At 40.8% G+C, this 64,503-nt stretch overlaps 2 protein-coding genes across 4 annotated transcripts in view; one reads left to right on the top strand and one right to left on the bottom strand.

Annotated features, from left to right (window-relative positions):
* Positions 1 to 5,689: 5,689 nt before the first annotated feature.
* On the top strand, positions 5,690 to 39,290 carry UBE2N (ubiquitin conjugating enzyme E2 N). Its single transcript, XM_023224645.2, has 4 exons — positions 5,690 to 6,078; positions 36,331 to 36,577; positions 36,752 to 36,892; positions 37,570 to 39,290. Exons 1-4 carry the CDS (start codon positions 6,049 to 6,051, stop codon positions 37,608 to 37,610), a joined length of 459 nt encoding a protein of 152 aa, XP_023080413.1. The 5' UTR covers positions 5,690 to 6,048; the 3' UTR covers positions 37,611 to 39,290.
* Positions 39,291 to 45,387: 6,097 nt separating this feature from the next.
* The window catches only part of NUDT4 (nudix hydrolase 4), a 25,059-nt gene continuing 5,943 nt past the window's right edge, over positions 45,388 to 64,503 (bottom strand). The window contains exons 2-5 of one of the 3 annotated variants that reach the window (XM_023224360.2): positions 53,787 to 53,897; positions 53,003 to 53,047; positions 49,345 to 49,432; positions 45,388 to 49,023 (exon numbers count right to left, since the gene is read on the bottom strand). In XM_023224360.2, the coding sequence (XP_023080128.1) occupies positions 48,821 to 49,023; positions 49,345 to 49,432; positions 53,003 to 53,047; positions 53,787 to 53,897 (447 nt within the window). In that variant the 3' untranslated portion in view covers positions 45,388 to 48,820. The remainder of the gene's footprint in view (positions 49,024 to 49,344; positions 49,433 to 53,002; positions 53,048 to 53,786; positions 53,898 to 64,503) is intronic. The other 2 variants (XM_023224444.2, XM_023224516.2) reach the window with 2 other exon arrangements.

Raw genomic sequence — 64,503 nt, 5'->3', positions numbered from 1 at the left:
AACTTGCAAACAAATACTTCTGCCTAATGACAATTATATGTGAATTGAAATAGGACCTCTATTAAAGGTGACTGATACACCATTTTCCAAACTGAACGACTCTATTCTTTTTCTGCAAAGCATCAGTTTGTAGAAAAACTCTGTTGCTCTCCAGGAAGTCAAGTTGAAAGGTTTAGAGATTAACATAAACATCCTGTGCTTTCTGTAAGTGTTCACTTATGGATCATGAATCTATGGCAACCATTCTCAAACAGGTGTTTATATTCAGCCTGCACTGGTTGATTTATTCCCTTGACAAGTATTTTTTGAGAGCACACATGTAGCAGTCCCTGCACTTAGGCCCAGGATACAGTGGTGATCAAGACAGAGAAGATCCCTGACTCTGAGAAGATCAGGCACATATGTCCTAAGTTATTGCCTATAGGGTAAATAGCACTTAGGTCTCTGCCATTACAAGACCAAAGTAGAAAACCTGGAACATTTGGGGGTGGGTAATGAGGAAGCAGCAAGGGGTAGTAAAATATTGTTTGGGGGAGTAAGAGTTTCTCATACAATGGGACTCCTTTAACGCCTCCAACATAGCATTCATTCTTGCTTGCTTGTGCCCTGTAAGATAATGCAAAGGCACTTGCACTTTGAGTCCCAGAAGGAGCACAGACTAGAAAGAAACAAGGAGAAGAGTGCAGCCTGACAAAGAACCAATAAAAGGCTAATTAGCTAAGAGTTCTGGTCCAGGCGTAGTGGCTCATGTCTGTAATCTCAGCACTTTGGGAGGCTGAGGTGGGCGGATCACCTGAGGTCATGAGTTCGAAACCAGCCTGACCAGCATGGTGAAACCCCCATCTATACTAAAAAATACAAAAATTAGCCAGGTATGGTGACGTGTGCCTGTAGTCCCAGCTACTCGGGAGGTTGAGGCAGGAGAATTGCCTGAACCCAAAAGGCAAAGGTTGCAGTGAGCTGTGATCGCACCACTGCACTCCAGCCTGGGCAACAAAGCGAGAGACTCTGTCTCAAAAAAGAAAAGAAAAAGAAAAAGAAAGCCTGGGTGACAGAGTGAGACTCTGTCTCAAAAAAAAAAAAAAGAAAAGAAAAAGGGAAAAGTGTTCTGTGCCAGACGTGGTGGCTCACACCTGTAAGTCCAGCGTTTTGGGAGGCAGAGGCAGACTAATTTCTCGAGGCCAGGAGCTTGATACCAGCCTGCACAACATAGCCAGACCCAGTCTCTACAAAAAAATTAAAAATTACCCAGGCATGGTGAAGGCTGAGTGGGGAGGAGTTGGAGTTTATAGTGAATTATGACTGCGCCACTTCACTCCAGCCTGGGGCAACAGAGTGAGACCCTGTCTCTTAAAAAAAAAAAAAAAATTCAAAAAAAGAGATATGGCTAGCACTGCTCAGCTTAGTGAAGCTATCTGCCACTGTCATCATTTATTCAGTACCATGGACCTGGACCAGCATCTTTTTGCTGAGTTTTGAGTGTATTATATAATTCCTGCTCAGCACTGTTACAGCTTTCAATACCTCTTGAGCAATCTATTGAAATTAGTGAACTGAATATATATTTCACATTTTGAATAGGTAAAACATTCACATGGTTCATAATTCAAATGGTATAAGAGTATACAGTAAAAAGCCTCCCTTTTACATTTGTTCTCTAGCCGCTAAATATCCCACCTCTGAAGGAATCCAATTAATTTTTTTAAAAAAAGTCTTGCGGGTACATAGTAAGTATATATATTTATGAGGTACATGATCAGTTAGGTTTTTAGATATCTTATTTTATCCATATTTTATGGGTATAGTAAGTAGGATTTTTACAAATAAGTTTTGGCCAGGAATGGTGGCTCACACCTGTAATCCAGCACTTCAGAAGGCTGACGTGGGAGGGGTTGCTTAAGTCCAGGAGATCGTGACCATTCTAGGCACGTGGTGAAACCCTGTTTCTAAAAAAATTTAAAAATTAGCCGGGCATGGTGGTGTGCATCTGTAGTCCCAACTTCTTGGGAGGTTGAGGCTGAGGCTGCAGTAAGCCATGTTTGTACCATTGTACTCCAGCCTGGGCAACAAGTGAGACTCTGCCTCAAAAAAAATTTAATTAATTAATTATTTATTTATTTATTTTGAGACAGAGTTTAGCTCTTGTTGTCCAGGCTGGAGTGCAATGGTGCCATCTCGGCTCACTGCAAACTCTGCCTCCCGGGTTCAAGTGATTCTCCTGTCTCAGTCTCCTAAGTAGCTGAGATTACAGACATGCTCCACCACACCCAGCTAATTTTGTATTTTTAGTAGAGACAGGGTTTCACCATGTTGGTCAGGCTGGTCTCGAACTCCTGACCTCGAGTGATCCACCTGCCTCAGCCTCCCAAAGTGCTGGAATTATAGGGGTGAGCTACTGCACCTGGCCAAACAAAATTATTTTATTGTGTATACTGAAGGTATACAACATGATGTTATGGAATACGTCATGTATCAATAGTAAACAGGTTACTCTTGTGAAGCAAATTAACATACCCATCATCTCACATAGTTACCTATGTTTTTGTGACAACAGTAGCTAAAATCTACTTATTTAGCATGAATCTCGTACACAGTGTAAACTTATTACCTATAGCTCTCATGTACATTAGCTCTCTAGACTTGTCCTAAATATCTGCTACTTTGTATCCTTTGATCTACATCTCTGATTCTCCATCACTCCACCCCACAACCTGCTCTGGGTAACCACTGTTTTGCTCTCTATCTCTGTATTAGATATAGAAATAGGATTCTTAACTAGCCTTCTAATTTGAGAACCATATCTCAGCCCTGTGACAACCTGTTCTTCTAGAATGTATCCTGTTCCACAGGCTTTATATGAATCAGAAGTTCAGATTTTCGTTTCCAGATGAGTATAGTGTGAGCTGTCCTCAAGAGGGAAAAGAACAGAAAAAACAATTCGGAGAGACAGGAAAAATGTGTATGTTAAAATGTTAATACTCTCAGATAGATTTATGCCAACAATCCAATCTCTACCAAACAAGGTTATACTATCAAGTTTTAAAAATATGGTTTCCTAAAGAAAAATGCACATGGTTCTATCAAATTACAAAAAAATAAGTGATTGCTAAGTGCTGTGTACTGTTCTAAGTACCATATACAAATTACATAATTTAAACTTCACAACAACCACATGAAGGTAAGTATATTTAATAGGTGAAGAAAACAAAGGACAGAGAAATTAAGCAAAGTGTGTTTTCAAACCCAGACTGGGGGCTCCAGAGCTCTCACTCTTAACCTGAATGATACTTATTGTCTGTTGTGACAGAAAATAGACAAAAGAAGGCCGGGTGGAGTGGCTCACACCTGTAATCCCAGAATTTTGGGAGGCCAAGGCAGGCAGATGACTTGAGGCCAGGAATTCGAGACCAGCTTAGCCAACATGGTGAAACTCCACCTCTACTAAAAATACAAAAATTAGCGGGGGGCAATGGCACACATCTGTAATCTCAGCTACTCTGGAGACTGAGGCAGAAGAACTGCTTGAACCTTGGAGGGAGAGGTTGCAGTGAGCCAAGATCATGTCACTGCACTCCAGCCTGGTTGACAGAGTGAGAGACTCTGTCTCAAAAAATTAAAAAAACACAGCACCCGGCACCTCTTTTTGCTTTGCTTATCGTTTTTTGTTCTCGTTTGTTCAGAATTTTTTGCCGTTAAGTGTTAGTATCTATCAAAATTACCCCTGATTTTAAATGCAGATTCCCAGGTCTCAGCACTGACCTAGAGAATTAGAATACCTGGGAGAAGGGTTCCAGCTGCAGGAATGCTTTTTTTAAAAAAAAAAACAAAAAACAGTGCCCTAGGTGATTCCAAGGCGGCTAGGAGTGGCAGTTTCTTCCCAAAATTGGCCACAACCATACTTTCCATCACATATATGCTGCTAGTTTCTAGAGTCTTGCAGCTCCCCTTTCAAGAGGTGGTGTTCATGTCCCCTGCCCTTGAGACGGGGGGGTTTTGTGGCTGGCTGACTGATGGATTATGGTTATGGTGGTGCCATGTGACTTCCACGAAGCCATGTGATTTCCATGGCTGGGTCAAAAAAGGAGATTTAGTGCCCATTTTAGCTTGCTAGAACACTTACTCTTGGAGCCCAGCCACCATGCAATGGGGGAAGCCCAAGATGCCCCGGGGAGAGGCCCACTTGGAGTAAAACTAACAGCCAGCACCAACTTGCCGGCCCTGTGAACCATCATGGAAGCCAATCTTCTGGTTGCACAGAATGATGCAGCACAAGCAGAGTGCCCCTTCCTGCCAAGCCCTGCCCAGACTGCAGACCTACACACTCCCAACACAATAGCACTCTGCCTTTCTGCCTACCAGCATGAATTATCCTGGGTCCTCTATAAAATATTCTGAAAAGTATCTTTGTCCAGTTTCATTTACTTTTGCAGATTCTTCTAGTCACAGAACCACCTATTGCAGACTTCTGGTTATTTGAAATTCTCATTATTACCTCTGAACCTTGGCTTCTCATCTAAAACGTTCTGTTAATAATAGAGCCTACCTCATCTGTTTTATAATTAAATGATGTATTAAATTTATGTAATCATTTAGCATCGCGCCAGCACAAAATATTTCTTATGTTCTTAGTTGGTTTCTTGTATTCAGAGTTCCAGTTTCTTTAGTGCACTATTTTTTCTTTCTCATAGCTCAATGCCATTTCACAGGCCATTTCCTATGCTTGGCATACTCTTCCCTACAAGGTCAGATAGGTTCTTACTCATCATTTAGGACTCCACTTATTTAAGAAGGCTTCCCTGAGTTCTCAAGCAGTTAATGCCTCTGCTAAAATAGCACCTGGGAGGAACCTCTACTACAGCCCTTAACACATTGGATTGTAACTAATTGTTTACTGGTCTCTCTTCTCCATTGGAATCTAAGTTCCTGGAAGGCATGGTCAGTCCCTTCTTCATTTATTCACCATCTACTGTCAGTGTGCTAGGAAACACTGTGGTTAAGTAGTTAAGGGCCAGGTCTCGGCAGATCTGCCTGGGGACAAAACAGCTCCTCGGAAAAAGTTAACTCTCTAAGCCTCATTTGTAAAATGGAAACACCTCCTCCATACTATTGCTGTGAAGGTGAAGCAAAATGCTTGCAAACAGTCCATCACACAGCAAGCCATCCGTCATCAGCATAAAATGCTTCCCCAACAATTCAATTTTCGGGCACCCCCATTCTAATTCTCTCGTAGGACCTCGCAATCTATGGGTAATCTCTGGTTTACAGATTACTCTGGGTTCTTTAAACCCCTCCTTGGTCATTCTTTTTGTTAACAATTCTGAGTCTTAACCGTTAGGTCTAGGTCTTACCGCCTCCAGCTGGCTCCAAACCCTTTTCCTTCAGTCCACCCTGGGCCTACAGGGCGTGTCAGAGGCCTGATTTATACAATTTAAACAACAAAACTCCCCAACAGGGTGTGAGTAACTGGAAAGACCCCCAGTCAGGGCTTTGCCACTGAGTTTCGGTTTTGCCCTCCCTTTGAGGAAGGAGCAAGACGGTCAGCCCCACCGCAGTCGTTCACTGCAGAGCCAGCAGGGAACGCGCACAATGCAGGATGACCTGAATGAACGAACGCGTGAATGAATGGGCTACGTCGTAGGCCAGGCCTCTGTTACGTCGTCCACCGGCGCGGGCGTGGCCACGGTTAAGAGAGCGCGCGCGCGAATCGCGCGGTACTACCGTCGCCCGCAGGTTCGGCCACAAGCCCCGGAGCCCCGCCCCTTCCCGCGAGGCGTCTCCAAAGTCCCTGCCCCGCCGCGGAGCGTCACTTCCGCCATCCCCGGCCGGGGTTGGGGCGGGGCGCGCCGGGGAGGGGGCCAGGTCGGCGGGAAGCTCGCCCGTGCCGGAGCCCGCGCCTGAACAGGGACTACATTTCCCGAGGGGCCTAGGCGGCGGCTGCGGCGACGGGCGCGGCAACGTCCCCCGGAAGTGGAGCCTGGGACTTCCACTCGTGCGTGAGGCGAGCGGAGCCGGAGACGAGACTAGAGGCCGAACTCGGGTTCTGACAAGATGGCCGGGCTGCCCCGCAGGATTATCAAGGTAACCGCCCAGGCCAGCCTCCAGCTCTTCGCTGGACTCTCGTCGGCTCAGCTGGGCAGGCAGCGCGGCCTCTCGCCGCCTTCGGCCGCCGGCCCGCGCTGGGAGGCCCGAGGCGGCGCGGAGAGGGCTTGGCCTCGGCGGCTAGGGAAGTCGGGTGCTGGGGAGGGGGCGCCGGGGAGACTTCCGGCCGCGGCGGGGCAGCAGGACAGCGGGGACCCGGGGCTTCCAGGCGCGCCCGTCGGGCTAGGGAGTCCTGGCCAGCGCCCCGGCGGAGGGTGGGGCGGCAAGGTTGCGGGTCTCTGGGCTTGGGCGCTGGCCTCCGTAGCTTCTGAGACCACCCCCCGCCGGAGGCTGCGGGCGCGCGGGAATCGCGGCGGGGCTCGGACTCCTGGCGGGGGTTGTGGCCTGACAAGGTCCCTTGGCAGCCGAGTCCCTCTTCTCGGCGCCGACGGGGGCGCGGAGGTGCGGCAGCCGCGAGTACAGAATGAATGAACCCGGAGGGTCAGGCCGGGCGGGGCCCTGCGCCCCGGGAAGTGGCTCTGGGAGGCCCGCGCGTCTTGCCGCGGTCAGCACATGCTCGCCCCTGGTTGCCGCGGCTGTCTGAGTCCGGGGACGGGTCCGCGCCCCGCTGCCCTTGCTTCCGCGGTCTCTCTCTTCTAAATACGTTTCCGCTCGTTTATCTCTGCGAAGTGATTTTACTCTGGTTGGCAAACTCTTTCAGAGCTGTTCCGAGGAAATAGTTCTAACACAAGGCTGGGGGAGGGCCGCAGTTATGGGGGATTCTCTCTCTCTTCTCTCCTCTCCTTTTCGTAACATGAGGCCCTCCTGCTATAGTGCCCAGGCGGATCTCATAACTCCTGGCTTCAGAGATCTTCCTACCTTGGCCTCTATGGGGGATCTCGTGAAATCTTTTGCCTCTCAATTTTGTGTGTTTTAATTATTAATTGGCTACTTATGAATACTGTGCTTTGACAAGTGTATACGGAACCATGACATTTTCGATTCTTTGATTTTGTAAAGTCTTCACCAAATATCGACAAGTCTTCCGATGTGAGATATTCCTTGTCATCCACAACAACTACACCTTAAATTTTTGTGTCAGTTTTTATGAAGGAAAGTAGTTGAACATTTATGTGGCTAAATGCGCCAGTTAAAGTGACTCAATTGCAGCATCATTTTGCTTAATATAACCTGGTGAACGTGTATGTTAATCTTGTTCATTCTTGTAAAATCTATGAGGAGGTGCATACTAAGTGGAAGACTTTCAATTGGATGATGTACTGTATACTGCTTCATCCAATTGCATTTAAATATATCTGAGGTGAGGGTGATGTCACTGACCTAAGGGTGCTTGAAGCAGAGAAGTAAGACGTTTTTGTATGGTAGAAATTATTAGAAATGACAGAAGTGTAACAGATTGTTGTCAGGGAGCCCTGGAGTCTAATAATGTGAACCTTCATAGTCCGAAATTTGTTGTGTGTGGATTTATCTAGGATTCTGTCCAAGGAGTTTTAATTGTCATATGTATTGGCAGGTCCTAACAATGTGATTTTAGTTATAATGCAGTCACATGGTCCCCACAGATCATGTTTATTGAGGCCCCAGTTGAAAAATGAATAGGGAGTGATAGAACCATTTACCAAATATCCTTGTTTTTGTTGTTACTTAGGTGATTAAGTACATAATGCAAGTTGACATTCATGATAATTCTCTAAATACATAGTGAACTAAACATTTAACATGCATTTTTCTATTTTTGATTATGAAGATATGCCCGGTAATATGAAAGCCTTGGATGAAAAAATAAATTCTGTGGAACCTTGTTTATAAATTTACAGAAATGGTTTAAGGCAATAAGATGAAGTCCTCATGATTCAATTCATTTGGCACACAGTAATTTAATTTGTACTGGGCATTTACATTTTGCTGTTCAAACTAAGTAGTAACTCATACTGTGATATATAATCTTAATTTTACGATATCTTGTTGAGAACATCTATCTAATGAATGGTACCTTGATTTGGGTTTTATCTTGTTAGTTTAATGTCATTTATAGCTTAACAGGATGGTTTTCTCCAATCCTTACGGAAGACTAAAATACTAGATTTTCAAACGTGTCCATGCTTGTGTTACGTAGGTTGTTCCATAATCAGTGACAATGCTTTAAAAAAAATCAGAATTTATTTTTAAAAGTTGCCTGTTTTCTGTCAATCACTATACAAAGTTCTATGTGGTGGATGGGGGTAGCAGTATTGTCCTGAGGCAATAGGGACATGACTTTGTTGATTGAACTGTTAATTTGTTTTATTTCTGGATGATCTTTGACTTTCTCTTTTCTTTTCTCTTTTCTCTTTTCTTTTCTCTTATCTTTTCTCTTCTCCTCTCTTCTCTTTTTTTGAGACTCATCTCGCTCGGCTCCCAGGCTGCAGTGCGGTGGTAGGATCTTGGCTCACCACAGCCTTGATCTCCTGGTCTTAGATGATCCTCCCAGTTAAGCTTCTTGAATAGCTGGGACTGCAAGATGCATGCCACCACACCCAGCTAATTTTTGTAGAGACGGGGTTTCGCCATGTTGCCCAGGCTGATCTCAAACTCTCGACCTCGAACAATCCACCCACCTCAGCCTCCCAACGTGCTGGGATCACAGGCAGGAGCCACTGTGTCCCGCCTGACCTTTGACTTTCAAAGGATGAAATTTAGCGTTGATTATAACATCAGTGTTTACCATTCTCATCTAATGAAAATATTAAAATAAGATGGTTTGATTTGCATGACTGTTAATACGATGTTTTCTAACTTATAATGATCATTATTTACATTTGTAGATTTCTTAACCATTTGGTTCTTACAGACATTTTTGTGAATGTATTTTGCAGTCTAGAAACTGACTTAAATGACTTTCCTAAGGTAAAGCTGGTAAGAGGCAGAATTTGGATCTTGATTGGTTTAACATTCCCCTGTCTCTTGTTAACTGTAAAATGACTAACTCTACAAATACAAGATGATTTTCTGGACTATTATTCACCGAGTTGCTCTCTCATTTAGATTCCTGTATCTAATCCAGTAGCAAATTCTGCAGGTTCTGCTTTCAATATATATACTAAATCAGACACTCTTCCCTCCGTCTCTTTCAAACCTCTGTTCACTTCCATCACTTACTGCCTGGCCTGCTGTATTAGCCTACTTTGGAGCAACAGTGTTATCTTCTTAAAATACAGACCATGTTACTCCCCTGCTAAAAACTCTGTAGAGGTTCTCCATCACACTTGCAGTAGAATCTTGCCTTTTCCCTCCATTAGCTATAAGGCCATACATTCATCTGGAATCTGCCTACTTCTGAGTGCATCTGCGCTTCTCTCCTTGGGTCAGTCCACTGTAGCCACACTGTTGCTTTGGTGTGTCCTGAACAATAAATGGTTGAGCTTATTCCAGTCACAGGACTTTCCTCCTGTTTGTTGCATTGCTTGCTTTGTCCACTTGTTCCGTTCTTAGCTCATATGTCATACCCTCTACCTAACCTGTCCCGTGTAAACCAGTTCTCCTTTTCCTTCCCCCTCAATTTTATCCTCCTATCTCCCTTTCTTCTGTGTAAGTGCTTATTACTGTTCAAAGTTATGTTATTTACTGTTTATTTTTCTCTATTCCCCATTAAACCTTCATGAAGTTAGGGACTCTTGGATGTCCCACATATTGCTCATTCATGCCTAGACCAATCCTTGACACATAGTAGATACTGAAATATTAATAGACTAACTGAATAGATGAGCCTTAATCTCAATGAGCAATAATTTGACATTGTTACTGCTTAGTATATTCTATCTGAACCAATGTCTGAACTAAAAGTTAAAGCTAGTCTCATTTTCCACCCATAAGCTCATTTAAAAACAAGACATATGAGTCTTTTACATTATTTCTTTTTTGTGAGGCTACTGTCCTTATGTATTTTTTGTTATTAACTAGGAAACGCACGTAGAGCATATTTGAAAGGCTCTGAAGGATACATAGAGAATCCCTCATCTGTCCTTCAGCATTCCAGTTCTCCTGCTTAGACAACCACTGTTTTTGTTTGTTTCTTTGTTTGTTTGTTTTTTGAGATGGAGTCTCCCCGTGTTGCCCAGGCTGGAGTGCAGTGGTACAGTCTTGGCTCACTGCAAACTCCACCTTCCAAGTTCAAGCGATTCACCTGCCTCAGTCTCCTAAGTAGCTGGGACTACAGGCACGTGCCACCACGCCTGGCTAATTTTTAGTAGAGATGGGGTTTCACCATGTTGCCCATACTGGTCTCAAACTCTTCTCCTCAAGTGATCCACCTGCCTCAGCCTCCCAAAGTGCTGGGATTACAGGTGTGAGCCACTGCTCCTGACTTCAACCACTATTTTTATTGTGTATCCTTACAAAAGACCAGAGCAACTTTCTGCTCTAAGTTAGGCGTCTTCTCCTTCTCATGCAAATACCTTGATTCCCTTCTCTTCCCCTCTAACCACCTGTGTATCTTCAAGTTGACTCTTTTTTTTTTCTTTTCTTTTTAAGAGACAGATTGTCACTTGGTTGCCCAGGCTGGAGTGCAGTGGCTTTTCACAGGTGTTATCATAGTACACTATATACATACAGCCTCAAATTCCTGGTATCAGGTGATCCTCTACCTTCAGCCTCCAGTATCTGGGATTACAGGCGTGCACCATAGTGTCCTGCTTTGGCTCATTTTTTTTTTTCCAAAGGACTGTTTAATGGAACCTTCTGGTTGGACTTTATTTTTTAAATTTTTTTTTAAATTTTGGAAATTTAATACTTTTTAAATAGAGATGGGGTCTTTTCATGTTGCCTAGGCTGTTCCCGAGCTCCTAGGCTTAAGTGATTCTTCCACCTTGGCCTCCCAAAGTGCTAGGGTTACAGGCATGAACCACCGTGCCTGGCCTAGACTTTATTGTAACTAATTGCTTATTCATAACTTTCAGATTGTTTCCTAAATTGTGCTGTATAAACAATGCTGTAATGAAGTTTTGTATGTATGGCATTTTGCACAAGTGTGAATAATACTGAGTCTTGATAGTTCTGTTTTAAGCTAGAATTTTTAGTTTGGTTTTTCTGCCTTATCTCCTGGACCAAGCTCTTTTAGCCAATAAAAGTGACTGAAGCTGGACACGGCGGCTCACACCTGTAATAACAGCTCTTTGGGAGACTGAGGCCCAAGGATTGCTTGAAGCCATGTGTTGAGACCGGCCTGAGGAACATAGTGAGATCTCCATCTCCACCAAAAAAAAAAAAAAACAGTTAAAAGCTTAAAGTTATAAAGGTTAAGAGGTACCTAAAAAAAAAAAAATAAAGTTATAAAGGTTAAGAGGTACCTAAAAAAAAAAAACCCTCTCAAATGAGAGGTTCTCCAAGTGAGAAGGATCACTTTCGGGAACCAATAAATGAGATCTATAGTTATGGCCTTGGTCAAAACCAAATCTGTTTCAGCTTTACATGTTAAATTGATATAGTGACTGGCATTCCTTTAATCGTCTTTTCAAAATGAATCATGAGCACTGGGCACTGTGACTCATGCCTGTAATCTCAGTACTTTGGGAGGCTGAGGCGAGAGGATCCCTTGATTCCAAGGTTTCAAGACTGTCCTGTGCAATATAGTGAGACCTTGTCTCTACAAAAAATAAAGTGAAAATTAGCTAGGTGTTGTGGCACATATCTGTAGTCCCAGTTACTCAGGAGACGGAGGTGGGAGGATTGGTTTGGCCTAGGAAGTTGAGGCTGCAGTGAGCCTAGATCATGCCACTGCACTCCAGCCTGGGTGACAGAGTGAAACCCTGTCTCAAAATAGTAATAATAATAATATTGAAAATGACAAAATACAGTCTTGGGAAAAAGTAGTTAACTTACCCTGGGGGTTGACTTATTTGATTAAAACCTAGTTTTAATCAAATAAAATTAGAATTTTACCAGTCTTTCCCAAAATTTACTTTATGTCTCCCTTCCCCACCGGTCCCTTTTCTATGGTGCTGAAAAATTTTACTTTTAAAAAAATACATTTAATTAATTTTTCTCACTCTGTCACCCAGGCTGAAGTGCAGTGGAAAAATTTACTTTTCTATTTAGTGTGATTTAGCCTCAAATTCTTAAAAATCAGATACAGTCTGATTTTACATTGAGACTTGAGTTTACTTTTTTAATAATTAGGATTTTTTTTTTAAGTACACGCATTATTTTTTCCTCTTACTGTTTAAAAGCCACTCATCTGATAGGTATTCTAGTGCATAAGGTATTTTTTTTTGTAAGAAAAGTGATTTAGAAAACTCACCTTTTTAAAAATTTATTTATCTATTTATTTTATTTTATTTATTTTTTTTGAGATGGAAGTCTTGCCTATTGCCCAGTCTGGAGTGCAATGGCATGATCTCGGCTTACTGCAACCTTTGCCTCCCGGGTTCAAGCAGTTCTCCTGCCTCAGCCTCCAGAGTAGCTTTCCTCACTGCCCCACCACTCTGTCTTGGGCTTTTTGTTTTTTTTGAGATGAAGTTTTGCTCTTGTTGCTCAGGCTGGAGTGCCATGGCGTGATCTCAGCTCACTGCAACCTCCGCCCCCTGGGTTCAAGTGATTCTCTTGCCTCAGCCTCCCTAGTAGCTGGTATTACAGGTGCGTGCCACCACACCCATCTAATTTTTGTATTTTTAGTAGAGGCAGGGTTTCACCATGTTGGTCAGGTTGGTCTCGAACTCCTGACCTCTAGTGATCTGCCACCTCGACCTCCCAAAGTGCTGGGACTGCAGGTGTGAGCCACCGTGCCCAGCCTACCTATTATTTTAAGCTCTGAAAAAACTTGTCTGATAATGTATTTTTCCAGCTAAAAAAAGGCATGGAAAAGTTACCATGATGTTTCAGAAATATATCTACCTCCGGGTGGGGGCAGAGGAACTTAGCCACGTATGGTGGTTCGTGCAGTAATCCTAATAGGAGACCGAGGCAGGAGGATCCCTTGAATCCAGGAGGCCGAGGCTGCAGTGAGCTATTAGTGGCACCATCGCAACCCAGCCTGGGTAATAGAGGCAAGACCCTGTCTTTAAAAAAAAAAATTTTTTTTAAATGATGAAGATGGATTTGTTATAAATTGTAATTAAAATCACCTTTGGAATTTAAAAAAAGCTCATATAGTAAAAATTTGACCAGGAACAGTGGTTCTTTAGTTCTTTCAGTTGTCTCATTTAAGAATTTTTCTGACCTCTTCCTAGGAAAAAAGCTACTTTTTTAATGTATGACTTCTGGGGATTCAGATTCTTGCCAAGTTTATTTGTGGATTCCCTAGGTCTCCATGTGCTCCATGTTAAGAATCCCTGGACTGCTTTTGGTAGTGATTAAACTTTCAGGCTCTAAAGATACTGTTTTAATATACTATCTAATGTTTTGATTATGAAATGTGAGCATAACTGAAAGTAAGTTAAAAATAGCAGTCAGTTCAGTATTCTTTTTTAAGCTCCTCTGTGTCAAGCAGTTCCTTTAGTCCAGATTGATCAACTTCTGCACAATTGAAATTAAGTTTTGTCAAATTATCAAGCACTTTAGTACTCACTGTGCTAAATGACTGTGACTAGAAATGTTACGCATTTGCTTTGCTGAAGTTTAGAATTTTTTCCACACGTGTTAATGACCACCCTTAAAACCAGAGGTTTTTTTTTGAGATGGAGTCCCGCTCTGTCGTCAGGCTGGAGTGCAGTGTCATGATCTTGGTGATTTTTTTATTGCTGTATAACTTTCTTAAGATTCCTTTATAGCTTATACTGAGGAAAATGTTAGTAAGTAGCTGGTTTGTGTGTGTGTGTGTGTGTGTGTGACTCTTAAAGACAACTAGATTACCATCTTAGTATAAGGCAGGGACAAAGTGGTTTTAGTAATATAGGGTGATCCCAAGGCCAAATATCAGTTTTCTGTAACATTGTGGTTTGTCTGTCTCTTTATTATCCATTCATAAGATGTATTTCAGTTCAATTAATGGGGCATTCATTGAATGCATAATATGTATTTACCAGTAAGCCAGGTGAACAAGAAAAGCATCCCCGTGTAATGGAAAACACAGTTATGAAACAAGAAATTACAGTAAGGTGTGTTATAAAAGAGGAAATACACAGGATTTACCATAGTCTAAGGATGAAGGAAAGGTATCTGTTGAGGAAGTGAGGAAGTGTTTTTTGTTTTGTTTTGTTTGTTTATTTGTTTTTGAGACGGAGTCTCTCTCTGTGGCCCAGGCTGGAATGCAGTGGTGCAATCATCTTGGCTCACTGTAACCTCTGCCTCCCAGGTTCAAGCAATTCTCCTGCCTCAAGCTCCTGAGTAGCTGGGATTACAGGTGCACGCCACCACACCCTGCTAATTTTGGTAATTTTAGTAGAGATAGGGTTTCACCATGTTGGTCGGGCTGGTCTTGAACTCCTGACCTGGTGATCTGCCTGTCTCGGCCTCCTGAAGCGCTGGGATTACAGGCATGAGCCACTGCGCCCAGCCGAGGAAATGTTTTTAAACTTGAAGAGTAGAGTTGGCCAGGCCAAGAGAAGGAGGGAGTTTTGGGCACATGGGGCAGCAGATATGAAAGCTGGAAGGAGAGACAGAAAGCATGGCATCTATCTAAAGATATAGTATGTGATGGATAATAGAATCAGGGTCTCATCAAAAGTAATTATTACTGTTTAATAACTGTGTTCAAAAAGTTGGCATCAAGAATTGTTAGGCAAACAAAGTGTTTCTAATTGTGAAATTCATACTTAGTCTGTGAACTATTCATCAGCGTGCAGTGTGGCAACTGTTCCTGAAGTGAGGTTGGTCATACAGTTTTTATTATGTAAAAATAGATACCTTTCATTGGCATTGTGTACCAGGCACTGTTCTGAGCATATTTCATGCATTAATTTACTTAGTTCTAATTGCAGTTTTATGATGTATGGATATTAGTATTATTCCAGTTTTATAGCTATGGGAACCTGCACAGAGGGATTTACTAATTTGTAGAGCTGTGATTTGAACCCAGGTAGTCTGATTCTGTAGACTGTGGGTACTGAAGATAGAATACGCCAGAACATATCTATTCCTAGATAATAACTGGCAGTGCATGAGTTTTTATACTGTATCATTTGAAGTGGAAACATGTTTAAGAACAGGATCTAAGTGCTTAGCTTACTTGTTTTGGGGTTGTGTTTTTTGTTTGTTTGGTTGGTTGGGTGGGTGGGTTTTTTTGAGATGGGGTTTTGCTCTTGTTGCCCAGGCTGGAGTGCAATAGCACAATCTTGGCTCACTGCAATCTTCACCTCCCAGGTTCAAGCAATTCTCCTGCCTCAGCCTCCTGAGTAGCTGGGATTACAGGTGACCACCACCATGCTCGGCTAATTTTTGTATTTTTAGTAGAGATGGGGTTTCACCATGTTGGCCAGGCTGGTCTTGAACTCCTGACCTCATGATTTGCCCGCCTTGGCCTCCTAAAGTGCTGGGATTACAGGCATGAGCCACTGCACCCGGCCGTGTTTTTTGTTTTTTTCTTTTAAGATAGGGTCTCACTGTGTTGCCCAGGCATGATCATGGCTCACTGCAGCCTCAGCCTCCCGAGTAGCTGGGATCACAGGCATGCACTACCATCCCCAACTAATTTAAAAAGTATTTATATATATGTAAATATAATATATAATATATATTACGTAGAGATAAGGTCTCCCTATGTTGCCCAGGCTGGTTTTGAACTCCTAGGCTCAAGTGATCATCCTGTCTCAGCCTTCCACAGTGTTGGGATTACAGGCATGAGCCACTGAACCTGCCGCGTTGTTTTTTTTTTTTTTTCTTTTTTTTAATCAGAAGTCTCTTTATTGTAATTTAATTAGAGACTTTCCTACAAACATGAGACCCTGTTTAGTAACATAGTTCACCTTAAGATGGAATGCCTCGGCCGGGCGCGGTGGCTCAAGCCTGTAATCCCAGCACTTTGGGAGGCCAAGATGGGAGGATCACGAGGTCAGCAGATCGAGACCATCCTGGCTAACACAGTGAAACCCCGTCTCTACTAAAAAATACAAAATCTAGCCGGGTAAGGTGGCGGGGGCCTGTAGTCCCAGCTACTCGGGAGGCTGAGGCAGGAGAATGGTGTAAACCCGGGAGGGGGAGCTTGCAGTGAGCTGAGATCCGGCCACTGCACTCCAGCCTGGGCGACAGAGCGAGACTCCGTCTCAAAAAAAAAAAAAAAAAAAAGATGGAATGCCTCTGGTCTGGATAGCATATTCTTTTCCTCCCGCTCCCCACCCAGCCAGTCCTGGATTTGAGGAAGTTTGTGGTTCTGGTGAAGAGAGACTCTTTGCTACTCTTTCTTACCAGGAAAATATACAGTCTTGAATCACTTAACAATGAAGATACTTTCTGAGAAATGCACCATAGGCAATGTCATCATTGTGTGAACATCATAGAGTGTATTTATACAAACCTAGATAGTGTAGCCTGCTACCCACCTAGGCTATATGGTATAGTCTTGATCCTAGGCTACAAACCTGTATAGCATGTTACTCTACTGAATATTGTAGGCAGTTGTAATGCAGTGGAAAGTATGTGTGTATCAAAATAGGAAAGGTATAGTAAAAATCTGATATAAAAGATAAAAAATGGTATACCTGTACAGGGCACTTACCATGAAGGAAGCTTGCAGTACTGGAAGTTGCCCTGTGTGAGTGAGTGGTAGTGGATTTGAAGGGCTAGGACATTACTGTACACTACGATAGACTTTATAAGCATTGTACACTTAGGCTATACCAAAAAATTATTTTTTTAGATGTTTCTTCAATAATAAGCCTTGGCTTACTGTAACTTTTATTTTATAAACTTATATGTTTAAACTTTTGATTCTTTTGTATGAACATTTAGCTTAAAACACATACAGCTGTGCAAAAATATTTTTTCTTTATATCCTATAAGCTTTTTTCTCTGTTACAATCTTTTTTAAAAAAACTTTTTTGTGAAAAACTAAGACACATACACACATATTAGGCCTATTCAGTATCATCAGTATCACTGTCTTCCAGCTCCTCTTGTCCTACTTGAAAGTCTTCAGGTGCAGTAACACACATGGAGCTGTCATCTCCTATGACAACAATGCCTTCTGGAATACCTCCTGAAGGACCTGCCTGAACCTGTTTTATAGTCAACTTTTTTTTTTTTTTATAAGCAGAAGGAGTACACTCTAAAATAATCATTAAAAGTATAGTATAGTAAATACTAGGCAATAGGAATTTTTCAGTTCCATTACAATCTTAGGGGACCACTGTCTTTCTTGCAGTTCATCATTGACTGAAACTCATACAGCTCATGACTGTATTTAAAGTACCACTGAATCAGATGAATTTTAAACAATAATTTTTTTTCTCAGTAAGCCTAAAAATATATTGGAATTATCTTGCATGCATTTATATATCAAGTTGAGTTTTGTGTTTTCTTTCTTTCTTTCTTTCTTTTGAGACAGAGTCTCCCTCTGTCTCTCAGGCTGGAGTGCAATTGCGCAATCGTGGCTCACTGCAACCTCTGCCTCCTGGGTTCAAGGAGCTCTACTTCCTCAGCCTCCTGAGTAGCTGGGATTACAGGCATGCACCACTACGCCTAGCTAATTTTGGTATTTTTAGTAGAGACAGGGTTTCACCATGTTGGTCAGGCTGATCTCAAACTCCTGACCTCGTGATCTGCCCGCCTTGGCCTCCCAAAGTGCTGGGATAACAGGCATGAGCCACCGTGCCCAGCCTCTACTTTTTCAAATAAAGCACACTGTCTAGGACCCTGTCTTTATTGTTGTGGTTCAGGTAAGGGTTAAACTAAAAAGTGCTGCAAGCTCTATTCAGGGGCCAGCACCGACTGTGATTAGAGAAGTACTTGGCTAGACCTTGCCTATTTCTTCTCCTAGTTTAATTGGCAGGGCTGCTGATGTATTGACAAGGATGCCAAGACAAGAATGTACTGGCTGTTTTCTCTGAACTCTTGTTTCTAGTCTGAATACTTAGTTCATGGTTTTGCATCGGAATTATCTGGGGATGTTTGTAAATATAACATTGCCAGCCCAACGTATTTTTGTTGTTTTAAGAGCTCCTGATGATTTTAGTGTACACTTTGCAGAAACACTGGTCATATGTGTGCTTGGCTTCAATGCAAAGATGGGTAGAATGGGAGACAAAAGTAAAATCATACAGCTAGCGCTGCTCTGTATATAGAATACAAAGGCATCAATGGGAACACCAAAGAAGTGACAGGCTGGCCTGGAAAACCCTCAACATTGGTTTAGGGAAAGGTTTTTAGAGGATGATACTGGAGCTGAATTTTGAAGCATAAGTAGAAAAGTAGAGTAGGGGGAGTAGAATGTCATTCTAGGTTAGACATACCTTACCCAGGAGATATTTGAACTAAGACTGTGTAACTTGAGTCAGCATATCTATGCTTGGATCACAGATACTTAACTTCAAAAGTAATCTTTTAATTTGAAGTTTCTTTTCTTCAGAAGTGTAGTTCATGAATATATATTCATTACTAAAAATTCTGTTGGCTGGGTGCGGTGGCTCATGTCTGTGATTCCAACACTTTGGGAGGCTGAGGCAGGTAGGTTGCTTGAGCCCAAGAATTCGAGAACAGCCTGGGCAACATGGAGAAACCCCATCTCGACAAAAAAATACAAAAATTAGCCAGGTGTGGTGGCACACGTCTGTAGTCCTAGCTACTAGTTGGGAGGGTGAAATGGGAGGATCACTTGAGCCTGGGAGGTTGAGGTGGCAGTGAGCCAAGATTATGCCACTATAGCCTGGGTGACAAAGCAAGATCCTGTCTCAAAAACCTGAAAACTCTGTTAATATGCTGTAAATATGTTATATACTAAATAGCCAAATAATAGATATTAATAAATTATTTCCCCTTCACTTACTTTTACTATTCCAATCTCTAATTCATCTGTAAGATTCCAAAATTTCACTGAATATTGAAGGAAAACTCAAATGCTTCATTTATTTTTTTTGAGGTGTAATTCTCATACCATAAAATTGAGTCACTCAGGGTGTACAGTTTAGTGATTTTTCATATATTCACACAGTAGTACAGCATCATCACTTGCTAATTCCAGAAGATTTTTGTCACCCCAAAAAGAAAAACCCTGTACCCATTAGCAGTCACTCTACCTCCAACCCCTGGCAACCATTTATCTGCTTTCCGATTCTATGGATTTATATAAATGGATTTATATAAATTCTATGGATTTATATAAATTCATATAAATGGAATTATATAATATGTGGCCTTTTCTTTCTGGTTTCTTTCATTTAGCATGTTCTCAAGGTTCATATATATTGTAGCATGTATTAGTACTTCATTCCTTCGTAAATATTTTAGCCAAGTGTTTTCTAAATAAAATCTTTTAAAAAGTGACAGTGCTGAAGGGAAGCAAGGTAGAATTTTTAGGAAATAGGTAATCTCTATTGGCTCTCATAAAACTAGTCACATTTGAAGCCTGCATTGCTTTAGAACAGGGATTTTCAACCTTTTGGCTTCCCTGGGCCACACTGGAATAAGAATTGTCTCATGGCTGGGCACGGTGGCTCACGCTTTTAATCCCAGCCCTTTGGGAGTCTGAGGCGGGCTGATGCCTTGAGGTCAGGAGCTTGAGACCAGCCTGACCAACATGGTGAAACCCTGTCTCTACTAAAAATACAAAAATTAGCTGGGTGTGGTGGCGCCCGCCTGTAATCCCAGCCACTTGGGAGGCTGAGGTGGGAGAATTGCTTCAACCTGGGAAGCAGAGGCTGCAGTGAGCCAAGATCATGCCACTGCCCTCCAGCCTGGGCAACAGAAGAAAAAAAAAAAAAGAATTAGGCCACATATAAAATACACTAACACTAATGATAGATGATGAGCTTAAAAAAAAAAAAAATCTGCTGATGCACCCATGAGAGGGGAGACAGCACTGTTCTCTCTTGCAGTTTTCCCTTAGCAGCCCCTTATCTGCAGACTTAAACTAGGAGCCCCTGGCAGAGTCCCACCTCCAGCATCATCAAGTGTAGAAGGAAAGTAAGAGACATTGATTGACTTTATGTCTGATTTACTAGTTTCCTAAGGCAGAGATTTTAAAGATAGAAAACTGCCTGGCCTGGCCCACCCCATGATAGATAGGGATGGGTAAGAAGCTCCTGAGATGTGGCAGTATGTGACCTGACTTCAGACTTGTCAGATTAGAGGTTTTATAGGGTTTTTTGCTCTTGTTTTGATTAAGCTTGTTTGACGTGCAGGGTGTCTCCTACCTGTGTTCCAGCCACCTGATTTCCTTCCTCAAAAAAACTAATGTTTACTTACACTATTTAAATTAGTTATTCCCAGGGCTACTTTTATGACTTTTTTTTTTGGATGCAGTTTCACATAATACATGGCAGGCTCGTGTTGCTAGGAAAAACTGATTCCAGCATTTAGACTCTTTGAATGTATTGTTGCATTCTTTCGGAGGCTCAAGCTGTCCACATGAAGTAGATGAATTTGACTCAGTATTATTGTCCATGGGTACTCTAGTGTAGCACATCAGCCCTAGTATGAAAGTTTGTGCTTATTTCAGTTACATTAAAATCTGAGTTGTCTGGATCATTTCCTCCTCTGGCTTAGTAGTGCAGGACAAGATAATCTGAAATCACAGAAGAATAAAAAATCTGCTGAGTTATTTACTCCAGCTGGATCTCTTAAGACTGTTCAAATTTCAGACCTAATTGGTAATCTGTGAAATATTAAAGTCTCTAGGCCGGGCGCGGTGGCTCAAGCCTGTAATTCCAGCACTTTGGGAGGCCGAGGTGGGTGGATCACAAGGTCAGGAGATCGAGACCATCCTGGCTAACACGGTGAAACCCCGTCTCTACTAAAAATATAAAAAAATTAGCCGGGCGTGGTGGCGGGCGCTTGTAGTCCCAGCTACTCGGGAGGCTGAGGCAGGAGAATGGCGTGAACCCGGGAGGTGGAGTTTGCAGTGAGCTGAGATCGCGCCACTGCACTCCAGGCTGGGCAACAGAGCGAGACTCTGCCTCAAAAAATAAAAAAATAAAAAAAATAAAGTCTCTAACTAAGCTGTTTCATTTCAGATTCTTCCCAAAACCTTGAGATAAGGGGAAAGAATCATCTTTAATGTGTCAACTCATGATTGAGGCAATGATCATTTTTTAAATCAAGGAAAATGCTTATTAGATTGTTGAAGCTGCTTAGAGGGGCAAAAGAAACGATAAGGCTGGTATCTCTGGTGCTTCGTATTTGGTTCATTTAAGTGTATGACCTGTAGGGATAGTGTCAAAGCTAAGGCTTTTGGACAGAAGTGTGAAATAGTTTGTAAAGATTGGGTTTGGAGTTTTGCAAGTCTTTTTTCCTGCATACTCCTGCTCTTTACAGTCACCGCCTGGCTAGGCCTACCAGTTTTGGAAATTCTTGAATTTCCTTTTTACGCAGTCAGTAATTTTCTTTACTCTGTGGGGTTGGTCTCAGGTAGTTCTGCAGTTCATCTGTTCATTAACTGGTAAGAAATGCGAGACACACTGTGGTGTCCAGCATTAGGTCTGCAAATGTTAGACACAGGCGTTGATCTCTAGGAACTAGTTTAGTTAGAGAGACAGTAAGGTAGGAAAGTGTGTAAGGGATGGCTTACAGATGGTTAATTCCTACTGTTGTCTATTGCTGACCTCTTAATTGACAATTGACTTTCAAGATGGTGGAAATGCTGCTTTTCATGACTAAAATGTTTTATGGCTCAGAGAGCCTTATTTCCTAATTCTCCAGCGTAAAACACTGATTTAGGGAATACGAAATGTATGTTTATGTATGGCAGGAGCAAAGAATCTGAGGCCAGACTCTTAAGTTTGATTTCTAGCTCTGCCAAATAATAGCTTGGGTAACCTCATTTGACCTGTCTGCTTCTTTATCTGCTTAATATACTAATCTAGCTCTGTGGTAGTTGGAAGGATTAGAGTGTAAAGAACAGATCCTAACATAATGCTGAGCTTTATGTAGTGTTGGTTATTACTGTTTTCTGACTTGGCAAAGATGCTGCTTCACCATAAACATAAAAAGACTGAATGTCTTCCTAGTGTGTGGGAAAATGGTTTGTTCATTTATGTATTTGTTTCACAAAATAGATAACATTAAATATAACTCTGAAGTGAGGCATAGATTTTGTGAAAGCACAGTGAATGTTCATTTACCAACCGTGAATAGCAAAATCAGATGTTTTGAGTAAATAACATTTTGATTTTATTAAAATTATATATGTAATCCATTTTCTGTGGGTTAGGTAATAATAAAGTTTATCTTTGCAACTGCTAAATTGAAGTTTTATTTTTTAATCCAAAGTATTTAGGCCCTTTCACTGTATGACTTCAAGAGGCGCCATTTATGCAGGCTGTCATATGAATGGTCCTCTCCTGAAAGCTGTGCGCTATGGTTAGCCCTGCCAGAGGATGCTTACTGGGAGGGAGACAGCCCTCCAATATCTGCATGCTTCCATGCTTCCTAATTTATCTCAAAGTTAGTATGCAGAGTGTGAGAGACTATTTTAATTTTTCTTTCCTGATGGTTTGGATTTTATACAAAATTATGTTACTGGCACAATTGGATTGAGAATGCAAATCTGAGCGAAATGTAACTTGTTTTTTGTTTGCTTCGCTGAAAAGTTCATCTGCTCTGCTTCCATCTGTTCTTGTCTTGCCTTACCTATTACGGAGTCCTCAGGCATTAAATTTTGTTGTGATTGCTGCATTTGAAACCAGAAGTAGCCTGAAGAAAAAGGGTCAAGTAAGTAAATACATGGTAGCTATACTAGTATAGTCACTAGCTTGTAGGCCATGAAAAGTACCTGTTTATGCCCTATGGTTTTTAAAGAATGTTGATTTGTCTGTAAATCAACCAGCCTTGAGGAAAGCAGGCTACAGTAACACAGGAGTGAAAAAATGTGGACATATTAAACTGTTTTTAAGGGCTTTTGTCTTTATCAGAACAAAAATATAAACATTCTAGAATGTTAATTGGATTTTGGTTATTAGGAGAATGGTTAATTTTATTTAGATTAATTTTTTGTATTTCTTTAATGAGCAAGTGAAAAAAACAACTTGGGAAAAAAGCAGGTGCCCTTAGCAACAAATTTTCTCTTTATTTAGATATTGAACGTTGGCATAAATACCAGGATTACAGTTCATAATACCCTTCTCCTTCAGCAGGGAAGACTAGAACAGTAATTATAGGCCTAAAGAATATTATTACAAAAGGGGACCTTCCAGTAGAAAGAAGCATATAGCAATAAGATTTAACTCATTCTAATAATAATAAAGTGTTCAGTCAATTTTAGTGCTAGAGAGAACCTTTTAAATGTTCAAGGGGCGTTTTAGAAGGCTGGAGAGGTAAATGATTTGTCTGTGGTCACGTATCACATTGGTACAATTAAAATTGGAATTAAATTCAGATGTGCTAACTCTTGAGCGCCCCCACCCGTCCGCCCTGCCCTGCACTAGGTACACCAAGCTCTGCTTAGTTGAATTTAACTGTCTAGTGTGAAATTAGCTCCTCCTTCACAAGCTCTTAAATAGAAGTTCTTTGATAAAGAGATTAGTTGACTTACATGCTCTCCTCTTTTGACTTCATTTAATCCCAAAGAGATATTTAGCTTCTTAACTTCTTTACCAGCCCCCAAACCCCTTCCTGCCCTGGTCTGTTAACTCTTACCTTTTCTTCACTTCCTTTCCTATTGAGTTTAGACTTTATTTTTAGCAACCAACAGAAGCCAGCTTGGCTAGTTTAAGCAGAAATGATACTAAGAATTATTAGGTACCTCACACATTCTTCAGGAGGGCCAAAGAAAAGAGGGAGCCAGGAACAAACTTCAGAATCACATCACGGTGATTTCACTGCTTACACTGTGTGCAACACATTCTACAGTGTGTGCGGTATGATTGTTGATGTCAAGCACAGAATGCTACCACTAGAACTCTGTTGCTATCTTAGTGGTAACTACTGCAGTTCTCTCCAGAATGGATTATTTCTTTGCTTGTGATACGCAGGGAGTGCTGCATGCATACTACCAACCTCATTTTGCCCTAAATGCTTCCAGGCAGTCCTTTTGTGTGACCGCAGGTAAATTTTTCTTTTTCTACAAGTTACTTTAAATTTTTACAATTTTCTAAATCTCCCAGCTCCAACATTATACTAAGGAGTGGGAGCTAAAGGAACATATGAATGAGTGGGGGAATTTTTTAATAGTTAACATAGACAGATGACTAAAACTACACATAAGGGCCTGAAATGAATTACCAACTTGAAAAACCAAGTAAAATTTTATGAAAGAAGAAAGCCCACAATCTACATCATTTTTTACATAAAATGGATTAAAGAAAAAAACAAGTTCATTAGTTTTTGCTAATAAATCTTATGATTTTAGTGTTCGCCACATAAAACAAGCTTTTAAAAATTTTCCCTAATTTTAATCAGGATGAATACAGAAGAACATTTCCTACCTCACCTGCTGAGTTATATACCCACTCCCAGAACCTAAAATATGCAATGGGTTTGTTAATAGTGCCTTGAGGACCATGGCACACAGCAATCCCAGTGAACTGTGTTACTAAGCTAGGTCCTTTCTTTTCATTCAGCATTCTGAGACATCTCTGTCAAATCATTCCTGAGATACAGAGTTCATTAAGATAGCTACATTATTTAAATCACTAAAGTCTTGTTTTTATTTTTTGAGCCGGTGCTAAAAAAAAAAAGTTCAGGCAATGAAGTGTTATGTCATTCATCAAATCAGGAACCATAGAAAATGGAGAAGCTTAACTGCCATGAGTCTACTAATTATAGTGCTGAATATTCAAAGGACATTTTTACCACCAAGAACTTCATGAGTGTCTTATGAAGGAATAGTTGACACCCTCTTTAGCTGTGATGCCAATATTTGGAAATCTTTGAAAAAACAAAGAGGAAAAAAAGATGGAGACAAGGTTTTTAATCTTTCCAGAAAACTCAAAAAATAACTTTAGAAATAAACAAGAACATAATAGCCCTGTAATCTGGCTCTGCTCTTCATATGTTAATAGTATCCTAACTCACACCTCCAGTACCTTCTCTTAAGACCTTGACTGCTCAGACAATGAAATAAACTGCTGGATGCCAAGAAGTTTTGCTCTTCCTTCCGTTAGTACCACAGTGCCATGAACAAAATAAGCAGTGAATAAACATTTGTAAGTAAATTCATATTTCAGAATCACGAAACATTTTAGAGCATGTTGATTTCATGCAGTATCAAAGATGGGCAAAATGGTTTACCATCTAATAGATAATTCCAGGTCAAAATAGTTTACACCAATTTTTCAATCAAAGCAGTTTTTTTCTATGTTTATCTTAATAAGACTATACTTTTCTGGTTGCCAGTTCAAAAAGGAAAAAAAATTAATGACATTATGGCTTAAATTTACCTTTTTCATGAAGCACCGCTTCACAATTATGAAGGATTGAAAATAGCCATTTTAACTCCTGTGCTGTTTACTGTCCCTGCCGAACATTTGACATTTACTCCTTATGTAGTAAGCCGGGCCTGATGGCTCACGCCTGTAATCCCAGCACTTTGGGAGGCCGAGGCGGGCGGATCATGAGGTCAGGAGATCGAGACTATCCTGGCTAACATGGTGAAATACTGTCTCTACTAAAAATATAAAAAATTAGCTGGGCAAGGTGGTGTGTGCCTGTAGTCCCAGCTACTCGGGAGGCTGAGGCAGGAGAACGGGGTGAACCTGGGAGGTGGAGCTTGCAGTGAGCTGAGATTGGGCCACTGCCCTCTAGTCTCCAGCGAGACTCTGTCTCCCCCCACCAAAAAAAAAAAAAAAAAAGATTAAGAAACAGACTCTGAAGCCAGACTGAATGGAGCCCAACAGCTTGGATTTGAATCTTGGCTCTGTTGTTCACTAGCTTTGGTTGATTACTCTTTGTTCCTCATTTGTAAAATGAGTATGAGGATTAAATGAGCTAATACATCTATAGCACTTAAGTCAGTATTTGGCATGGTTTGTTTTTAATTGTTACCCGAGATTTTTATTGATTCTTTGCATATCTGGAGCAGTGCTTGATAACTGCATGTGTTCCCTGCTTTTATGGGGCTTACAGACTGGTAGGTAGGAAAATATCCACAGACTGCAATACAACCTAATGTGTTTAGTGGGCAAAAGAATTGGGGAGGGAGGTAACAGACAAGAAATAAAGGAATTCAGCTTAACAGTTTTTCTTCTTGCTGGGATAGTTTGTTAGTAGGATTATTCTGATTTTTGTTCATTGTCATTGTCAGTGATTGAAATAATCCTTTTTTGTTTTGTTTTTTTGTTTTTTTTGAGATGGAGTCTAGCTCTGTCGCCCGGGCTAGAGTGCAGTGGCCAGATCTCCGCTCACTGCAAGCTCAGCCCCCCGGGTTTACGCCATTCTCCGGCCTCAGCCTCCCGAGTAGCTGGGAACAAGCGCCTGCCACCTTGCCCGGCTCGTTTTTTGTATTTTTTTTTAGTAGAGACAGGGTTTCACCGTGTTCACCAGGATGGTCTCGATCTCCTGACCTCGTGATCCGCCCGTCTCGGCCTACCAAAGTGCTGGGATTACAGGCTTGAGCCACCACGTTCGGCCCTGAAATAATCTTAAATGCTGTTCCTGAGATGGAATTTACTGACCGATGAACACAGCAGATAGAGTATTCCTCATAAGCTCTGTGTGGTACCTAACCATTGCATGTTTGTTGACTGAACAAGCATTTATTTAGAATTTACCACCATTTACTAGCTGGGGTTCCCCTCTTCAAATAGTTGAGGGTCTGAGAAGTAAATCAGCAGTTACTGGGCGTAGTTACAGTAAGTGGAGAGGTAGTAATGAACAGGAAACTAGAAGTACAAGGGAGAAACTTTCAGACTAATTCAGACCTGAGATACATTCTGATGTATCTCAGATTATATATACTTTGCCTTCCAGAAGTCCCTCCAGCTCCCAAGTCTCCATTCCTTTTCACTGAACTTCACAGAAATATTGATCTGGTCTTGGGTTGAGGAAAAAAACTAGGATGTAGAGATTTCTAGCCCAAGTCATCTGGCCCCATGTATTCTTTATTACTTCAAGTGGAATAGAGAGTACTTACCTATTTGTTACCTAGCAACTCATAAATAAAGCTTTTCCCAAAAAAGGAATACTCTGGTCTAAAGTACTCTGAGATTTAGTCTTTGGTACCCAGAGTCTTAGAAATAGCTTCTTCCTTTTTTCCTTCTCTGAATCTGTCACCTAAGAAATTGTGAGATTTAAGTATGTGGGAGTAGAGGAGAAAAGAAAGAACAAGGGAGGCGCATGTCTTGAGAACCATTATTCTCCATTGGACTTTAGGATAGGCATTTTCAGGAAGTTCTCATGGACCCAGTTAGCTTATCTGGGGGAGTCTAAGTGGTTAGGAGCAAGATAGGCACAAGAGGGAAAAGCAGAAAGGGAATATAAAATTGTCTTAGCTTTGCTTGGTTTGCTTTTATTAAGTTTTCTTAAGCTATTTTAATTTTATTTACTGTTGGAATCTATAGGTCTTTTCCAAGGACATGTTTAGGTGGGTGCTAACCTTGCTTTGGTAAAACCAAAAGCAAGGAGTGATCATATAATGTAAGTTTAAAAAACTTAGCAAACTTAGGTACAATAACTTTTAAGAGCATCAGTTTTTTCATTTGCAAAGGAAAGGTGGTGAAATAAGTAGATGATGTCTTATGTCCACTAGGGGGTAGTGTGTACTGTCATAATTAAAATAGTTCCTTAGTGAACTCTTCATCACGCAGTTAGCTTGTTTGAATTGATTTTAGTTCATTTAATTTTTTTGACACAAATTGTTTTTTTCAAACACAATCTTGTGACTGTAGCAAACAGTAACTCTTGTTACGTGTATTCCTGTTATTAGTGATGTCAAATGTTCTGACAATACTTTTATATAGAATTTTTTGAGGGGAAAACAGTGATGCTTTACAGTTTCTGTACAAAATTTTACCCATTATGTGAAATAAGTTAAATTCTTAATGACCAGGCAGTAACATTATAACGTGATTGTCTTGTGTTTCACTGTCCAGACTACTATGGGAGCTACTAATCACTGCATGTGGCTGTTAAGTGGTTGAAGTATGGCTAAATTAACATGTGGTACAAGTGTAAATTGCACAGTGGGCATTGAAGGCAATGAAAAAAGATAAAATACATCATTAATTTCATGTTGAAATAAAAAAAAGAAATAATATTTTGAATACATTTTTAGATAAAATATATTAAAATTAATTTTACCTGTTTTTACTTTTTTATGTGGCTACTAGAAAATTTTAAAATACTTATGTGGCTTGCGTTATATTTCTGTTAGACAGCAGTGCTGTAGAAAAAAGTCCTCATCAACCATTTTTATCTTAGTGTATCTCTAGGTGGCCTTATGATTTGTAAAGTAGTAGTGTAGTGGGGAGCTTACGCAAAACTTTGGTTCTGTTTCTAATCCCAGCTAGAAAATAGGCAGTCAGTTTTACTATAATGAGATGTTATATGTTCCTAATAATGTTATATGTTATACAAAGTCATGTAAAATTCACAGGACTTACAGATAAAATGAACCAAGGAGTATGCACTTGAAAATGTCCATTGATGATAATTAACTTTTTTTTTTTTTTTTTTAAGAGACGAGGTCTCACTATCACCCACGCTGGGGTGCAGTGGTATGATCACAGCTAACTGTAACCTCGAACTCCTGGGCTCACGCTGTCCTCCCACCTCAGCCTCCCAAGTATGCTAGGACTACAGGTGTATGCCAGCATGCCCAGCTAATATTTTTAGTTTTTTTGGTTTGGAGAGATGGGGTCTTACTGTGTTGCCCAGGCTGGTGGTAACATTTTTTAAACGCTCACTTATGGGTCCAAGTGCAGTGGCTCACGCCTGTCATCCCATTGCTTTGGGAGGCCAAGGCGGGAAGATTGCTTAAGGCCAGGACTTCGAGACTAGCCTGGGCAACATAGAGAAACCCATCTCTACGAAAAAAAGTGATAAATAAAAATGTCCACTTGCATATAGAGGGTGAACTTGCAGATTTTCATAAGTAATTTAGAGTTGTGTACGTAATGAAGAATTGACTTGCTTTATTAGTGATCCCAAAAAAGGAGCCCTGTTTGTTTTATTTTTTAAATTTTTCATAATTTGTTTTTTCTTTATTATATATTTTTTTCTATAACACACAACTTTGCCCAGAACCCTATTTGTTAATATTTTAGAGTCACTTAAAGATGTAGTGACAGGTTGGAGTTTACAGAGTAGGTATCATTGAGGCATCACCCAGTTTTTTAACACTTATTTTTCATGAATGAAATTGGCAGTTACTGAGTTATCAGACAGCTCTTGTTTGAGATGAGCTAAAAGATATACAGTTGATACTACTGGTCATACATTGCAGTTTGTGTTTCAGAGAATATTCTAAAAAACCTAATCATTGTAGACAGGATGCACTGGCATATAGATAGTTACTAACTGTACCAACTTTTCTCATACACAAATTAGTACTCTTTCTAAGAATACTGTTTATTATCCAAAAATTTTACTGTATATAATGTAATCATTGCCTTAGAGAAGAAATCTAAGACCTGATACTGCTTCGTACTGAGCACAAATTATTTTTCAACTTAAAAATAAGAGTCCTGGTTAATAGAGATTGGTTGACAGAATGTCAATTGTTATAATTTACTAACTACAGTATAGTTTACTGTAGTTTTCAGTCTAGGTTTTGCTCTTCAGGTCCCAGTAGATCTATTGATAATTAGATATTTGATTCCTTTTAAAAATATTTGTAGGCCGGGCATGGTGGCTCACGCCTGTAATCCCAGTACTTTGGGAGGCCGAGGCTGGCGGATCACGAGGTCAGGAGATCGAGACCATCCTGGCTAACATGGTGAAACCCCGTCTCTACTAAAAATACAAGAAAAATTAGCCGGGCATGGTGGCAGGCACCTGTAGTCCCAGCTACTTGGGAGACTGAGGCAGGAGAATGGCGTGAACCCGGGAGGCGGAGCTTACAGTGAGCTGAGATGCGCCATTGCACTCCAGCCTGGGCAACAGAGCAAGATTCCATCTCAAAAAAAAAAATTTCTAGTATTACCTATTGTATGCATTCTATAGATACCTTCCTTTAGACTTAATTTTATTGCCATTTAAATCCATACCCTACTCCTTTACCAACTTCCTTGTCTTATTTTAGTAACTAATTTCCTGAACATAGTCTAGTGTACTTTCTGTTATGTATGGCCCTAAACTCACTTCTATTTGGGATTCACTCTTTGGACTGCTTTTAAACATAACAGAATCACAAAATGCATTTAAGGGTTTTTCTGTTTTTCTGTAAAGAACTATGGCCTTCCTATGTGATCTCATTTGTCAACTCTTTTTTTTTTTTTTAATCTTTGTAGAGATGGGGTCTCACTAATGCTTGCCCAGGCTGGTCTGGAACTCCTAGCCTCAAGTCATTCCCCTGCCTGCCTTAGCCACCCAAAGTGCAGGGATTGCAGGCATGAACCATGGCGTCCCACCTGCAATGTAAATTACTTATGCCAAAAGATAGATAAGGCTGGGCGTGGTGGCTCATGCTTGTAATCCCAGCACTTTGGGAGGCTGAGGCAGGCAGATCACTTTAAATCAGGAGTTCGAGACCTGCCTGGGCAACATGGTGAAACCCCGTCTCTGCTAAAAATACAAAAATTAGCCAGACCTGCTCGCTTGAACTGAGGCTGAGATTGCAGTGAGCTGAGATGGTGCCACTGCACTGCAGCCTGGGCAACAGAGCGAGACTTGTCTCAAAAAAAAAAAAAAAAGATAAGTGAAATAGCAGGAAGTTTAGCCCTTTACTTCTTCACTTAAAGAAATCATACTGTACTCTGTCTTTCCACCAAAGAATATTGTAAAACCAGAAGGTATTTTAGTTAGTCATGTGTTGAATAGTGGCCGGAAAGACTTTATTTCCTAGCCGGTTTTTACCTTTTTAGGAAAAAAATTGACATCAGTTTCTGTGGTTGAGACTTTTTCAGATGCTGCCATTTGAGACTTGTTTCATTTGGTTTGGATTTTATTCCTTTTTTCCCTCCCACAATTTATGCTGTGAGTTTGTTAGGGAAACCAACACAGTTTAGTGAAATAATTAGGCATGTTTTTGTGTCAGTCCATTAGAACTTGAGAGCAGCATATATTATAAGAACTATTTCAAAATGTTTTCTACATGCAAAAGCTTATTTTAGAATGTGTTCCGATTAAATCTAGGCTTGATCAGGTCACGTGATGTGCTTAATATGTACATTCTTGACAAAGAATATCTGATTTTGAGGGTGAACTGAAGATGAGAAAGTAAATGCCATATCTGTCTCTGCCACTGTGCACTGAGAGTGATTTTGAAGCTATTTTGGGATATGCTTTTGGAGGCCCTTCTGTAGCTTTTTATAGTAGATATAGAGCTGCTACTACTTTGTGTAACTAGTGAGTAGTGGATTGGGACTCCTGGGCCCTGGCTTTCTTTTTTTTCCAGTCAACCAATTTATGGCTTTCTAAAGACATAAAGATCTGGGGTAAAATTAAAGGATGGAGGTGAGGAGAGCCCAGAATTCAAGGAATTTTACCATCCAGTTATTTTCTCATTCTTCTACTCCTGCTGTTCATCCCTAATATCTTAACTTTTTCCTAAAAAATGAAGACCAGCCTCTTTTGTTCTGGTCACAATGTTAAAGGACTTCCCAAGGTCAGAGGCTTCATTTTTGCCTCTTGAGCTTTCTAATGCTCTAAAAATGTTTTAGTTTGAACCTAAAGAACGTGTCAGTTTCTCACTTGCTCTTATATTACCATGATCAAAACAAAAAACTAGTCTTAAAATACCAGAGACATTACCTAAAATGGCCATGGGTTTAATTAACACATTTTGGGGAAGCATTTGATTTGTATTTACATATTATGACTATTTCAGTATATTACTGTGCTGAGAGAGAAGTTGTTTGTTGTTGTTGTTGTTTTTAACATACGCCCTGTAGCTTGTGGAATGAAACAGTTTAAGATGTATTATTTTTCTTAGGTGAAGGCAGTGTAAATAAAATATTCTCATGTATTGTTTTTCATACCTAAAAGCTTATTTAAGTATGATTATTTTTCTGGTTAAAAATAAATGTAAGTAGAAATTAGACTATTTTTCCCCATATTTGAGTGGCTCCTTTTGTTTTCCTTCCATAATGTGCACATCCTGCCCTGAAAATAACCCTGCTTTAATGATGTTAACGATGAAATTCTGATAGTTTATTTTCCTCTCTTTATAACATCAAAGAGATTCAGAATTCAGTAAATATTAATTGAATTATCTATTGTGCCAGGCAGTGATCTAAATGCTGAGGATATAGCAGTCCATAAAACAGACTCAAATCCGTCCTCTCATGGAGCTTAAATTCTGAACAAAATAAGTAGAAATGAGATTTGTTAGTAGTGCTGTGGAGATAAAGCTGAGGAGTGGGGATAGGGAGTGTGCAGGATAGGGTGGAATGGGGTTTGCAATTTCAGTTATGAGGGCTTCACTGAGAAAACATGAAGATCTTAGGAGCTGAAGGAGCAAGCCATATGGATATTTTGGGGAAGAAGAGCAAGTGCAAAGCCCTTGAGGTGAGAGGATGCCTGGCAGGTTAAAGAACTACAAGGAAGCTAATTTTTGTTTGGAACAGAGAAGGTAGGGGATGGAGGCAGAATAGCTGAAGATGAGTCAGAGAGGTAGGTGGAGTGAGGGCATCATATAGAGCCTCTTTTGGGGGCCCATTACAAGGACTATGACTTTTTTTTTCTGAGACGGAGTTTCGGTCTTGTTGCCCAAGCTGGAGTGCAATGACATGATCTATGCTCACTGCAACCTCCGCCTCTCCGGTTCAAGCGATTATCCTGCCTCAGCCTCCTGAGTAGCTGGGATTATGGGCATGCGCCACCACCACGCCTAGCTAATTTTCTGTTTTTATTAGAGACGGGATTTCTCCATGTTGATCAGACTGGTCTCGAACTCCTGACCTGAGGCGATCCACCCGCCTCGGTCTCCCAAATTGCTGGGTTTACAAGTGTGAGCCACTGCACCGGCTCAGGACTATGACTTTTAAAGGGTCTGTGGGTAATAGACCTGTGAGGGAGGTAGTGAGGTCAGAAGCAGGAAGAACAGGTTAGGAGGGTGTTGTAGTATGCCAGGTGAGAGCTGATGGTTGCTTGGATCAGAAGTGTAGCAGTGGAAGGGTGAGAAACAGTCCTATCATGGGTAGAATTTGAGGTATTTAAAAAAAAATTTTTTTTGCCAATCAGGCTAGATGTGTGTGGCATATGAAGGAAAAGGTGGATCATGTGGAAAGATGAGTTTGCCAATAACTGACATGGGGAAGTCTTTATGGGAGGAGCAAAGGTTGTGGGTAGGGAGATCATGTTAAGTTTGGGATGCTTATTAGACATTCAAGAGCATATATCGAGCAGGGAGTTACAGAGGCAAGAGGCACGATCAGGGGAGAGGTCTGGGCTGGATATGAATTAGGGGAGGCTTCAGCTTATAGAGTCTATTTAGTGTTTAAATTCATTGCATTACATGAGATCACTGTGGAAATGTATAAACAGAGAGGAAGCCCTGGGACAGAGCCCCAGGTGCACTTCATTGTTGCCATGGTGGGAGATAGGAAGAAACCAACAAGGAAACTAAAGGAAGCTGCTGCCAGACAAGGAGGAAGACAGCCATGAGAATGTGGTGATAGGAAGTTAGATAAAGCTTTGCAAAGAGGAAGGAGACCAGCTGGATAAGATGTTGCATTTAGGTCAAGTAAGATAAAGATTAAGCACTGGACATTTGATTTAACCTTGTGGAAATCATTGGTGACCTTAACAAACAAGTTTTGGTGACCTTAACAAACAAGTTAGTGATAACTACAGCTTGATTGAAGGGTGTGTTCAAGACAGAAGAGGAGGAGAGAAATTGGAGATGAGCAATTACAGATCTCTTCAAAGAGGAGCAAAGCAAGGGGCAGTAGCAGTAGCTGTTTGGGTGAGTGGGGGTAAGTTTAGTTTTCTCCTTTTATGGGAACATAACAGAAAGTTTGTGTAGTTTGGGGAAAGATCCAGTAAAGAAGGGAGAACTGATGATTCAGAAGAGGAAAGAGATGCTATTCAGTGTCCTTGAATAGTTGAGAAGGACGTGTAAAACGTAAAGTAGGGCCGGGCACGGTGGCTCACACCTGTAATCCCAGCACTGTGGGAGGCCAAGGCGGGCGGATCACGAGGTCAGGAGATCGAGACCATCCTGGCTAACATGGTGAAACCCCGTCTCTACTAAAAATACAAAAACTTAGCTGAGCGCGGTGGCGGGCGCCTGTAGTCCCAGCTACTCAGGAGGCGGAGGCAGGAGAATGGCGTGAACCCAGGAGGCGGAGCTTGCAGTGAGCGGAGATTGCGCCACTGCACTCCAGCCTGGGCCAAAGAGCGAGACTCCGTCTCAAAAAAAAAAAAAAAAAAAAGCAAAGTAGGGGTTCCTCTTCAAAGACTTTCCTCCCCATCTAATTAGGAATAAATAGTAACTTATCTTAGAAGCAAAATTTATTCAAAGACCTGTGCTAGCATTCTTAAATCTGCTAACCATAATAAAGAAATCAATATACTTTATGTTCTTAGCTCTCACGATTTAGCCTAAATATTTGCCCTGGCATGCTTATACTGCTGCAAGCAAGCAGTAGGTCATAGCCTGTTCCTCTTCCTTTTTACCTTTCTCAGCATTCCACAAGTTACTTCCTCCTTCCTGTGTTCCCCTCTACCTTTACTTCTTTTAAAAGTTCTAAGTTGCTAGCCAATCAGGATAAATATAGAATGTGAGGTCCCATTCGAGCCAATGGAAACCGGACACAGCAGTAGGGTGGACGAGTCAGGTTATAAATGACCCTGTCTCCTTTGTTCAGTGTACTCTTGTGGCAAAATTCCTGGCGAGTGTACCCTTTCTGCAGGAAGTAAAAATGGCCTAAGTAAATTTATGTTCAAGTGCTATTTCTTTATGGCACCGAGGAACAAACATTTCGAACAGAGATAAGTAAAATCTAGTGCTCAAGAAGGCCGATTGGCCCTAGCTAAGAGTACGTGGCATTTCATCTATACAGGAGAAAAGCCAGAGCGTATAGGTGCAGATGCAGGGAAATGTCCAAATGCTACAGTGGGAACTGATGGAAGTATCTAACTTGTCCTGAAATAGGAAGCAGAACATCAGCCACAAGTGAGGATGGGGATGGAGATGCTGGAGGTTTGAAGAGAGAAGAGAAAGAATAATATAGTTATTTAGGAGAGAGGGAGAATGATGAGACAACTAATGATATGTTTGTTGGGAGTATTAAGGGTTCCTCTGAAGTTAATTGTCAATTTTAGACTAATCAGCATTGTTAAATATATTTCTTTAGCCCTGTTCAGGTACCTGGGCCTCTTATCTCCTTTCTTTAGTCCATTACATTTTTCAGAGGGGAAGTTTTCAGTGGGTTTAAAAACTAATTTTTGGCTGGGTGTGTTGGCCTATACCTGCAATCCCAGCACTTTGGGAAGCCAAGGCAGGCAGATCACTTGAGGCCAAGAGGCCAGCAGGGTGATACCGTCTTTACTAAAAATACAAAAATTAGCTGGGCGTGGTGGTGCATACCTGTAATCCCAGCTATTCCAGAGGCCGAGTTGGGAGGATCACCTGGGTCCAGGGAGGTCGAGGCTACAGTGAGCCAAGATCTTGCCACTGCACTCCAGCCTGAGTGACAGAGTGAGACCCTGTCTCAAAAACAAACAATAAAACATCACCAAAAAAATCTAATTTTACTTTTTAAATTTAAATAGCTTGGTTTTGGTTGAGTTTAGAGCAAGTTGCCTTACCTATGTAATCCTAATGTTACTTTATTTTACTTGAGTAAAATATCAGTTTTATTAACCTAATTTTATTATCAACATATTTGTAGACATTTGTAGCCAAAATGTATGACAGCATCATTGGTATTTGCTTGCAGTTGCATTCAGCTGGTTGTAATTATTTAAATGGTAATTTTTTTGAATTTTGCATTTTATAAACTAAATAAATCCTGTTGGAAGATTGGAGATGTTCTGTTATGCCTATTTCCAAGAGATGAACTTTCTAATTTTACTTTTGCTGTCTAGTAAAATGACATTTGTTTCACAAATGTGTTTGTTTTTCTGTTGTAGGAAACCCAGCGTTTGCTGGCAGAACCAGTTCCTGGCATCAAAGCAGAACCAGATGAGAGCAACGCCCGTTATTTTCATGTGGTCATTGCTGGCCCTCAAGATTCCCCCTTTGAGGGAGGGACTTTTAAACTTGAACTATTCCTTCCTGAAGAATACCCAATGGCAGCCCCTAAAGTACGTTTCATGACCAAAATTTATCATCCTAATGTAGACAAGTTGGGAAGAATATGTTTAGATATTTTGAAAGGTAAGTGTTATCTTTATCAGCATATGCTATTATTAAGCTTTCTCCTTTTTCTCTTAAGCATTCCATGTTTAGAATGTAAATATACAAAGACCAGAGAGGTCTGCGGGAGGGAAGTGAAGCAGTTCTGGGCCTGTTTTTTCATGCTTCATCATACTGGGCCTGTTGCCTTCATAGATAAGTGGTCCCCAGCACTGCAGATCCGCACAGTTCTGCTATCGATCCAGGCCTTGTTAAGTGCTCCCAATCCAGATGATCCATTAGCAAATGATGTAGCGGAGCAGTGGAAGACCAACGAAGCCCAAGCCATAGAAACAGGTATCTAATATTTATTCTCCTTCACACCACTTCCACTTTTACAAACAAATTTGTATTGCCACTTAAATTTCTCTAAAGTTTCTCTTGGCAAGGAAAAGAAATAGAAAAAAAAATATTGTAATGAGTGAGATCCTGCTTATAGTATGTAAATCTCTTATAACAAAATGGCCTGCTATGGGAACCCCCCAAATTTAAAGACAACCAATTAAAATTGGGAGATCTTGGAGTGTCTTGTAACTACACCTGGTTTAACAAATAATGAGTGCGTACCATTTATCTAGTTATATGTAAAGAACACTGGAAAACTTTTGAACTGTTTTTGTAACCCATTTGATGAAAGTATTCAGCTGTTTATGGCTAGAGAATTTGGAGTCAAGAAGCTTCTGCTACAGATTTTAAGAAAATTAGTGGGGAGAATTGTGTATCCAGAAATGGACAACTTGGTTCATCCTCTTGAGTTTTCTAGAACTTCTGAATTTTACTGTAGTGTTTTGGTAATTGGACGTATACAAAATCTTTCAGTCCTGATCCAATTTATAGAAAAAGGCATGAATTTAAGAGATTACAGCATGACATTTCCATAATTAACTTAATAGTGTTTGTTTGCCATTTATAGTTTGGAAAGTAACATATTGAACTAAGTAAAATAATAATCGTGCATTTGTTTCTGTCTACAGCTAGAGCATGGACTAGGCTATATGCCATGAATAATATTTAAATTGATCCGATCATCAAGTGTGCATCACTTCTCCTGTTCTGCCAAGACTTCCTCCTTTTTGTTTGCATTTAATGGACACAGTCTTAGAAACATTACAGAATAAAAAAGCCCAGACATCTTCAGTCCTTTGGTGATTAAATGCACATTAGCAAATCTATGTCTTGTCCTGATTCACTGTCATAAAGCATGAACAGAGGCTAGAAGTATCATCTGGATTGTTGTGAAACGTTTAAAAGCAGTGGCCCCTCCCTGCTTTTATTCATTTCCCCCATCCTGGTTTAAGTATAAAGCACTGTGAATGAAGGTAGTTGTCAGGTTAGCTGCAGGGGTGTGGGTGTTTTTCTTTATTTTTATTTTTTTTTGAGGGGGGAGGTAGTTTTATTTTTAATTTTATGGGCTCCTTTCCCCCTTTTTTGGTGATCTAATTGCATTGGTTAAAAGCAGCTAACCAGGTCTTTAGAATATGCTCTCTAGCCAAGTCTAACTTTATTTAGACGCTGTAGATGGACAAGCTTGATTGTTTGAACCAAAATGGGAACATTAAACAAACATCACAGCCCTCACTAATAACATTGCTGTCAAGTGTAGATTCCCCCCTTCAAAAAAAGCTTGTGACCATTTTGTATGGCTTGTCTGGAAACTTCTGTAAATCTTATGTTTTAGTAAAATATTTTTTGTTATTCTACTTTGCCTTTGTACAGTTTATTTTACTGTGTTTATTTCATTTTCCCAATGTGACAATCGTATTTTAAAATTAAAACTATGGAACATTCTGTCTTGGTCTTCACCATCTGACAAATTGAATGGCAAGAGGTGGATTTCGCCTGTTTCTTTTCACTGATGCGGATTTGTGTTAAGATAGTACTGAATGGAGTATTTATAAACTGGCCCTGAGCATGCATAAAGCATCAGTATCTGACCTTTTTTTAACCTCCTAGGAATTTGAAATAAATGTGTTTGTGTTGTCTGATTAGACGATCATTGGTGTCTTGCCACAATGTTTAAAAATTACTGTACAGGAAAGTCACAGCAAAGATAGCAGTTGTGACTGACATGTAGGACTTTCACAGTTGTGCCACATTTTTGCCTAAAATTTGGGTTATGACGTTTTTCTTGGTTCTTGTCTGAAAATTTCATCTGTAACCTTTCATGTGTGTTATTAAGAAACACTGATCTGATAATCATTTGGGATTTGCTGAGGCATTTGTGAGTCTTCCTTATAAACCTGATGAGCAGATCTCAAGCATCCAGCTTGCGTGTCATCAGAAAGGTTTATTCCTTTGAGAGTAGCAAGTCCTCCATTAATGATTCTTGCTTTCATCCCTCTAGTATTTGCTATGGGAGCTCCTTTTATTCTTTAATTTGGAATTCAGTAATTGTTCTTCTTTATTGACAGAATTCCTCCCTTCACAAAACTGTTCTTTCCCACTTCTCTCCATATCTAATTCCTGATTCTTGTAATTTTTAAGTCATAAATGTAGCCAGTCATAAATACATAAATGTGTTAACCTTTGGGTTGGAACCTTGTCTCTTGCAGTTTAAGGTAATGGATATTGTAGCCCATCTGAATTTTCTTCACTCTTTTTCTCGTAATTCTGGAGTTTCTTCAGATTGTGGTGTATTTTATTGTGCTCCTATGTAAGATGAAGAATTAACTATTAAAATTACATTTTCAACATACAAAAGCTTTTGATGACTGGTAACTGGTATCCTTCCAAATAAGTGCATTGCTTGGTAACAAATGTTAGCTTAATGCAGACTAAAATTGTTAACAACCCTAATATTGTAAAATTTGAAATAATAACAGCAGTTGTCATAACAGTTCTTGGGTTGTTTAAAGGGTGCATTTGACTATAGCTAAGGAAACTGAATCTCACTTTAAAAATGAACCACACAAAAGCTTCAAGAAACGAAATAGAAATCAACATTTACTGCCTGTAGTATCGCTCATGGTTATAGCTAGTATCACGTAGTGATTTACAAACCATGAAATTCCAGATTTAAATCTGTTGCACTACAAAAATATGGCTAAATGATGTCTGCTAAATTTGTGAGTTACAGAAGTACAGAAATAAGCCATTTCCATTTCAAATGCCGTGAATTTCTAATTTCATGGTATCACATTTTTTTCCTTTGCAGTTTTGGTAAGAATCCCCCATTGCTTTGATAAGCAACCAGTGGGATGAAACAACTGCCAGTATGTTCACTGAGCCGCCTTAGGACTTAAGGGGCTCTGGGAGAGGCCAAGGCAGCAGTTGAAAACTGCAGCTTCACCTGGCCTTTGGGCCTGTTTTCCCTGGCCCACACAGTGTGGCTGGTTAAAACATTCTGAATTTGATGCTGACATTTTTAAAAATTGGGAGATTTACATGAAAATGCAGGATTCTGGTAACTTTCGAATGAGCTGAAGATCTGGCAACAGTAAACCTGACCCACCTTCGTGCATGGGACTTAACTGAGAGGATCTGAGTAGCAAACACCGTAAGAGCATGTCATGTCTTCTTACCAGCTACTCTCCAGTTGGCTAGAGTCTCCTCCAAGCACACCTGCTAGTCCTTCCCCCTTGTAAGCCTTTGACTTTGTAATCCCTGGGCTAAAGGAAACATTATTCAACAAAAGTGCTTCATGTTTGCCCACTAGTTGTTGGGGATCATTAGGTGGTGAGTTAATGGCATGGAGCTTTCCTTTGGGACCTTTTACTCTAATAGGGAAGGGGGACAGACAAATAGTTGTAACTCTGTCATGGAAAAGGGAAGTGACTTGGACAGACTTTTGGATTCAGGCCAGAGGAACATCTCCAGGCAGAGGGAACAGCAGCATCTGCAGAGTTCTGGGAGAGAAGAAAAGAATCTGAACATTAATAAGCAGCTTCCTGAAAATCGACTGCCCAGGCCAGGCACAGTGGCTCACACCTGTGATCCCCAGCACTTTAGGAGGCCGAGGCAGAAGGATCACTTGAGTCCAGGAGTTTGTGACCAGCCTGGGTAATATAGTGGGACCCAGTCTCTATTTAAAATTGCCTGTTAAGAGGCTTTTCTAAAATCTTGAGGTGTTGATAGGAGCTTTATGTTTTTTGACTTTTTTGATTTGTTGTAGTCTACTTTGCTGTGATTTGCTTGTGCTCTAGTTACCCTTAGTCCTCTCAAAGGCTGTCTAGCAAGATATTAGGTCTAAAGTAAAGTCATCTCTTGGTATTTGTCTGGAACTGGTTCTAGGACTTCCCTTGGAAATCCAAATCCACAGATGCTCAAGTCTCTGGAATAAAATGATACAGTACTTGCATACAATCTACACAAATCCTCCTGCATACTTTAATATTTAGGTTACTTATAATACCTATTATAACGTAAGTGCTATGTAAATAGTTACACTATTGTTTAAGGAGTAATGACAAAAATATACATGTTGACTACAATGTTTTTTGGAATATTTTCTATCTGGTTGTTTGAATCTATGGAAGTGGACCCATGGATATGGAGGGCCGACTGTATATAGAACCTTACTCTACACCAAGAATGTACTTGTAAAACAATTTCAAAGAAGCACTTACAAATAAGATTAAATACAAACCAGTAGATAAAAGCGACAGGTGCTATGGTGGTTTTGTGGAGAATGGGGAAGGAAATCTATCCTACAAGACATTATAAACACAGTGACCTAAGTGGAGCTAAATGGGATTATGGAAATGATAGGAATAGGCTTTATTTTTCTGTTAAATGATTCAGGAACCTTTTTTTTGCTGCTCCCCCCCCCCCCCCCCCCTTTTCTTTTCTTTTCTTTTTTTTTTTTTTTGAGACAGTCTCGCTCTGTAGTTTAGGCTGGAGTGCAGTGGCACAATCTCGGCTCACTGCAGCCTCTGCCTTCTACATTCAAGCGATTCTCCTGCCTCAGCCTCCCGAGTAGCTGGGACTACAGACACCTGCCACCACGCCCGGCCAATTTTTTGTATTTTTTAGTAGAGATGGGGTTTCACCATGTTGGGCCAGGATGGTCTCCATCTCCTGACATCATGATCTGCCCGCCTCGGCCTCCCAAAGTGCTGGGATTACAGGCGTGAGCTACTGCACCCGGCCCTGCCACATCTTTTTTGTTAGTTGCAGTAGCAATACCACCTTATCTAGAAAAGCTGGCCAAAAAAAGAAAATACTATAATAGGGTACCTAAATTATTGCTTTATATAAGAAAAATGTAATATTCGAATAAGTACTTTTGGGCTGGGATGATATTTCATTTAGCTACTTGGTATGCCATCCATCTTAGGGAATTATATGAAGGTTTATATTTTAAATAACATAAAAAGCAAAACATGCTGAATGTAATAATTTGAGAGACGTGTAAATAATAAAAATCTGTAATCTACCACCTGGACTGGTAATATGTTGTTTGTTTTCTTAACTATACACTCACCACTGCACTAGTCTCCATTTTATCATGGAAATTAGGTCTATTCCAAGAGTTGGCTTTATGGTACTAACTGGGTAACTTGCCATTAGCTGCCATGCTGGGAGCTGGACTAAAATTTTCCTGTTAAGTGTGGAACCGAATATTAAGAGTTCGGGTCTCCCCAGCCCTCTCCCAGTTTCATCTTTGTCACCCTTGAGCTGATCTCATTTCATGTATCTTGTATGGCCCTGTTGGGTGGCACTCCTAAGTGTATGAACATAGACTTGATACCAAGCTGTGCCTCTACTACTGAATTGATCACATGATTTTTTTCAGTTTCTTGTGGATTGTAGAAACATAATAACTGCCTGAATGTTTAAAGCTCCTTGCAGCAGAGTATTTTATAGTGATCATTAAGGAACTTTTTCTTTCTGCCAATCACCTTATCTATGGGGACAGAATGTTTTAGCAATTAAAAAAGATTTAACCCCATGTTACCAACTAGTAATAGCATATTTCCTTTTTTTTTTTAAGACTCCTGATCCATCTCACCATATGAGACTGCTTTTGACATAGTTCCATGATCTATTAGTAAATATCGATAGTGCTTAAGTTTTATTATAACCTAGTAAGTTTACAAAGTCTTCTGGCTTAAGGTCAGGAGTAGATACCAGATCTGGCAAAAGCAGCTTAGATGTGATAGGTTGGTTGCACTAGATTGAACTTGGCCCTGTTTCCCTTAGGTTTTTAGCAGGATGCATTAGGACTGAGCAACCAAGTAGGGCCAAGTTCTTGTAATTCATGTTGTTTTCTTCTAAAACAGTAAATATTTTGGCCTTTGTGGGCCATAGGTCTGTCTCAACTACTGAATTCTGCCATTGTAGTGAGAAAGCACCCATAGATGATTTGTAAACAAATGGGCATAGTGTGCTTTGTAGTTTTTTTTTAACCACCTAAAACATTAAAAAAACATTTTAACTTGAAGGCCATACAAACAGGCAGTGGGGTGGGGTTTGGCCTGTAGGTTGTAGCTCTCTGCCCTGCTCTTCTGGCACCGATTACTCACTGCTCATGTCTATTTCCCAAAACATTTTTTAAACCATACAGGCCTTTAAAAACAAAATCTAAAATCTGTACAACCTCATTTTAAGTGACTAAGCTTTTTCAGTGTATGCAAATGCGTGCATAAAACAGGTAGTTCTGTCTAGTGTTCTGCCTTTTTCAATCACTATTGAAAGGATTCTCCTTGTGGCAGCACATAGCTCTTTGGTAACCACGAAGTATCCATTAAATAGATTGCCATGACTTAATGCCATTTGAATATTAAATTGGTACCAGTTTCATAAGTCCAACCACACACATATCTGACCATAGTTTGGTTGTGCAACTTGTGCATTTGTTGACTAGATTCCCGTAAGTGGAACTGTTGGGTGAAAGGGTATGTATGCAGCTGTGATAAATACTACTCAGTAGCTCTCCGACAGGGTGTATCAGTTTCCACACTCAGATCCTTACCCGAATGTCATTTCTAATGACTATAATATCTAATGACTATAACATTCCACTATATGGAAATTAACCATTACAATCCCTTTGCTGCTGAGCATTTTATTTTCATGGCTTTCCACTCTGGTGCCTTGTCTTGGTATGTAAGTCTTTGTCCACATTCCTGTAGATAAGTTGAATTCCTAGTATATTTACTTGGTCAATAGACATGTTTCTTAAGGTTGATAAATGATGATGGCCAAATGAAAGTATTTTACTAACTTAAGGAATGAATTTGAGTAAAAGCCAAGAAACGCAGAAAAATTTACTTTCATTGTCTGATACTGATTAGTATCAGGAGAGTGGCAGTCTACATACTGGGAGATGTTTGTCAAATGTTACAAAAATGTATTAATAATCAGGTATCATAATTTGTTGAAATCATATCAAGGTGGAAGAATTAAAGAATAGTTCCCTGGCTAAAAGACATTGAACCTTTTGAGTGTTTAGGTCTTTGCTATAATGTCTTGCTAAAATAGGCCTTAATGGCCCTCTCATCTTACTGCTCGAATTTAGCCAGTGGCACCAGTCAGGAAGGTGTTAAAGTAGCACCAGAGAGAGATTACTTTTCATCCTGACTTTTGTCCTACAGCTCCATAAAATGTTACGCATTTCGTGGAAGAAATCACATCTACAAATAAAACTGTATTGCTTTTGAAGATGATACAAGCCTACATATAAAAAGCTGTAAAACCTTGAAAAATACTAAAGGATGTAAGGCCGGGCGCGGTGGCTCAAGCCTGTAATCCCAGCACTTTGGGAGGCTGAGGCGGGCGGATCACAAGGTCAGGAGATCGAGACCATCCTGGCTAACACGGTGAAACCCCGTCTCTACTAAATACAAAAAACTAGCCGGGCGAGGTGGCGGGTGCCTGCAGTCCCAGCTACTCCGGAGGCTGAGGCAGGAGAATGACGTGAACCCGGGAGGCGGAGCTTGCATGAGCTGAGATCTGGCCACTGCACTCCAGCCTGGGCAACAGAGCGATGTCGCCCGTCTCAAAAAATATATATATATATAAAGGACGTAAAAACACCAAGAGAAGCCGGGCATGGTGGCTCATGCCCATAATCCCAGCAGTTTGGGAGGCTGAGGCAGGCGGATCACAAGGTCAGGAGTTTGAGACCATCCTGGCCAGCAAGGTGAAACGCCGTCTCTACTAAAAATACAAAAAAATTAGCCCGGCGTGGTGGCAAGCACCTGTAATCCCAGCTACTAGGGAGGCTGAGGCAGGAGAATCGCTTGAACCCGGGAGGTGGAGGTTGCAGTGAGCCGAGACTGTGCCACAGCCTGGGCGACAGTGCGAGACTGTCTCAAAAAACCAAAACAAAACAAAACCACACCAAGGTAAATCACTTATCTCTACCCCACTAGAATATAAACTCTTTGAGATCAGAAACTTGTTTTTTGCTCTTATCACAAATACTAGGCATAAAGATGCTTGTTATCGAACAGCAAATGCTTTAAAAGACCTGTAGGCCAGATGAGGTGGCTCATGTCAATTATCCTAGCACTTTTGAGAGGGCTGAGGCTGGAGGACTGCTTAAGCCTGGGAGTTTGAGACCAGCCTGGGCAACACAGCCAGACCCCATCTCTACCAAAAAAAGTAAAGAGTCCTGTAGAGAATTATTATCCTCCAAAGTGAAGACAACATTGCAAAGGGCCAAGTTTCTCATCCCCTCCAACTATTAAAACCCTAATAAAAAATAAATGACACTTGAACAAGACTTTTACATGAAGATTCTACAGTTGGTCTTGGATAGCAGTTTTAAGAAATGTAATGCCGGTGGGGATAGGGAGTGCCTTAGCCACTTATGCTTTTAAATGGAACTGCAATAATAAAAGTGATAGTAGTGCAAAAAGTATCTGTAATGTATTAGAATTCTAGAGTGAATCAAGCTCATATTCATTAAAATAATGACACAACTCCATGGGGGTGGGGAGAACAGCAATAAAGCAACCACATACTCTACTATTAGACTGGCAACATTAAGATGGAGAATATCCATCAGGAGAATACTGATTATCTTAGTGGTAAGCAGTTCCTTTTAACCCAGTAATTCCACTAGTAAGGATCATACAAATGTACCACTAGGAAGAGAGAATGTATATGATCATCAATGGGAGAACAGTAAAGGTGTTACTGTGGAATTCCCGACCGGCTTCCACTTGGAGGGGGAATACTTGACCACAGTTTAAACAACCCATGGTGAGCATATAATGCACTATGCCCTGAAAGGTATACATTTCCACTGGGTGTTTATACATTTCAAAGTTAAAAGCATGCACCTTACCCAAAGTTTCAGAAAGCTGGTTTGCAAATCTGAGTTCATGTGTGTGTGTTTTGTTTTGTTTTGTTTTGTTTTCAAAAAGCCATGATCATTTTTTCCATTTTTATTTGATGTTTCCAAATATAAAAAAGTCAAGATTCTTACACCAATTATCTCAAATGAGACCATGCAAAGCAATTCAGTGTGTACAACAATCATTTTTCCCCTTCAGTTCTGCTGCTTTATACAACAGTGTGATTGACAGAAAATTGGATGACATGTGCTTGGTTGGAAAATGTCATCCATTTACAAAATAACAACATCATGCAGGACAGTTCCTACTTTGTCTGCAAGTCAATTCACAAAAAACTACTTATTTTCTGTTTTTTATTTGGGAGGCACATGGAACTGAAAAATTTAACTGCCCAATTTTATTCAACTCCCCCATCAAAAAGAAATCACAAATGACAGTCCCAACGCTGCAAAGGTTGGAGGGTTGAGATAGTAGACACTATTTGTTATACTCAGTAGAGTTAACTATATATAACAGAAATAAATCTCCCTAGGGCCTTTCCTCTAATTTTGCTAGACTGGGTTCCAGGAGAATCGTGAAGAACCCCCTCATGTAAAATTTGAAGTGTGAAAACTGTATTGTTGCATTATGCAGATTTTTGCTAGTTGCATAGACTAAATAGACAGTTGGTTTACTAAATGGCACTGAAAATCCTTAGCGAGTGTCACTATTCAGTCCAAATGTTTCTGACCAAAGAAAATTATACAACAATATTTATAGGCTAACTTTAAAGAGATGGTTGACATTAATACTGTACATATTTTACATGTCAAATACATAGTCCAAGAGTTTATAAAACAAGTTCATGCATTATTACCTTATTACCTCTAAGAATATCATGTACAAGATAGGCACTCCCCTACCCCCCAGTACTTATGACAGCATTTCAGGTGGAAGCAGTCTTATATACAAAAACAATCCAGTTTCTCTGCTATATTAAGTATATAATTTAAGGAAATTTCAGAGATTACTGACCAAAAAAATCTTTGAAGATAGAAAGCGTCAATTTGTGGGATTTAAAATGTTTCCTTTATAAAAGAACACCCAGAATATGTAACCTCTGTACAAAGAAAAAATATAAAAATTCTGGATGATCATGTTTGATCACACTACATACTTTAGAATGAAATGCTGCTGGTTAAAAGTTTTTCTGCTTTACTCATTCCTTTGACAGCATTAATTTGTGAACATTTATATTTAGTTCAGCTGTATTTATGGCACGAGATCTCATTTTCAAAATGGCACTAATTTTCCTTAAGTGTAACAGCACTCTATTTTTAGCAGTAATTTTATTTTTAAAGGTTAATTTATAGAACAAATGTTTTAACTATACTTTCTTCTACTCTATACTCCCCAGTTACAATATTTACAAAGGGCTGAAGTCTATATAAAAAAAGATCTTTGGCTGGGTGCGGTGGCTCATGCCTGCAATCCCAGCACTTTGGGAGGTCAAAGTGGGCGGATCACGAGGTTAGGAGTTTGAGACCAGCCTGACCAACATGAAGAAACCCCATCTCTACTAAAAATACAAAATTAGCTGGGCCTAGTGGGAGGTGCCTGTAATTCCAGCTACTCGAGAGGCTGAGGCAGGAGAATCGCTTGAACCCGGGAGGGAGAGGTTGCAGTGAGTCGAGATCATGCCATTGCACTCTAGCCTGGGCAACAAAGGGAGTCTCAAAAAAAAAAAAAAAATCTTTTACTTTCCCCCATCCCTCATTTTAGTCAAACTTCTCCCACCTCATTTCTGCCCTGGTTGGGGAAGTGCAAGAGTTTCAGATAAGGTATCTACTATGTGTTTTAGATGGGATTCTGGATTTTAAATGAGTATAAAGTAAAAGATTTAATTCTTAGTTCAGGTATGTTCCAGTGCCTCGAAAGTTAGTTATGTGACAAACAGTACCTGTTGACAACCTAGAAAAGATGAGACATTCTAAGGGGCCCTAACAATCTTCAGTCTCCAACAGCTGAACAGGAAGGCCATTTCACTCAACTGTGATGCAGTCATCACTGACTGGCATTTAGAGTTAGATTTTAAGACTCCACTCCTGTGGGGGGCCACTAGATTAAATAACTGAATACATTTTAAGAGCAATGTACACTGAGGGAAAGACGGTTCTAAGGTATTATGCGTAGAAAGAGTATCGATAATGGGAACTGGCAACTGAGCATGCTGAACCAAATTCCATGAATACAGTTTTCATGTCTTTACTACATGCATTTTGCTAATATTTCCCTAAAATATTCACCAACTCTATAGAGTTATACTTTGTGTTAAGGTACTATTGAGTTATAAGGGAAATAGGCATATCAGTCAGGTAGCTAGTGACATAATACCAGTTGTGAAAATTCAGACAAATGAGTCAACAAATCCCCAAAAATGGCATAAGCCCCGTGACAAAATAAGTTAGTGGCTCATACAGAAATAGCCCAAATCTGGAAATTTTGAATTAAAATTGTAATCCTGTAAAACAAGTTTTGGGGTGCATGGATTTCTTTAATACCAATAATATTTTTCATTGCCACCACAGATGGATTTGCTGAATATGCTAATGCTGCGAATGAGAAAACAATTTTGGGGGAAGTATACTCACAAGTAATCTGATGACAAAATAAATCACAGACTGATGTCAAATGGACAAAAAATTGAAAATATGCTGTGAGAAATAGATAACCAAAATATAATATAGGCGTTTGCGGGGTGTGGCACAGTTAAGGCATCTAAACAAAAATTCCACATGGCTTTGGCTTATTAAAATATTTTACACTATTTTTTTTTTTTAAAAAAAGATTTGAAAGCATCTGAAAAACATGCAAATTGTTTGAAAACCTTGCGTGGCAAATTCAGACAGTTTGCAAGCGTCATTCAGATGTTTGATGAGGAAAACAAAGAAGCCTCTCCCCATGAGACTGCACATGGTGGGAGAGGCCTACCCAGTTCTCTCTATCTTATACTAGATGGCAACCCAGAGGTCTGTGCAGCAGTTACAAACAAGGCATTATTATCTGGAAGGGAAGGGACCGTAGAATTTCCGTTGGCTGGGGAACAACCCAGCTTTAGCTTTTCCAGATACTCTGCATGTACAGGTTTATGACACTGGAGAACTTTGATAGCATCTTCTACTTTGAACCACTCTCTCTTCCTTCCTAGAGAAAAGAATGACATTGGTTACAAGACAGTCTATTTTAAAAAGTAAACCATGTAAGTAATGTCCACTTACTCCCTGACAAATGACTGGGACAACAACATGTTGGGGAAGAACTAAGATGAATGTGCATCTCTACATTTCAGTTACCTTCCCTGCTCTAAATGAAGTGACCAGAAATAATCTAAGATGGAAACTGGACACAGAAATATAGCATCTGACTTAAGAGTATTCAGATAACAAAAGGGAACTTACTTATATTAACAGAATCTTCCCAACCTTCTGTTAGAATAGAGTATTCAGATATCAAAAGGGAACTTACCAATATTAACAGAATCTTCCCAATCTTCTAATATTTCAGTGACTGTTAGAACATAAACATATGTTCTATGCTTTCGGTCTTGGTTCTGCTTGAATATAAAAAGCAAATGCATTTTAATCTACAGGAGCTAGCCACTGACACATTTTCCAAGGGAAAAAATTAGTCTGCCTTACTGCTGATTAGTATAGCATATTTCCCAGCACAAACAAATATATTCAGTTGTACAGTCCAGCACGAAAGTGATTTTATATAAGACAAAACATTTAAAAGTTAAAAAGATAGAAGACTAGAACTAGAGCGTCATCACTACTGGTGGTGAAATTGGCTCTCCATACTACTATTTTTGTAGAAGTCTGAAGATGTTGCCCAGGCTGCTCCACTCCTGCCCTCAAGGGAACCTCCTGCTTTGGCCTTCCCAAAAACTGAGCTTACAGGTATGAGGACCCAGCCTCCAGTACTAAACTTTTAACACTGATTTCTGAATATCTGATGTTATTTTCTTTTTTTTTGTTTTGAGATAGGGAGTCTCACTCTGTTGCCCAGGCTGGAGTGCAGTGGCGCGATCTCAGCTCACCATAATCTCTGCCTCCTGGGTTCAAGTGATTCTCCTGCCTTAGCCTCCTGAGTAGCTGGGATTACAGGTGTGCACCACCACGCCTGGCTAATTTTTGTATTTTTAGTAGAGATGGGGTTTCACCATGTTGGTAAGGCTGGTTCTCAGACCCTGACCTCATGATCTGCCCGCCTTGGCCTGCCAAAGTGCTGGGATTACAGGTGTGAGCCACTGTGCCCAGCCGATCTGATGTTATTTTCATAAAGAAAATCTTAAGAATTGAATGGAATCTTATTAAAATAATAGACCTGCATACCCATAGTTTTTATCCTATCCCCTCTTCCCTGGGGCTAATCATGACAACCTTTCAATGCCATGGGAAACTGCTTCCTTTAGGACCTTTGTAAGAGCAAACAGCACCAGTTCCTTTAAGCACTTCTCCTATAGGCCTGTCAAGGTACACATAAACAACAGTCCATGGCCTGGCGCAGTCGCTCACGTCTGTAATCCCAGTACTTTGGGAGGTCAAGGCGGGCGGATCACTTGAGGTCAGGAGGTCGAGCCCAGCCTGTCCAACATGGTGAAACCCCGTCTCTACTAAAAAAAACAAAAATATTAGCTGGGCGTGGTGGCGCATGCCTGTAATCCCAGCTACTCGGGAGGCTGAAGTGGAAGGATCTCTTGAGCCCAGAAAGCGGACGTGGCAATGAGCCCAGATCATGCCACTGCACTCCAGCCTGGATGACAGAATGATACCCCATCTCAAAAAAAAAAAAAACCATAAATAAATAAAACAGGCACCCACTTGTTTCTAGGTTAAAAATTAAACAAGTTGGCCTTCCTTCATCCTGATTAAAGTTAGCCTTCTTTGCCATAGTCCACAACTTTAGATACTTGTCCTGATTTTGGCCACAAACAACCTGAATAATCTACTCAAAACAGTGGGTTTTTATAGTTGGGAAGGATTATATTTTTATATCTGAGAAGGAATAAAAACAATAAATTAGAGGCAAATGTCACTTAACACATCATGATTTTTAAGCATCAGTTGTTTTATTTCTATGTCTGACAAATGAATACATTTATTATGCTACATTCACAAATTCATTAAAATCACTGGGATGAATGGGCAGGGCAATCCAATTTTCCCTTATACTTTCTAAGGGGAAAGGTATTTTTTGATTGACATGTCCTGGTAAACAGTATTTGTAAAGCACTTAATACTGTTACCTTCCCATATTATTTAAGCTTTATTTATTTATTTTATTTCTTTTTTTTTTTTTGAGACGGAGTCTCGCTCTGTCGCCCAGGCTGGAGTGCAGTGGCTGGATCTCAGCTCACTGCAAGCTCCGCCTCCCGGGTTCACGCTATTCTCCTGCCTCAGCCTCCTGAGTAGCTGGGACTACAGGCGCCCGCCACCGCGCCTGGCTAATTTTTTGTATTTTTAGTAGAGATGGGGTTTCACTGTTGTCTCCATCTCCTGACTTTGTGATCCGCCCGCCTCGGCCTCCCAAAGTGCTGGGATTACAGGCGTGAGCCACCGCGCCCAGCCTTTAAGCTTTATTTATAATGTGAGATGTTTTCTTCAAAAACCTTGTCAGCTTACTGACAAATGTGTTATTTGTAAAAACCTCAATATGTTTTTCAATTTAACCAGGAGATGGTGCTATTTAACTGGATGAAGCAACTGCTGAATTCTGGAAAAGACTGAATTCTACCTGAATGACTTTCCTCTTTCTCTTTTTTTTTTTTTTTTTGAGACGGAGTCTCACTCTGCAACTTCCACCTCCCAGGTTCAAGCAATTCTTCTGCCTCAGCCTCCCAAGTAGCTGGGACTACAGGCACACATCACCACGCCCGCCTAATTTTTGTATTTATTTAGTAGAGACAGGGTTTCACCATATTAGCCAAGCTGGTCTTGAATTCCTGACCTCGTGATCTGCCTGCCTTGGCCTCCCCAAAGTGCTGGGATTACAGGCAGGAGCCACCACACCCGGTCAACTTTACTCTTAATAATTACTGTATTCTGGTAAAAGTCATCAATTCTACCAAGTGCTATAGAATCGGAATTTTTTTCTGATTTCCTAAGGCTTAAAAATAAAATGTATATGGTTCATAGTACTATAAAGACTTAACTAAGCTATAAATAGTACTCTGAAAAAAAGGAAAGTGACCATGTTCCTGGTATACTATGTATCTAGGTCTGAATCTTGGATGAAAATACATCTGGACCTCCTTTTTCCCTGGCTTCCAAAGAGCGCCGATCACATTCAAATTCCCTCCCTGAAAATTCTATTCTGCCCTCAGTAATAAGAGAATATATGAAAGAGAATTCTGTTCTTTTAGCATCTGTTCTATGTACCTGAGATTTATATTTTCATACAATCCTTTACGTCACTATGTATATCATACAATATTATTTGCTAAGGGCAATGGGGACATTTCCAGATAAATACATGAGACCTAAGCCTTTAGGTCATACTAAAAATATTGTACCTCCTAAAATATCTATACCCTAAATAGTCTACAGTGGATTAAGAGAAACATTTCAGTATCAGCTCCACTGTATTGTCAAACAGAAGTAATCACTACATAATAATGCTGTATAAAAGTCATGTCAGCTGGGTGCCGTGGCTCACGCCTGTAATCCCAGCACTTTGGGAGGCCGAGGCAAGCGGATCATGAGGTCAAGAGATGGAGACCATCCTGGCCAACATGATGAAACCCCGTCTCTACTAAAAATACAAAACTTAGCTGGGCGTGGTGGCGCGTGCCTGTAGTCCCAGCTACTCAGGAGGCTGAGACAGAAGAATCACTTGAATCCGGGAGGCAGAGGTTGCAGTGACCCAAGATTGTGCCACTGCACTCCAGCCTGGCAACAGAGTGAGACTGTGTCTTAAAGAAAATAAAAAATATAAGTAAATAAACAAACGTGATGGCATATGAAAAAGTGGCTTTTACTTCCCTCCCTCCCTAATCCTGGACTGATGCCTACTGCTAGTCTGACAGAAATGTCTGGTTCAGGCTGCTGCCACATTATTTGGTTGGTTAGGAAGAAATCATTAATTCTATTATCAGCAAAGTGAAGATTACTTTTTAACTCACCTCAAATATGCCCAGCAGTCTGCCTAGTTTTCCTTTGACTCCAGCCTATTAAAAAAAGATAAAATATAAAATGTTTACCTTTTTATAACAAAATACAACTTATACTCAGCTATTAAATCTAAATACAATACCTCTCCCCATACCAACTCACTATCTTCCTGCTTCTGTGAAGTTTTTATTGTCATTTACTTCATGAGTAGCAAGGACTGATCAAAAATTAGTATTTCTGGCTGGGTACTATGGCTCATGCCTGTAATCCCAGCACTTTGGGAGGCCGAGGTGGAAGGATCACTTGAGGTCAGGAGTTTGAGACCAGCCTGGCCAACATGGTGAAACCCTGACCCTACTAAAAATACAAAAATTAAGGCCAGGTGTAGTGGCTCATGCCTATAATCCCCAGCACTTTCGGAGGCTGGGGCGGGTGGATCACCTGAGGTCAGGAGTTCGAGACCAGTCTGGCCAACATGGTGAAACCCTGTCTCTACTAAAAATACAAAAATTAGCTAGACACGGTGGCACGTGCCTGTAATCGCAGCTACACGGGAGGCTGGAGAATCACTTGAACTTGGGAGGCAGAGGTGACAGTGAGCCAAGATCGTGCCACTGAACCCCAGCCTAGCAACAGAGCAAGACTCCATCTCAAAAAAAAAAAAAAAAATTAAAATTAAAGTTGCGTCAGGCAACAAAAAGCACTGCTGCACCCATTTCCTTGTCTTAGTGTTATGTAGCAAAGGGCCTTGTTTTTAAAACTCCGAAACAGAATTTGTGTGAAAGAACATCTCACCTCCTCATAAACTTCCCTCACGGCTGCACCGCCAGGTTCCTCCTCGGGTTCCATTCCTCCTCCTGGGACAATCCACTGGTCTGGGTACCGGCTGCTACTCACCAGCAGCACCTGTAAGGTGAACCGCAGCTGTATACTTCTAGCCTGAGAAACACTTCATATATAAACAACATTCTCAAACCTCTGCAAGGTTGTAACTCTACTCTAGATTAATCCATTTTAAAATTGAATTAAAATTATTAGGGGTACGCATTATACCACAAAAATGCAATTAACAATCTTTGTTAAACACCATCTCTCTGAAATCAGAATTAACATTAACATGGTCACACTACCAAATCACTTGTATCTAATAAAATAAACTACCAGATTCAATTAGTAAAACTCTTGAATTATTGGATACTAACAAAGGATAAAAACAGAAACTTGGCTTATTAGCCAGAGTTGTATGCACTGAGATCTATGGTCACATAAGTTTCTTTAGTTATGGAATATTCCAAATTTAAGGACATAACCATAGGTAGGTTTCCTTGTTTCCTCACCTAGAAAATAAGAATACTAAGAAGAAAACAGATTTAGGAGAAAGAAATGGGGAAATGCACCTAAAGTCGATTCTTGATACACAGTGCTTGTTACTGTTATGATTAGGTGGCAAGAAGCATCCTTCCTATTTTAAACCGGCATACAAGGGCCAAAGTCACTTCATTCTGCTAACAGGCAGCTATCATTTATGATCTAGAACAGGACTGGCAATCTGCAGTTCACCACCTGTTTTTGTACAGTCTGCGAGCCAAAAGTATTTTTACATTTTAAAATTATGTGAGGCCGGGCGCGGTGGCTCAAGCCTGTAATCCCAGCACTTTGGGAGGCCGAGACGGGCGGATCACGAGGTCAGGAGATCGAGACTATCCTGGCTAACACGGTGAAACCCCGTCTCTACTAAAAAATACAAAAAACTAGCTGGGCGAGGTGGCGGGCGCCTGTAGTCCCAGCTACTCGGGAGGCTGAGGCAGGAGAATGGCGTAAACCCGTGAGGCGGAGCTTGCAGTGAGCTGAGATCCGGCCACTGCACTCCAGCCTGGGCGACAGAGCGAGACTCCGTCTCAAAAAAAATAAATAAATAAAATAAAATAAAATTATGTGAAATTCAAATTTCAGTGTCCACAGATGGAATTATTAGAATCGAGTCACACTTACTCATTTTTACATGTTGTCTATGGTTGTTTTAGTGATGAAACAGCAGAGTCAAAGTAGTTGTTACAGAGACTGTGTGGCCCTCAAAGCTTAAAATGTTTATCTGGCGCTTAATTTGGAAAAGTCTATGGACCCCTTACCAAGAATAGTATTAAGACTGAAATGTGGCTGGGCATGGTGGCTCACACCTATAATCCCAGCACTTTGGGAGGCCGAGGTGGGTGATCACCTGAGTTTAGGACTTCGAGACCAACCTCGCCAACATGGTGAAACCCCATCTCTATTAAAAATACAAAAATTAGCTGGCGTGGTGGTGCCTGCCTGTAATCTCAGCTACTTGGGAGACTGATGCATGAGAATCACTTGAACCTGGGAGGCGGAGGTTGCAGTGAGCCGACATTGCACCACTGCACAACCAGCCTAGGCTGGTTGGAGAGTGAGACTCCATCTCAAAAAAAAAAAAAAGACTGAAATGTACAAACTGTTACAAAAATACCCTATTATCTTAGACAAGTATCCTAGAGTTTAACTATTTAACAGGTAATGGGGGTATTACATACCTATCTTTTAAATGAATACTTGGCCGGGCGCGGTGGCTCAATGCCTGTAATCCTAGTACTTTGGGAGGCTGAGGTGGGCAGATAACCTGAGGTCAGGAGTTCAAGACCAGCCTGGCCAACATGTTGAAACCCCATCTCTGCTAAAAATACAAACAATTAGCCAGGCGTGGTGGCAGGCACCTGTAATCCCACCTACTTAGGAGGCCGTGGCAGGAGAATCACTTGAACCTGGGAGGCGGAGGTTGCAGTGAGCCAAGATTGTGCCACTACACTCCAGCCTGGGCAACAGAGCTAGATTCTGTCTCAAAAAAAAAAAAAAAAAAAAGAATATTTGTGGGCTAGCTTATGTTGAACTTCACTAAAGTTAAAAATCAACTCGAGGTGAGTGTGGTGGCTCACGCCTATAATCCCAGCACTTCACACCTATAATCCCAGCACTTTGGGAGGCTGAAGTGGGCAGATATCTGAGGTCAGGGGTTCAAGACCAGCCTGGACAACATGGTGAAACCCCATCTCTACTAAAAATACACAAATTAGCTGGGTGTGGTAGCACATTCCTGTAGTCCCAGCTACTCAGGAGGCTGAGGCACAAGAATTGCTTGAATTCAGGAAGCAAAGGTTGCAGTGAGCTGAGATTGTGCCACTGCACTTCAGCCAGGGCAACAGAGTGAGACTCTGTCTCAAAAAAATAAAAAATAAAAATCAATAAACCAATTTGAACAAAAGTGTCGACAAAATTATCTTAGTATACTGCCTTCAAGTAAATTTAAACAGTTCTTCCTGGAAAACACATAGGGTTTATCATGAAGTTTCATTCCCAGTGTAGATAGAGAGGATGATGACAGACAGGGTCTCACTCAGACATCCAGGTTGGAGTACAGTGGCACAATCCCTGCTGACTGCAGCCTTCACTTCCCGGGCTCAAGTGATCTTCTCACTCCAGCTTCCCAAGCAGTTGGGAATACAGGCACCCACCACCAGGCCTGTCTTAATTTTGTACTTTTTTTTTTTTAATGGAGTCTCGCCCTGTCATCCAGGCTGGAGTGCAGTGGCATGGTCTTGGCTCACAGCAACCTCTGCCTCCTGGGTTCAAGTGATTCTCCCATCTCAGCCTCCAAAGTAGGTGGGATTACAGGCACCTGCCACCACAACCAGCTAAATTTTTGTATTTTGAGTAGAGACAGGGTTTCGCCATGTTGGCCAGACTGATCTCAAACTCCTGACCTCAAGTGATCTGCCTGCCTTGGCCTCCCAAAGTGTTGGGATTACAGGTGTAAGCCACCCTGCCCAGTCTGATTTTTGTATTATTTTATAGAGGTGGGGTCTTGTCATGTTGCCTAGATAGGTCTCGAAACCCTGGGCTCAAGTGATCTTTCCACCTTGGCCTCCCAACTGGGATTACAGGCAAGAGCCGTTAACGATTTTTTTTTTTTTTTAATGCATGCCAGCACCTCTATCTGCCCTGCTCCCTCCCTGCTGCCAGGAGCTGCTGGCCTTTAAGAGTTCACAGCCAGCACAGAAGACCTCTCCTATTTGACTAAGTTACCAGGAACTCAACTTTTCCAAACTGGCAAGTTTCAAGCTGACAATTAGCAACTCCCACCTTTCTCTCAAGCCCCCAAAATGCTGAGTTAAAAGAGAATATCTATTCAGGCATAGAACCCCCTCATTAGAAAAGCAGCATTCCAGGCCGGGCATGGTGGCTCACACCTGTAATCCCATCCTAGCACTTTGGGAGGCCAAGGTGGGCGGATTTCTTGAACTAAGGAGTCTGAGAACAGCCTGGGCAACATGGCAAAATCCCCTCTACAAAAAATACAGAAATTAGCCATGCATGGTAACATGTGCCCGTAATCCCAACTACTCAGGAGGCTGTGGTGGAAAGGATCACTTGAGCCCAGGAGGCCGAGACTACAGTAAGCTGTGATCATGCCACTGTACTCCAGCCTGGGCGATGGAATGAGACTGTCTCAATTTAAAAAAAAAAAAAAAAAAAGGGCGGGGGGGAGCTATTACATTATCATTTTATACCCAGATGAGACTTTATAGAAAATCAGAAAAAGAAAATTAAAAATCCAAAAGTGCATGCAAGGGTCTCTAAGTTCAAATTCCACTTTAAACAGAGAAACTACAAATCAGATTTCAAAACCTTCATATTTTATTCAAAATTGGAGGCTTACAGAGGATCTATGGCAACCAAAGGCACTGGCCATCTATCAAGACTGGCAAGTGAGTGTAAGTTTTGAAGTTAAATAAAAATGTTAAGGGTTTGTCTCACATCATGGGAAAGTAAATAGCAACTACTGGTCCGGAATGCAGAGTTACAGGCCTCTTGTTCTGGTCACTAGGTATGAGTTAAGGATAAACTGGTTTCTACTGCCTAAACGAAATTCTTGTTATACAATTCTATGCTAAGCAACTTCCTGGATTACCTTAATAATGGGACATAATGCAGGTGACTAGCCACCTGAAAAGTACATCATCACTTAGTAAATAGGGAGTTTCGAAATCATCCATATTCAAAATGTTGCAGTCCTGAATAAATGAAATGCAAAGTCTCATGTATCTAGGTCAATGACCATGATGTTTCCAGTTATCCAAGACAGAGAGCTAAACTACAGGAGATTAATAATGGTGAATTAGTATAAGCTGTGTCTGCTTTTCTGAAGAAACATTTTATGCTTCAGATTTTTTTTTTTTTTTTTTTTTTGAGACGCAGTCTCACTCTGTCGCCCAGGCTTGAGTGTAGCGGCATGATCTCGGCTCACTACAACCTCCGCCTCCTCGGTTCAAGCAATTCTCTGCCTCAGCCTCCTGAGTAGCTGGGATTACAGGCTCCCGCCACCACGCCCAGCTACTTTTTGTACTTTTATAGTAGAGATGGGGTTTCACCATCTTGGCCAGGCTGGTCTTCAACTCCTGACCTCGTGATCCACCTGCCTCGGCCTCCCAAAGTGCTGGGATTACAGGTGTGAGCCACCGCGCCCGGCCTATGCTTCAGATTTAAAACCAAACCTGCATCTACATGACATCAGCATGACTAAACTTTTCTTCCAAAAGTCAGTAACATGGAACCCTTATGTGTCAATATTTCTCTTTCATAAATTACTTTTTAGACAGTCTCATGAAAATAGTATATAAATTTGATAAGTGATTTAGCATAATCTAATAATTTATGGTGTAAGAATCCCTTGATATTCCAAAAAGAAAATATTTGATCAAACCATTAACTTCAACTGTTTCTTTTCTTTTTATTTTTTTAAGACAGTTTCGCTCTTGTTGCCCAGACTGGAGTGCAATGATGCAATCTTGGCTCACTGCAACCTCCACCTCCCTGGTTCAAGCGATTCTCCTGCCTCAGCCTCCCAAGTAGCTGGGATTATAGGCACCTACCACTATGCCTGGTTAATATTTGTATTTTTAGTAGAGGTAGAGTTTCACCATGTTGGCCAGGCTGGTCTTGAACTGCCAGCCTCAAATGATCTTCCTGCCTTGGCCTCCCAAAGTGCTGGGATTGCAGGTGTGAGCCACCACACCCAGCCAAATGTATCTTTCAAAAATAAATAAATAAATAAGCCAGTAAATTTGAATGAGTAATTATCTCATTTAAAGGTTCTCATTTAAAGGTTGCTCACTGCAACTTTTGCCTCCTGGGTTCAATTATCTATGGTCCAGAAATGATTCACATTGAACTACTAGCTTAAGGCAGATTTGCTAATATCCAACTTTTGGTGATGGCAGTTTTGAAATTCAGTAATAAGCACTTGTCTACTCATCTAAATTGACAAACCTGCAGACAGAATTGGGCTCCTCTGGGCCCTTGATCTGCCAATTAATTCCAGTCTGTCCCAAACTCTACTTTTGAGCTTTTCATGCTTGTGAGGCTCTAAAGCTAACACAGTCACCACCAGCATCATATGGTTAAATTTAAGGTTAAATAAAATTTAAAATTCAATTCCTTAGTGCAGTCATATTTCAAGTGCTCGTCTCAAGGGTCACATATTGGACATCTACAGCCAATTAACTGTTAGTTATTTATCCACTTTTAATTTTAATGCAAAACCTTACCACTTTAAAATGTTTTTCAAAAGAAAATCAGAATCATGAAAATGGGCTAGCAGGAAAGAAGCATCATGCACATGGCATCCAAACTAAATCTATTCACTTTCATCTTTACAATCTTCAACCGCTAGAAAGACAGAGAACAGACTGACTCCTGTCAAAAAGTATTCCGCCCAAGTTCTCCACCTTAAAGAGAAGCACTATGGAGAAAGAAGTTGCTGATTTTGCTCCTTATCTACTAATTGTGTGATACTGAACAGGAATCGTATGTGATGAAAAGATACTGAATATACATCTTTCCCTCAAAGAGCTTATATTCTTGGAGGTACGGTTGGAGTAAAGTCACAAAGAATGCTCAGTATTTTGTCTAAAAACTGCAAGAACACATCCATCTATATAAATCTATATCACGATAAATTGTGGACAAACGATTTAGCCTAATCTAGTAACTTATCATCCAAGAGTCCCTGGACATCCCAGGAAGAATAAACTTGGTCAAACCAATAACTTCAAATATATCTTTCCATAAAATGATCACTTTAAATGGGTACTTAATATCTGAGACACAGAAATGACTGGTCATCTAAACAACTAGCTTATGAAAAGAGGTCTTACACAGATGTGATGGTGACAGATTTGAAAGTCTGTCTGTTTCATTAAGTACTTGCCTACTCATCTTGAATAGTTCATTTGGGTGTTCAAATGAGGGCCAAGGTCACATTTGGGGTGGGGGAAGGTGGGGAGAAGGCAGTGACTAAGAGTGAGCAAGAACCGAGGGATACACTCCAGGTAAGAGAATAGACTGGCGTATGTCTGCCAGGGTGGAAAAATATGAATAGCATTAGTAGAGAGAAGGACAATTAAAACAGTCCCCTACCTGCCCCCTACCCCAATAATAATGAACAGGTTTTTAACTTAAGGCCAATTAGTGTGATAGCAAGGCCATCCTGTGATTATCTGGGATCTGTCATGCACTTGGAAGCAGTCCCCAGCACTAGATCTAGACCAATACAGATGAAAAAAGGTTGGTATCACACTGGAGCATGTTTATATTTTAATTAGGCAGACAACAGAGGACACTAACAACTGTTTTTAGGCAGGTGGTTGTGATTAAGATGAAAACATAACTCAGTGTTTCCCTAAGAACTCCCACACCTGCTCTTTTGTCCAGTGATATATGACCATTTCTCTTTTCAGAAAAACATTTCACCAAGTTAAAAAGCCTGGGATTATAAAAGAGAAACTGGGAGTGGTGGTGAGGAGTTGCACTGTAGTGGTGCACTGTCACTCCAGAACTATCAAGAACTCAAGAATTACAGCTTTTCTGTTGAAGTCACTTGGAATCTGTTGAAGATGAAATCATCAATGTAGATTTTTCTGGACTACATTTTTATAGAACTACTAAAGTAATTCATCTTGAAAAACCAGTTTTGTAAAGAGCATGCAAATAAAACAGTCCAGCCAGGTGCAGTGGCTCATGCCTGTAATCCCAGCACTTTGGGAGGCCGAGGCAGGAGGATCACTTGAGGTCAGGAGTTCAAGACCAGCCTGGCCAACATGGTGAAACGTCATCTCTACTAAAAATATAAAAAGTAGCTGGGCATGGTGGTGCATGCCTGTAATCCCAGCTACTCGGGAGGCTGAGGCAGGAGAATCGCTTGAATCCAGGAGGCACTTTGCAGTGAGCTGAGATAGCGCAACTGCATTCCAACCTGGGCAACACAGCAAGACTCTGTCTCAAAAATAATAATAAAAAAAAAAAATCAGAGTCCATTCAGTATTGTTTTCCAGAGGCCAAAATTAGTAAGAAAGTATACTTTCCTTATGAAAGATTTAGCTATGTTCTTTCAGTTAAGAGTTCTCCAACCCAGACAAAAGATTTGACGTATCTGTTAATGCAAACGTTAAGTGTTCCACAACATTTTTTTTTTGAGAATGATGAAAATATCTACTAGAGTCAATAATGGAAATTTTGTTTTTTACATAAATTTTGGAGATATGAGTTCTGAGCAGTGTTTTTACTAGTCATACATTCACATTTTTCAGCTTCACTATACCTTTTCTACTATAACTGTGGGAAAACTCAACTAGTAATAGTTTTTGTTTGTTTGAGACAGGGTCTCACTCTGTCACCCAGGTTGGAGTGCAATGGTGCTATCTCAGCTCACTGCAACCTTTCCCTCCTGGGTTCAAGCAATTCTCATGCGTCAGCCTCCTGAGTAGCTGGGATTACAAGCCTCCTGACTAGCTAGGATTACAGCTATGCACTACTATGCTCGGCTCATTTTTTTTGTATTTTTAGTGGAGACTGGGTTTCATCATGTTGACCAGGCTGCTTTTGAACTCCTGACCTCAAATGATCCACCCACCTCGGCCTCCAAAGTGCTGAGATTACAGGTGTGAGCCACTGCGCCCAGCCTGAACTATTAATATCTTTTACAGGCCAGACACAATGGCTCACACCTGTAATCCCAGTGCTTTGGGACGCTAAGGCAGGCAGACTGAGTCCAGGAGTTCAAGACCAGCTTAGACAACATAGGAAGACCCTGTCTCTACAAAAAAAATCAATAAATTAGCCAGGCATGGTGGATGTACCTGTAGTCCAAGCTACTTGGGGGGCTGAGGTGGGAGAATCACCTGAACCTGGGAAGTTGAGGCTGCAGTGAGCCATGACTATGCCACTATACTCCAGCCTGGGTAACAGAAGTGAGATTCTGTCTCAAAGAGAAAAAAGAAAATTTTATATACACACACACACACACACACACACACACGTTTTTTTAAAAAGATTTACAAATATATATATATAATCTACACATGCAGAAATCTAAAATCAAATTTCAGCACAATTTATCGTAAAGGCTTTTTTTGGTTTGTTTTGAGGGCGCCATTTACTGAATCACAGCAACATAACCATATAACCATAATGGTTGCTTTTCTTGCAATAATATTGATTTCAAATAATGGGCAGCTGCTCCTAAGCCCCTCCTACAAAAGTGGAAGAATCTCAATCTCTAGAACCCTATCACAACGCATTATTCTGCAATACGCCCTCTAAATGCACACAACAGCCATCTATACATTTCTATGATACCCTCAAATTTACTAGTATAGTTAGCATGCTAATTAATGCTCTAAAGATGGGTTATAAAAGCTTATTCTACAAAGACACACCAACAGTTGACAGAGCCACACATGGTCATTCATAGGTTTGAAATTGCTTTCTCTGAGTAGATTAGATTTTCTGTATCCATCAGGATGCCAGTCTGTTACATTAGCAATGACAGAGATGAAGGAAGATGCATTCAGCCTTCCAGATAAATCAGAGCTGAGACCATAGGAAAGATTTATGAAAAGGAGACTACTCATTCTACCAGGCTGCAGAGCCAGACTTGGAGCACACTCAGACCCCAAAGCCAACGCTATTAGTGTGGTGAGAAGTGAAGACATCTCTTCCTACTCTATTCAATCTATCTTCACATAAGCATTCTTCCTACTACACTACTAAATCTTACTCCCTCTTTCCATGTATTAGACAATTACTAGAATAAAACACCACTCACCTGGCACTGTTGAAGAGTTATTTAGTCTTTTCCTAGATACCTAAGGTTTTAAGCATTTGGAGAGAAGCATTTATCACTTTAAGAATAGTGTAGTGGCCGGCCATGATAGCTCATGCCTGTAATCCCAGCACTTTGGGAGGCTGAGGTGGCTAGACCATTTGAGGTCAAGAGTAAGAGACTAGCTTGGCCAACACGGTGGGACCCCGTCTCAACTAAAAATACAAAAATTAGCCAGGCGTGTTGGCATGCACCTGTAATCCCAGTTACTTGGAAGGCTGAGGCAGGAGAATGGCTTGAACCTGGGAGGCAGAGGTTGCAGTGAGTTGAGGTCGCGCCACTGCACTCCAGCTTGGGCGACAGAGTGAGACTCTTAAAAAAAAAAAAAAAAGTCTGTGAATTATAGAATGATCTATTGCAAGCCCGCTCAACCCGTGGCCCGTGGACTGCATGCAGCCCAGGATGGCTTTGAATGCAGCCAAACACAAATTTATAAACTTTCTTAAAATATTATGAAATATTTTTGCAATTATTACTTTTTCAGCTCACCAGCTATCATTAATGTTAGTGTGTTTTATGTATGGCCCAAGACAATTCTTCCAATGAGGCCCAGTGAAGCTAAAAGATTGGGCATCCCAGGCCAGGCGTGGTGGCTCATGCCTGTAATCCCAGCATTTTGGGAGGCTGTGGGCAGATCACGAAGTCAGGAGATCGAGACCATCCTGGCCAACATAGTGAATTCCCATTTGTGTTTCAGCTTTTACCCTTAAAGCTGCAATTGTCATGGCTTGGCTCATAGTCTCTACTAAAAATACAAAAAATTAGCTGGGCGTGGTGGCATACGCCTGTAGTCTCAGCTACTCAGGAGGCTGAGGCAGGAGAATCACTTGAATCCAGGAGGCAGAGGTTGCAGTGAGCCGAGATTGCACCACTGTACTCCAGCCTGGTGACGTGGTGACAGAGCGAGACTCCAAAAACAAAACAAAACAAAAAAAAAAAAAGATTGGGCACCCCGATCTATTGTATAGAATCTATACCCCTTTATCAACTGACGGGTCCTCCTGGCTGAGGATATATAAGAGAGTGCTGTTCAAGGGCTATGTAATGCAGTTATGCCTTCAGAGGCTGTAGGTCCCTGGGCCCCGAATTCCCATTTGTGTTTCACCTTTTACCCTTAACGCTGCAATTGTCGTGGCTTGGCTCTAGGAACTCCAACCACTATATAGATACCACGTTCTGTTCCCGGGAAGGGGAGGGGAGGAGCCATCCAGAGAACCTCAAGTGATCCCTAAGAATGAAGAGGTTTATTTTGAAAACTGTAGCTATTTAGAAACCGTTTGT

This window comes from Piliocolobus tephrosceles, chromosome 10 (genome assembly GCF_002776525.5).
Source record: "Piliocolobus tephrosceles isolate RC106 chromosome 10, ASM277652v3, whole genome shotgun sequence".
NCBI classification, from domain to species: Eukaryota; Metazoa; Chordata; class Mammalia; order Primates; family Cercopithecidae; genus Piliocolobus; species Piliocolobus tephrosceles.
This window is presented reverse-complemented; position numbering and strand designations above follow the sequence as displayed.

Excerpts from the sequence above, each read along its gene's own strand:
- UBE2N (XM_023224645.2), top strand. The coding sequence starts at position 6,049 with ATGGCCGGGCTGCCCCGCAGGATTATCAAG. Across the intron at positions 6,079-36,330 it reads TGCCCCGCAGGATTATCAAG|GAAACCCAGCGTTTGCTGGC; the intron begins GTAACCGCCCAG and ends TTTCTGTTGTAG. Across the intron at positions 36,578-36,751 it reads ATGTTTAGATATTTTGAAAG|ATAAGTGGTCCCCAGCACTG; the intron begins GTAAGTGTTATC and ends TTGCCTTCATAG.